This window comes from Perognathus longimembris, chromosome 7, assembly GCF_023159225.1.
Source record: "Perognathus longimembris pacificus isolate PPM17 chromosome 7, ASM2315922v1, whole genome shotgun sequence".
Taxonomy (NCBI): Eukaryota; Metazoa; Chordata; class Mammalia; order Rodentia; family Heteromyidae; genus Perognathus; species Perognathus longimembris.
Window position 1 is genome coordinate 11,800,761 of NC_063167.1, and position 70,108 is coordinate 11,870,868.

The 70,108-nt window shown below is 47.1% G+C and overlaps 2 protein-coding genes across 4 annotated transcripts; one reads left to right on the forward strand and one right to left on the reverse strand.

Annotated features, from left to right (window-relative positions):
* Nucleotides 1-12,803: 12,803 nt before the first annotated feature.
* On the forward strand, nucleotides 12,804-35,133 carry Otud3 (OTU deubiquitinase 3). Of its 3 annotated transcripts, none has more exons than XM_048350381.1 (8): nucleotides 12,804-13,070; nucleotides 16,518-16,666; nucleotides 21,566-21,678; nucleotides 26,241-26,363; nucleotides 29,177-29,308; nucleotides 30,103-30,199; nucleotides 31,421-31,614; nucleotides 32,764-35,133. In XM_048350381.1, the coding sequence occupies exons 1-8, from the start codon at nucleotides 12,847-12,849 to the stop codon at nucleotides 32,938-32,940; spliced, it is 1,209 nt and encodes a 402-aa protein (XP_048206338.1). In that variant the 5' UTR covers nucleotides 12,804-12,846; the 3' UTR covers nucleotides 32,941-35,133. The 3 variants fall into 3 exon arrangements, with proteins under 3 accessions (XP_048206338.1, XP_048206340.1, XP_048206341.1); XM_048350383.1 differs by having other exon boundaries at nucleotides 12,930-13,056; XM_048350384.1 differs by lacking the exons at nucleotides 12,804-13,070; nucleotides 21,566-21,678 and having other exon boundaries at nucleotides 16,519-16,666.
* Nucleotides 35,134-43,670: 8,537 nt separating this feature from the next.
* Pla2g2e (phospholipase A2 group IIE) lies at nucleotides 43,671-46,286 on the reverse strand. The gene is made up of 4 exons (XM_048352093.1): nucleotides 46,241-46,286; nucleotides 45,487-45,625; nucleotides 45,237-45,343; nucleotides 43,671-43,813 (listed from the first exon to the last, which is right to left on the reverse strand). Exons 1-4 carry the CDS (start codon nucleotides 46,284-46,286, stop codon nucleotides 43,671-43,673), a joined length of 435 nt encoding a protein of 144 aa, XP_048208050.1.
* Between the last annotated feature and the right edge of the window lie 23,822 nt (nucleotides 46,287-70,108).

Sequence of the window (70,108 nt, forward strand, 5' to 3'; positions counted from 1 at the left end):
ATTATTCATGGAATGGAGAGCCTGATGCAAATTCCTGAAGTCTCTGCCAGGCTTCGGTAGGAAATCCTGTAATCCAAGCTACTCAAGAGGCTGAGATATGAGGATGGCTCAAGTAGTACTGGGCCAGCCTTGAACAACAAAGCTAAAGGACAGTGCCCAGTTCCTGAGTTTAAGCTGTAGTACTGGTACTACTGAGGCCTCAGGAGGCCTCAGGGGGGCTGACATCACAGAGGGAGTTTCTCAAGGGAGCAGAACTCAATGTGTTCCCTGCCAGTCTGTGTTCTCACTGTTCAATAGCCTTTGTGGGTATGCCAAGCTGGAAAGCCATACCTATTCTGACACCAAGGAATCTGCTTAGAGAATGTCACAAGTGACATACCTGGCATGAATCAGAATTAGGGGCGGCAGCTGGTGAAGGAAAGATGTGCCCTGTCCCTGGAGGCTGGTGCAGTCCTGGTTTTGACTCCTGTGCTGAGCAGCGCTGGGGTGGGGGTGGGGGTGCGGTGGGGGGGGAAGAGGGAACAAGCTTAGAGCACAGCACTTGGGTGCAAGATTGTTCTTATCTCCTCTGAATTGTGTTTCTAATTAGTATTCTAATAAGCATTGCCATGTCTGAAATGTCGGAAAAAACCCCACAGAGGCAAGCAGTGCACGAAAACAAAGTCACGTCATCTCCATTTCCAAGAGCTCAGAGAGCTCCTTATTTTGAAGTTTGTTCGTTCATTCATTCATTCATTCTTCTGTCTATCCATCTGCCTGTCTCTCATTCCATTTCTCTCCAAAGGGAATCTTACCTCTTGGTAAAATTCTTTCTCTACCCAGTGACACACAATGTACCTTCTTCTACTTCAGGCACCTATTATCTTCTCTGAGGCTATTTTGAATGGCTACCTGTCCTTCAATGGCACCAATCTGCCAATGGTGCATATGTGGATTGGTGACAATTTTTCTTATGCTTTTGATGGCCCAGTTGACTGGGGGTTGAATACCGTGTGCTGCTTTTTGCAGGGCATATTTTCCAATAGCAAAACATAGAGAAAGGATAGCAGCACTAGCTGTGCAAAAGGCAAATTTAAGTACACAGAGCTTACAATTTTAGGATTAACTTGCAAATGCCAAAATTAAGTGCTCATTTCTTTGGCTCCAGCTATCCCAAAGGGCGTCATTTTCATCCCAATTATTATTTTTTTCTTCCTAGAAGCTCCATATTGTTGGTATCTACATCTACATACATACATATCTGCCTTCGGATGAGCAGGAGGGACAATAGCAAACTTCCTTTCCTTTGGGGAGGTTGGGATTCCACATCTGGAAACCTCACTGTTGCTGCAGGTCAACCATGGTCTGAGAACATCGAGGGGAAAATCCCAGAAACAAACCATCCGTAAGTGGCAAATTCTGTGCCACCCTGAGTACCAGCTTGCTCCCTCTCACCCAGGACCCGGGCCGCCCTTTTGTCATGCTGTGTCACAGTCCCTGCCTAGCAATCAGTTAATTGCTGGTTTGGGGCATCAGATCCACTGCTTGGTATATCAGTACGATGTGTGTTCCAGTTACCTCCAATTTCACTTCATAATGTTCCCAGGGGCAAAAGTGTTATGCAAAGGAGGCTCTAGAATATTAGACATGGAAGGATGGGTTAACTCTGGTGCCGGCCGGCAGGATAGCAGGGTCTATGGGAAGAAATGGTGCATACAAGGCTCACCCTTGCCCATATTTTCAGGCATCTTCTGGGGGCTGAAGACCATGTCTGCCATGGATGATGGGGACTATTATACTCACCTTTGAGCTCTGGACTGGAGCTCTGCAGGCTTCCGCTCATGATCCTGTCCTTCTCTGAAGGTCTGCATGGGGTCTCCTCACACTGTAAACTTGGCCCTTGGAAATGACATCATAAGGAACTGCCTTCTTATTACCCAGGGGCTCTCTGACCACCAGTAGACAAGTAGGAGCTTTTCTAGCCCAGCAGGTTTCAGCTTTTCACTTCCGGTGTTTACCTGGTCAACTCAATGCCTGTTTACAGGACCTGTCAAGTGTCTCCTATGACTATGGTAGTATCCTCCAACCCCCAGAGAATCTGCATGGCAGAGAGAGGCAGATCGCAAATCTGAATATTTAATGGCAAATGAAAGAAGAAAAACTACGTGGGTAAAATGTGAACGTTTGACAATAAAAGTCTCAGAAGATACTCTTTGGTCTCATTTATATACAAAGTTAAAAAAAACTGAAGAGCCAGGCACTGGCTGCTCACACTTATAATCCTGGCTACTCAAGAGCTGAGATCTGAGAACTGTGGTTTGAAGCCAGCCAGGGCAGGAAAGTCTGTGAGACTTTTATCTCCAATTAACCAACAAAATGCTGGAAGTAGATGAAGCTCAGAGACAGTGCCGAGGCCCCGAGTGCAAGGCCCAGGACCAGCACACACACAAACACAAAAATGCTAAACTATACTGCAAGTTGTTTAGGAATGTAAATCCATGCAACATAAATGTCAAATTTAGGGTGACTAAATCATGATCATCATCATCTTAGGGTGACTGGGAGGGAGTACTCAGGAAGCTGAGACCTGGAGGATGGAGGTTCAAAGCCAGTGCAGGCAGAAAAAGCCCACAAGACTATGTTTTCCAATGAACCAGCAAAATGGCAGACTGGAGGCATTGCTCAAGTGACAGAACACCAGCCATGAGCAAGAAACCAAAGGAGAGTTCAAAGAGGCCCTGAGTTCCAGCCACAGTCCTGGCACACACACACAAATTAAATGATGTTTATGTTTATTATGGAACAAAAGGTGAGAGGAAACAGGTTGAACTGCATGAAATTGTCATTTTTTTTGTAGACTAACAGCAGTCAAACATGCCAAATAGACACAGTCATTCTCTTGAAAGATGAAGTATGGTGATTCGTTGATTTATTTATACTTCAATGTCTTTTTCTTAAAAACCAGTCCTGGGGCTTGACCTCATGGCCTGAGCACTGTCCCTGGCTTCTTTTTGCTCAAGGCTGGCACTCTACCATTTGAACTACAATGTCACTTCTGATTTTTTCTGTGTATGTGGTACTGAAGAATTGAACCCAGAGCTTCATACATGCTGGGCAAACATTCTACTGTTAAACCACATTCCCAGTCCTTCAGTGTCTTTTTAAAAGACGTTAAAAAGAATATGTCATCATTCATATCTTCAAAACTGCCATGTATATTATTTGAGAGGAAGGAGAAAGAAGCAAGTACCCTGGAGATATGGGGTGGGGGTAGCACAAAAGAGGGGTTACGTGCTACTTCCTGCAAATCCCACTCCACTTCTCAAATAGCACAGCTGCACCAAGATCATTTCCTCTGTGTGTGTGTGTGCGCGCACATGTGTGTGTGTGTGTGTGTGTGCGCACACTCTACCACTTGAATTACAGCTCTGCTTCTGGTTAATTGGAGATAAGAGTCTTACAGACTTTCCTGTTCACGCTGGTTCAGCCTCCTGAACAGTTAGGATTCCAGGTGTGAGCCACTGGTGCCTGGTTGTGCTTTTCTACTCTGCAAACCTTGGATTTCTGTACACTTGCTGAAAAGTGGACTTTCAAGCAGCAAAATGTCTCTCTGCTGCCCCCTTGTGTCCCTGAGCAACAGGCCGCATGCTTCCCAGGCCTGGTGAGTTCTCTGCCCACCGGGTGGGGTCTTGGCACCAGGAGGAGGAATGGGGAATTAGTTTGTGCAGGTTTGCTATTACAACAAACAGCAGGAGGGTAATTAGGATCTCTGGCACAGAGACACCAAACAAAGAAATTGCTATGGAGCTGTAAAGATAAGACTTGGAGTGCCTCTGCCAGGCTAGGCAGTTCCTTCAGTGAACTCCAGGGATAGGAATGTGCCGCTCCCACCCCATTTTCCTCATTCAGGGGTGTAATGGGTGGAGAAATTCAGGGAGGTCACCCACAAATAAAGCCCTAAGTCCTTCTTTTCCCTTGAGAGTCACACAAAATGTATTAGCTCTGTAGGTTTCCAGCAATTTTGTAGTCGCTAAATAAGAATAAGAATAATGGATAGTATTAGAATCTTGACTTGCATGTATCTACAATTTAGCATATGGATTATACTTCAATTTTATAGTCAGTGAAGGGAAAGTAGAAAGAATGGAAAGTGGAGAGGTAGGAAGAAAAGAAACAGAAAGAAGGCTGGACACTGGTGGCTCACACCTGCAATCCTAGGAACTTGGGAGGCTGAGATCAAGGATCTCATTTTGAAAACAGCCTGGGCAGGAAAGTCCATGAGCCTTTTTAATTTTTTTGCCAGTCCTGGGGCTTGGACTCAGGGCCTGAGCACTGTCCCTGGCTTCTTTTTGCTCAAGGCTAACATTTGACCTCTTGAGCCACAATGCCACTTCTGTCCTTTTCTGTTTATGTGGTGCTGAGGAATTGAACCCAGGGTTTCATGCATGCTAGGCAAGCACTCTACCACTAAGCCCTCCATGAGACTCTTATAACTAATTAACCACCCAAAACCTGGGGTCTGGAATTTGGGTTCATGACAGTCCCAGAAGAGAATTACAGAACATGTCAAGGTAGCCACCAAGAAAGTTTATTAATAAAGCAAAGAGAAAGGAATCTATATTTTTTGTATGCTTCAGTACTGGGTTTGAACTCAGAGTCTGGGCACTGTCTCTCAGCTTTTTTATTTTTATTTTTATTTTTGGTCTGTTGTGGGGCTTGAACTCTGAGCTTGGTCGCAATCCCTGAGCTCTTCAGATCAAGGCTAGCGCCCTACCACTTGAACCACAGCTCTACTTCTGGCTGTTTTAGTTGTTATTTGGAGAAAAGAGTCTCATGAATTTTCCTGTCCAGGCTGGCTTCAAACCATGATCCTCAGATCTCAGCCTCCTGAATAGCTAGGATTATAGGCATGGGCCACTGGTGCCTGGCTGAAGGCTTATACTTTAGATATGAGTATGAGCACCCCCCAAAAAAAGGGGCTCTGTGCATTGTGGCATCAGGGTATTTTTGTTGGGAGAATAGGGCAGGAGATGGACTCAGGTATATATTTTTCTTTTTTGCCAGTCCTGGGGCTTGAACTCAGGGCCTGGGCACTGTCTCTGAGCTTTTTTTGCTCAAAGCTAGCACTCTACCATTTGAACCACAGCACTACTTCTGGCTTTTTCTGTTTATGTGGTTCTGAGGAATTAAACCCAGAGCTTCATGCATGCTAGGCAAGCACTCTCCCATTAAGCCACATTCCCAGACCCAGATATTTTCCTAAACATTTGCTTACTTGAGTTAGTCATCTGGGAAAGATTATGGTAGGTGTTCCTTTCATCAGGTTATACTTCACTAAAACTAAAGAAAAGAACTAAGGCTTGTGTGCTCACAAAACTAATTGTGCATTGCTATTTGATCCAAGAGGAAAGCAAAAGAAAAAACAGCAAATATGTTTTGCTCTTCAGGTTAAGGATTAATATCATGTTTGGTCTTCAGATTCAGTGTTCATAGCAAACATGTTTTGCTCTTGAGACTGAGCACTAAGAAAATAGTAAACCTGTTTGCTTCTTGAGTCTTGGGACCTTTGCCTATTCTATCCTGCCTCCTTGTGACTTTAGGAACTCTGCACAATTGGACAAGTTTTCATTTTACAAATGAGGAAACTGGTATCTCAGAACATTTGTGGTAAATACTCTTGGGCAATCAGCTTGCAAGGGGCAGAAATGGAAAATTGAACTCAATTCTGTCTGACTGTCCTCAAATGCTCTCTGTCACTGTCTGTCTGTCTCTCTTTCTCTTTTTGTGTTGGTTCTGGGGCTTGAACTCAGGGCCTGGGCACTGTCTCTGAGCTTATTTTGCTCAAGGCTAGCACATTACCACTTGAGCTACCGTACCACTTCTGCCTTTCCCCCCTGGTTCATTGGAGATAAGAGTCTCATGGACTTTTCTGCCTGAGCTGGCTTCAAACTGTGACCTTCAGATTTCAGTCTCCTGAGTAGCTAGGATGACAGATGTGAGTCACCAGTGTCTAGGTTTGAACTCAACTCTTCTTTTAGATTCTCTGAATGTTAAGCAGGTGAGACAAAAGGGGCCTCTGGGATTCTGGAGAAAGAACAATCCAGAGAGGAAAAGTGGGACAGACAGAGGCAGAGGGGGTGACCTACACTACAGACCCCAAGAATCACAAATTGAGTGAGACAAAGGAGACACTAAGCTCTGTGCTTTGTGAGTGTGTGTGTGCATGCACACGTGGGCAGCCCCTACTCCTATACCAGCCTCCATCCCCATGACCACCATGAAAGAAGCAGAGCCAGGTACTGACTGGTGCCTCAGGTCTGGAAGATGTTTCTGTCCTGACCAATTATTGATGTCTACATTTGTTCTCTGTGCCCATCAGGTATCATTCATTTAAATTCTAGAGGCACACAATCTGTGACAATGTGGGTGTGCCTGAACTGGTATTTAACTTGGCTTCGAAATTCCCCGTCTGCACAAAAGAGCAAATAAGCCATAAAATAAAAGCATGGAGTGTCAGCTCTGAGCAAATGAGAAAATAAGATCATGAAAGGCAGAGTCATTAGGAACATACTCAGGATGGTGAAAGAGCCTGGTTAGACGGCTCAAAGAAGACAGTGGTATTATGGAGAGAGAGGGAGGTAAAGAAAAAGGTGGATCAGGGAGAAGAAAGCAATGCAAGTTAGTAGAAAAACAGCTAATCAGGGAATTGTGGCCCATAATACTTGAAGATGAGCCACTGGCTCATGCCTATAATTCTAGCTTCTCAGGGAAGCTGAGATCTGAGGACCATGGTTTGAAGGCAGCCAGGGAAGAAATGCCTTTGAGGCTCTTCTCTCCAAGTAACCACCAAAAAGCCAAATGGAGCTGTGGCTCGAGTGGATAGAGAACTAGCCTTGAGCAAAAGAAGTTCAGGGACAGCGTCCAGGCTCCAAGTTTAAGCCCCAGAACCAGCACCCCCCCCCCCCAAAACAACAACAATAACAAAACTTGAAGACGGCATAATAAACTGATAAAACATAACCTGCTTGACAACCAAATGGGGGCAAGGGGTTACAAAAGAATGAGGAGATCAGGACAAGACAGTAAATCTTTGCTGTCACAACTTTACAGGAAATAGGAGACCTGCCCATCAGAGAGCTATTCAATTCTCATTCTTTAACCCAAGGGCAAGCTTGGCATCAAGAAAGATGGCTGACGATCGCCAAGATAGTCAACTTAGGTTAAAATGCTCTTCCCTCTGGCACGTCTATGCCACATGCTCTCTTTCTCTGTTGTCTTTCTTTCCTTCCTTCTTTCCTCCTTCCTTCCTTCCTTCCTTCCTTCCTTCCTTCCTTCCTTCCTTCCTTCTTCTTTCCTCTTTCTTTTGTTGTTGTTGTTATTGGTATTGTTGTTATTGTCCTGGGGCTTGAACTCAGGGCCTGGGCATGGTCCCTGAGCTCTATTTTTTCCTCAAAGCTAGCGCTCTACCACTTTGAGCCCCAGTGCTGATTTTGTTTTTTCTTGTGGTTAATTGAATGTGGCTTAGTGGTAGAGTGCTTGCCCCGCAAGCATGAAACCCTGGGTTCAATTCCTCATTACCACACAAACAGAAAAAGCTGGAAGTAGTGCTGTGGCTCAAGTGATACAGTCTAGACTTGAGCAAAAAAAGCTCAGGGACAGTGCCCAGGCCTTGAGTTCAAGGCCCAAGACTGGCAAAAGAAAAGTTTCATGGGGACTTTTCTGTCCATGCTGGCTTTGAACTGTGATCTTCTGATCTCAGCCTCTTGAGTAGTTAAGATTACTAGCATGACCCACTGGCACCTGGCTATATTTCTTTTTCTAATAAACTTTTCTATCATCTTTACTTATGTTTGCATCTTGCCTGAATTCTTCTTATGCCAGATGTAAGGACCCAGGTTATTTAGCCCACCTAACAAATTTGGTGTGTTGGTTGGGAAGTTAGGCATTAAGTATGAGTTTTTCAGATTTGGATTCATGGAATGGAATTACTAATGGAGTTAAATGCCAGAGTAGGTTAGTGTGGTGTGTAGAAGCAGGATAAAGAGGACTGTAAAGTGACAGAAAAATTAGGAAAAAGGTTTTGGAAGTTTAGCCAGATGCAGGAATTAAGACAATTGAGAAAGGTGGAAGTCACTAAGAGCACCAGGCTTTCTTTCTATTATCCTCTATTTTTTTAAGATGCTAACTGAGCTGCAATCCTCCTAGAAGAGTATTTTAATCTGAAAATAGAAGTAAGTTCCTCCCCCCTCTCCTTGTGCTGGTTCTGGAATTTGAATTTAAACCCTCACCCTTTCACTTGGTTTTTTTTGTTGAAGGATCTGCAACTTGAGCCATGCCTCCACTTCTTACTTTTTGCTGGTTATTTGGAGAGAAGAGTCTCTTAGACTTTTCTGCTAGCACTGGCTTTGAACTTCTGTCTTCAGATTTCAGCCTCCTGAGTAGCTAGAATTACATGAGTGAGTCACTAGCCTCTAGCTAAGAAATTTCTCTCTCTCTCTCTCTTTTTTTGCCAGTCCTGGGCTTGAACTCAGGGCCTGAGCATTGTCCCTGGCTTCTTTTTGCTCAAGGCTAGCACTTTGCCACTTGAGCCATAGCGCCACTTCTGGCCATTTTCCATATATGTAGTGCTGGGGAATTGAACCCAGGACTTCATAGGTATGAGGCAAACACTCTTACCACCAGGCCGTATTCCCAAGAAATTTCTTTCTTTTTTTTTTTTTTTTGGTCAGTCCTGGGCCTTGGACTCAGGGCCTGAGCACTGTCCCTGGCTTTCTTTTTGCTCAAGGCTAGCACTCTGCCACTTGAGCCACAGCGCCACTTCTGGCCGTTTTCTGTATATGTGGTGCTGGGGAATCGAACCCAGGGCCTCATGTATACAAGGCAAGCTCTCTCGCCACTAGACCATATCCCCAGCCCTCCAAGAAATTTCTTGAACAGAAAGGAATGTCTTGAATGGTAGACCCTTTGGCTCTACGTTTTTTTGTTTTTTGCTGGTCCAGGGCATTGAACTCTAGGCTTCACCACAATCTCTAAGCTCCTTTTGCTCAAGGCTAGCACTCTACCACTTCAGCTACAGCACCACTTCTGGACTTTTCTGTGATTATGTCGGGGCTCAAGACCCCCTCTCCTCGCTTCATTCAGGTAGATGTTAATCCCAAATTGTGAAAAAACACTCGGCTTTATGCCTGCAGAAGGAACAAAGCGTGTCTTTACGGGCTATGCTGAGTCGAGAAAAGATGCCGAGACCTCCCCCGTACCCCCTCACGTGTCTGGAGTAGACGCAAGACAGAGATCTCGGGGAGCCGTTTGGATGTTCCACCAGTCTCAAATAACTTTAATCAGGGAGGGGTTTATAAATGGTAATGGTGGGCAGAAAGAGGCGGGACTAATTGAATATTAACGATTGGCTGAATGGGCTGTTCCTCAGGTGATGTCACGGGACTTCCTCTATGGGCGGAGACCACAGCCCCCCAAGAGCCGGGTCTCTGGGGTCCCCTCAGTCATGATGGCACGCACGTGCTCGCCCCCAGGGGCTTCTCTTCCGGCTTTGCTTCTCTTCCGGCAGAACCCGGAAGATGGGAGTGGCTAGCTTTTACACTGTCCCAGGGCTGGGGGAAGGGCAGCGTCTCGGGAGCTCTCGTCCCCCTTCCCTCATCAAGGCCAAAACTGAATCCCCAACAAATTAGAGATAAGAGTCTTACAGACTTTCCTGCAGGGCTGGCTTTGAACTGCGAGCCTCAGATCTCAGCCTCCAGAGTAGTTTAGGATTACAGGTGTGAGCCATCAGTGCCTGACCTGGCTCTATGTTTTGAGTACTAAGAAGGCTAGTCCTATTCCTCTGGTCTCCTTGTTTTGGGCAATGGACACACACTAAACCCATTATTTACATGCAGTTTGAGCTCAGGAAAAAGATGAAGTGTCTAGGTAGGGGTTCAAGCAGGAATCCCCCTGCTCAAAAGGTATAATAGTCTTGGGACAAGGAGGGCTTTTTTGAACCTCTTTGATTCTCTTTCCTCTGCCCCCACCCCTTACTTGTATCTTCTTTACTAAATACATCCTAATTAAAACTTCATGGGTTTCCTTTTGTGTGTATGTGTGTGTGTGTGTGTGTGTGTGTGTGTGACCCCTTGTGATACCTTCTAGGGGGATGGAGTCATTTTCTCTACCCATTAAGGGACTAAAAGGCAAGAAGATGTTTACAGTAAAAGGAGTAAGTTTACTTTGAAAATGAAAGGAAAGCCTTGAAAGAAAAATAGCAGAACTCTCCTTGAGGGGCCTCAAAGAGGAGTCCAATGGAGTCCTCTGAGAGGGCAATTATTATAGTATGGAGCTCTTTCTGTTGTGCCAAGTCGGGAAACCACCACCAAGAAGACCACCGAGACTCAGACATTCCGAAATGCAAAAGCAAGACAAGGCTTTATTTAAGCGAGCTGCAACTCGGGCCTCGTCCTACCCACCGACACAGCGGAGGTTAGGAGGGAGCCCTGAGCTGTGATTACACAGGGCTTATAAAGGCAAAGAACAAAGTTACAACAATCAGGTGTTCAAGCAAGCAAGATTAGGATACAGGTACAAATCTGATTGGCTCAGGGTTCAATTCTAGGGGTGGTCAGAGTTAAGCATTCCCAGCAGTTAGAGTTCTAGACGGACTGGGCCCTAATGGGCTTGTCCTGGGTCTGCTCACAGGGCCTGCTTATCTCAGGTTCACGTGGTAAAGTGGGGTTCGCGTGGTAAAATGGGGTTCACGTGGTAAAATGGGGCCTGACTTCAAAGTCTGGCACTTCATTTCCATATTTCTTTTCTTAGTTTTGTCCTGATTGCTTGATGGCTTGTGTTGCCCAGGCTCTTTTCATTGGTTGAATGGGTACCCAGGGCATTATGGGAAGAAGCGTGTTAGCAGGAGCTAACAAGGCACTATGGGAACAAGAAGTGCCATGACGGGGCATGTTACCCACTACCTGTTATGTCACTCTTTATCCCTGTCTAACAGTTTCCCTCTCTCTCATTTGAAATGCTTTCCGTCATGGGTTTGAGTTCCTGTGATTGGTGTGGAAACTGGGGAGGAGAGTCAAGGATTCCACTGGCCTCCTTTTTTCTTACTGGGGAATCTTCATTTCTCCAGGGACACACCTTTCCTGTTTTCCCCAGGTCTATTTCAGCTTTTTTTTTTTTTTGTCCGTTGTGGGGCTTGAACTCTGGGTCTGGGTGGTGTTCCTGAGTGCCAGGCTAGATTTACCTCCCCTGGTGTGGGGATGCTAAGCTTACTCCTTTATCTGTGCTCCCTTTTTCACCCTCTCCCCTGGCCACCTGACCTGCGGGTAGCCAAGATGGAGTGAAGGAGCACTGGCAAGCCTCAGGTACACGTGGCTGAACAAGATCCCTTCCTCCCTCCTTATACCCACCAAGGAAGCCAAGCACGCACGGGTCTCCGAGAAGCTTCGGAGAGCAATCTGGTTTAATAAGGGAGGGGCTAACAGCTAATAGCAATGATGATGAGAAAGGGGGGGTGATAGACCAGGAACTGGAGATAGGCTGGCGAGCTTGTCCGTCTAAGAGCAGCTCCCTAGGACCCCCCATCATGGGCTAACGTCACTCCCTTAGTCCCGCCCTCTGGGCATTGCCCGCGAAAAAGGGGGCACACGTGCTCACTGGCGAGAAGTGGGGGCTGGTCTCAAAGCTACTCCTTCTAGTTCCTGACCCAGAAGGAGATAGGTGTGGCTAACTTCCACACTGCTCCAGGGTGGGGGGAAGGGCGGCGTTTGGGGACCACTCTCATAGCCCTTCCTTCCTCAGTGCCAAGCTGAATCCCCAACACCTGAGCTCTTTAGCTCAAGGCTACCACTTGAGCCACAGTGCTACTTCTGGTTTTCTGGTGGTTAATAAGGAGTTTCATGGTGACTTTTCTGTCTGGGCTGGCTTGAAACCATAATCCTCAGATCTCAGCCTCCTGAGTAGCTCGGATTACAGGTCTGAGCCCAGCTTTACAACCCAAGTTTCTGCAAGTACAGAGCATGGCTAATCCAACACATTAGTGGAGGAAGCAGTTGTCTTGGACAGAACAAGTACCCCTCCCTGGAGTTATGAGAGAAGATGGAGATGGAGAGGGCAGCCTTAAATAAAGTATCTTGGCTCTGGGATCTGAGCAAAGCTTAGCCTCCTAGGGTCAGTGATTGTTTGATTACTTAACTTCTCAGGTTGTTTGCTATAATTTCAGAGCAATTCAACAATGAATCACATGAGCATGCCTATGGGACTTGAACTCTGGGCCTAGGCATTATCCCTGAGGGTTTTGGTTTTTCTTCCTCAAGGCTGGTGCTCTACCACTTGAGTCACAGCTCCATTTCTAGCTTTTTGGTGGTTAACTGGAGATCAGAGTCTTGTGGGCTTTCCTGCCCGGGCCGGCTTTGAACCGTGGTCCTCAGATCTCAGCCTCCTGAGTAGTGCGGGGTCGCCGGAGGCCGGCTTCACTTGTCTTTAGTTCTCCTAGCTTGTGCGGCTTCGGTCCTCTCCCACACTTACATCCACCTTGCCTGTCCTTGACCTTTCCTGGTTTGGAGTTCTCCGGTCCCACCGCTGCTCACTGAGCACCACCCACCACTAGGGGGAGGAAGAGGGCCAGCCAGGAGCGTGCCTCTCTACCTCTCCCGGGTTCTCTCTATGGCGCCTGCCTGACTGGCCTCCTCGGACCTGAGGGGGAGTGTGTACGTGTGGGCGTGGTGGATGCCGTCACGTGGCCCGGCTGCCCGGCGCCCGCGCAGGCGCAGGAGCCTCCCTGCCGTCGCCGGGCTGTTCCCCGCGCCGCTCCTGCCGCCCGGCGGTCCCGCCGCCGCCCTCCCCGCTGCCGCTGCGGGCCGAGGGCCGGGGGCCATGTCCCGAAAGCAGACGGCGGCGAGGAGCCGGCCGGGCAGCGGCAGCCGGAAAGCCGAAGCGGAGCGCAAGCGGGACGAGCGGGCGGCGCGGCGGGCCCTGGCGAAGGAGCGGCGGAACCGGCCGGAGCCCGGCGGCGGCGGCGGCTGCGAGGAGGAGTTCGTCAGCTTCGCCAACCAGCTGCAGGCCCTGGGGCTGAAGCTGCGGGAGGTGCCGGGGGACGGGTGAGGCGGGCCGGGGACGCGCGGGGTGTGGGGGTGTGGGGGGCGGATCCCGAGGCGGGCCTGGGCCTCCCCGGCCCCGGGCACCCCGAGAGTGGACGCCGGAGCCGGGTCCCCGGGGGACCCGGGCGGGGGGCGGGGGGCGAGCGCCGGTCGGCACCACGATGCCCCCCGCCCCGAAACCCCCCGGAGGAATCCCGGGTGATGCCCGGTCTCCCGAGTCCCGAGTCCTGGCTGAACATCTGGGAACTGGATCCGCACGGGTCCGCCCCGATCCTCATTCCCTCCCACCTTTACCCCAATCCGCGTGAGGTTGGGACCGGAGTCCCAGTCCGGCTGCCTAAGGGGACTGAGGGGACGGGGGACACACGAGTGGGGGCTGGAAGGAGAGGATGGAGGAAGGGAAGGAAAAGTAACTTCAGGACAGAGTTTCAGGTGCAGGAGCATCCATCCCGGAGAAGGAACGGGGAGAGGGAGGAGAGTTAGCATCCTCTTTGCCGAGACAGGTTTAAAGGGCTCTGGTTCCCAGATGTGTCACTGTCGGAGGCTATTACCCCCCCCCCCCCCGTGTGTGTGTGTGTGTGTGTGTGTGTGTGTGTGTGTGTGTATAAGCACATTCCTGGGATTTGAACTTAGGTCCTGTGCTTGCTAAGCAGGCACTGTAGCCTACCCTCCTCCTTTTGGTTGGGCAGCAGGAAGATCAAGCTGAGAGACCATGCAGAATCATCTTTCATGTAAATTGTGAAAGAAGGTGTTTTCTTGATTTCACATTACACCGCCGCTTACTGATCAAGCCTTAACTGGCCCTAATTCGTGTTTTCCACTTCTTTCTTCAGTGCCTTAAGTGGTAGTTTGCACTTGGTTGTGTTTACAGTTACACAGAATGCAGTCAGTACTTTTTAAAAAAGTGAATAAGTGCTACAAGTATTGAGACACTTCTGTATAAGGCAGAATACCAACCGCATACAGTGGAAGTTGGGTGAGGGCTGTGCCATGCAGGTGGTTGGATTTTGTGGTGGTTCCACTGGGCCTGGTCTTGTGCAGGCCAAGGAGCCTGGAAAGATACCCAACAGAAGGTTACCGGTCAGCAGCAATCTTGGGCTTCCACCTTGTCTTCTACCCCCTCTCCTCCAGCTTACCTCACCAGTTAATTCATTACACATTGTTTAGTAAGGTGCTGGGAGTAGGTTTGTTGAGCAGTCTTAGGGTAAAACTATAAGGAAGTTATGGTACTGTACAAAATAAAAGTTGGCAATCCCTACTCTGTCTGGTGTGGTGTGATGACAATGAAGAGTAGCAGCCTGAGATAGCATTGTGATGTAGGCATGTACCCTGTGGGAAACACGGTTCTTGCCGTTCTGCAAGTGCTTGTTTTTCTGAACTCGAATGCAAGGCCTTACACCTATCCCTTAAGCACAGTGGTTCTCAAACAGGGATGATCTGGCCTCCCAGAGGGTGTTTGGCAGTGCCTGGAAACATGGTTGGTTGTCACACTGATAGGAGGGAAGAGGTGGTGCTGTGCTTCTGACATCTGGAGAGCCAAGGCTAAGGGCGCTCCTGAATATCTTGCTGTGCTAGGGGCAGCCTTGCCAACAAAAGATTATCCCCCAATGTCCACAGTGTGTAGCCCACTGTGTGTTTGGGGCTCAGGTAAACAGCCACGTCTAGAGGTCCCCAGGGAGATGGCGCTGTGTTCCGCTCTCGCCAGGCCTCCTGAGGGAACCCAGCTCACTAGTGTTTGTTGTTTTGCTCCTATCTGAAAAGTGAGTGGTTTCCGTTTATCCTGACTTGTTTTTAGTGGGCTCAAAGTTTGGCAAAGGAGATGTGTTTGAAGATAATAAGCTTAGCATTTAGTACTCCCAGTTCTGCAACTTCGGGGTAACTATGGCCAACAGTTTGGCGTTAACATTTGAGAGAGAGTGCAGGCTAGAGCCAGGTGGCTTGGGTTTGAATTCCTGATCTACCACCGACTGGTTTTGTGACCTTGGGCAAGTTGCCCCCAAGTTGGTAATAGTATCTCATAGAATTGTGAAGACTAACCATGGAGCACATGTGGTGTTCCCAACAGTCCTTGGCACATTGTAAGAACTATTTAGGTGGTGGTTTTGGTGTTTTTTTCTTGAGTGTATTTCTGTGTGTATGGTGAACTGATGATCACGGTTAAGCTCATGGGGCATACTTAATTTTATGCCTATTTTTGGACTTATATGACCATTTGCCCATGTTACTAAAAGTTCCTATCAAGCATGTTACTCAGAATGCTGGGAATTTAGGTATATCAAACATTAAATAACTACATTTACAATTTTGTGCAAAATCATACCTCTTAGACTAGATTCAAGAGTAGATTAATGGTGGCAGATGCTAAAGGTTGAAGAAGTTTGAGAGAAAAGCTTGGAATGAAACATTTTATCAGCTAGCTAATTTAAAAGGTGGCCATGGTTAGATTTTAGCAGTAGGTACCCCACTCTAGTGTATAGAATTCCATATTCCAAATCCTTCTAGAATCTTGTCTCAGGTGGTCACATAGCATTTTGATTTCTCATTTATAGATTCTTCCTTATTTAAATTCTCCCACCTCCAAGTACACATCCTTATACTGTAGAAGCGATTTTTGCTGCTTTATAATTTTCCATGAAAAACTTTTCTTAGTTGAAAACCAAAACCTGTGTCTCTTACACAGATGTGACAATTTTCTGAAAGTGAAGAGTTTATGTTTTAGAATTAGAATATCATAGTTTTTCTTTTGGGTGCAGTAACAATTTGGTATGAACCTGGCTTCAGAGTGGTTTCTAGTTTCCTTGGTTTTAAGGGAATTAGATTGGACTTGTCTCCCTTATCTGGGCCTTGGTGATGCAATTTGGAATTTCAGGAGCCTTTGAGGGATTTGAAAGTGAAGATAACTTTTGGAGTTCCTCATTAGCATTTTAATTTTAGAACAACAAAATGCAGTATTTAAACATGACATAGCTGTTACCAGGGTACAAGGGGCTGGCTGGGATGTGTTTCTGTGACACACAGTTTTATCATTTGGGTGCCTTCCTCTGGGAGTTTCTTTTGAGTACCTTTTGTTAAATGAATGATGGTTCTCTAGCTGGGGAGTTATGGCGACACTTGGTTCAGATACGACATCGTTTTGGAAGGGCATCTGGGATTGGTGGTCCTGGAATGACCTTTCAGGCCTGCATCCTGTATCCCCAGCTCCACTTGTTGAGGAGTCGATGCACATTGAAGTCAGTGGTTGTTTGGGCTCTTCTTTGCCTTTCAGAAGCCGACGAGGTTGCATATCTGTCCTAGGACTCTCCCTGCGGCATTCGGGACTGTTGAGCTGAGGTTTTACTTCTTCTGGGCATGAAAGAGTTCCATGGATGGCTTGGTACAAAGCATCACTGTTTCAGATGACCTAAGCTCACTTTTGAGAGGTCTTGATCACCATGTTTGTTTTGACAGCAATTGCCTGTTCAGAGCCCTTGGTGATCAATTGGAGGGACACTCACGGAATCATCTCAAGCACCGCCAGGAGACAGTGGACTACATGATAAAGCAGCGGGAGGATTTTGAGCCCTTTGTAGAAGATGACATTCCTTTTGAGAAACATGGTAGGTTCACTGTAGGACACTGGCCCCTTCAGGAGAAATGCATTGGGTAATCAAATCCATCTGCCATGGGTTTGGTTATAGAAGTGGTGGCATTAGTTTATTCAGCAGATATTTGTTTTTATATTCTGTAATAAGCAGCATGCTTAGTAGTTGGGAGTAATTTTGAGTGTGTGACCTTAATAAAAGTGATGGGTTTGGTGGCTGATGGGTAGTAGAGAGCATGTATGAACCTCTGGGTTGATTAACAAAACATGTTAAGTAACCTGAAAAGCTGGTCATGAAATCTATATGTATATCAATATCTAGATCTTTTTTATTTTTATTCCTATACTGGGGTTTGAACTCAAGGCCAGGGCACTGTCCCTTAGCTTTTTCACTCAAGGCTGGTGCTCTGCCATTTGAGCCACACCTCCACTTCCAGCTTTCTGGTGGTTAATTGCAGGTAAAAGTTCCACCAATTTCCCTACCCAGGCTGGCTTCAAACTTTGATTTTTACATCTTAGCCTCCTGAGCAGCTAAGGATTACAGGTGTGAACCACCAGCATCCAGCTATATATTTTTTTAAAGTTGCATACTTAGAGTAGTAGAAAAGGCCTGGAAAGATACTAACATCCTATGATGGTTATTTCTTGACCTCTAAATTTCTATGAAAAGGAAACAATAAAAGGAACTATCTGAAAGCATTCTTCTTGCAAATTTTAAATTAGTTAACCAAGTAAGCTCTTAGTAAATTATCTGGGATGATGGGACTACCAGCATTTTAAATTGTGTTCTGTAGATTTTTATTTTTTATTTTTTGCCAGTCCTGGGGCTTGAACTCAGGGCCTAGGCACTATCCCTAAATTTCTTTTTGCTCATGGCTAGTAGTCTACCACTTGAGCCACTGTGCCACTTCTGGCTTTTTCTGTTTATGTGGTACTAAGGAATTGAACTCAGGGCTTCATTCATGCTAGGCAAGCACTCTACCACTAAGCCACATTCCCAGCTCCTAGATGTTTTGAATTTTAAGTGATCATTTCTTTTTTAATCAGAAAATCAGTAATGTCATGTTAACTTACTTTCTTTGAGGCAAGTTGGCTTATGATTTTAATTAGTTCCTAACTATCAGGCACAAATCAAAATTATGTATGAACCTTTAAATTTTGTCACATACTTGCTGAGGGTTTACTGTGTCAGGTGCTGACATGTTTTACAAATAGCATTCTCATCATAGGGCTTATGTCTGTCTCTTATCAGAAAAGAGAATCATTCCTATGTTTTCATAACTGAGTCTGGAGGCCATTGCGAGTGGACCTAGATGAAGACTGGGAAGGGAGGTTAGTTTGGAGGCCCTCCACACTGGCCAGGTGAGAGAAGAGGAGGGAAGGTCTCCTTAGAGGCAGCGCCTGAGGTTGCATAGGCCCATTCCAGGATAAGCATGGCAGTGTAACTAAGAGGACTTACTGGAGGTGATTGGGGAAGAGGCAGTGGGAGGAGCTGAGGCTGATCTGAAGTATGTGCTTGGAGAACAACTGCAGCAGCGGGACAAGTGTGCTTGGAAGTCATGTGATCAGTGACCCCAATGCTTTTCGTTCCTCACTAGACAAAAGTCCATTTATTAGACACTGGAAACACAGCAAAACTCCTGTTGGGTATTTCATGGCTGTCACTGAGTTGTAGTGGTCTTGATGGCTAGTTAATGCCTATCATTGAGTTATAGTGGTCTTGGTGGGTAGTTCATGGCTGTCACTGAGTTGTAGTGGTCTCGGTAGGTAGTAAATGCCCATCATTGAGTTGTTGCGGTCTCTCTTGTGTGGTTTACTCAGTCCGGTGGACACATTTTTATCAAAGAGTAGATACAGTTTATCAGAGTCTGCATTTATACATTGGTTGTATGTATGGGGTAAGTTTTGTAGTGTGGTGTTGTGTAAAGTGAATGATGTTGCTGGGTGTGGTTGTACAATCTTGTAATCCCAATACCAGGGAAGGTAAGGCAGGAGGCTTGTAAGGTCAAGCCCAGCCTGGGTTACATAGCAAGTTCAAGACCAGCCTGAGTTATAAAAAGACCTTGTCCCTCAAAACAAAAATAAAACAATTATGTCTTTTTCCCAGTTAAGAATATCACTTTGCTTGTAATGAGTTTTTAATGGGTGCTGTGAAATTCCATTTTGAACATTTCTAGGGAAGTGGGTGATCTAGTGGATTTGGGGGTGTGAAGCTTAGACCTTCAGTTGCTAATGCGGTGGTGTCACTTTAGATGTGCCGCAGAAAGGTTTTTCTTGAAATTCCACGGACTGGCAAAACAAATGCAAAGCAGCTGAGGTCTGTACATTCTCCTGCGTGTGCGTTGGTTGAAGGTCAGACACATTATGCTTGTTTTAATGTCTGGCTGCTTGTTGTATTACAAACTTTGTGTGGGCAGAGAAAAACTTTTTCCTGTGTGGAAACACCAAACATCTATCTGGTAGGCAATCTTGTAATAATTGCTGATGAAGTGGCTCACTTAACTAGAGACCTGATTTGCCCTAGTGTTTGACTGTGTCTTCAGGGTCAGACCTTGCTTGCAGACTGTGGCTTCAGAGAGTCAGCACATCTTTTTCCAACTGTACAAACATCCAGATCAGAAACCTGAGTGTTCTTAATGCCTCATCTCCCTGCTTCCTTTTACCAGTCATTCATTGTGTCTGTCGCTTCTGCCTCAATAACTCTCCCCTCTCTGCTGTCCCCTCATAAAATCAGGCCTTGGTGGCTGTTTCCCAGAATCCTCAGGGTGATTTTGACTGGCCGTGTGGCCTCTTGATCTTTTTAGCCTCTTCCACATTGCAGCAGGAAGATGATCTAGATGTGCTCTCTATTGGAAATCTGCTGGTGGCTCTCCTTCATCTCAAGACAGTTTGAGCTTTTTAGCCCTTCATGACCCATGATTTTCCTTCTCCCTTTATCTCTTGCCATTTTCCCCAATCTCAGCATCCTAAGTTCCTGCCATACAATGCAGTCCAGTCTCTCTTGCCTCTGCTGGGAAGGTCACCCATTGTTCTCTGCTAACTCCTACTTATCTTTGTCAGCTTAGTTGTCAGAACTGAGAAGTTAGTCTCTTTCACCTGCCCTCTCCCTCCTCATGACCACACTGGTGGACCTAGAGTTAGTCAAACTTCCTGGGTTTGAGGGCACAGCCTCACAAAACATCCCTATTTCTGACACCATCTGCAAGTTTGGGGTCCCGCAGACCTCCTTCAGGTTTAGTCTTTTTTTTTTTCTCCAGAAGTTCTTACAGAACTCAATGACAGCTATAGTTTTTCAGGGAAAGGCACCAGGTCAAAATCAGCCAAAGGAGCTGGGTACTGGTGGCTCACTCCTTGTAATCATTCTAGCTACTCAGGAGGCCAGAGATCTGAGGATCATAGTTTGAAGCTGGCCTGGGCAGGAAAGTCAATGAGACTTTTATCTCCAAATAACCACCAAAAAGTTGAAAGTGGAGCTGTGGCTCAAGTGATAGGGTGTTAGTCCTGAGCACAAAAGCTGAGGGACAGCTCCCAGACCCCGAGTTCAAGCTGTAGGACTGGCACAAAAAGAAAAAAATAGCCCAAAGGAGAGATATACAGGTCAGTGTGAAAGCTTGCTCTGTCCTTAGAAAGTGTTGTACTCTTGACATTGACAGTACATGATGTGTTGTCACCCAGGGAAGTTTACTCCAGCCATGTCCCAGCTTAGGTATCTGGAGGTACCCCCCCTCCCCTTGTTGATGGCTTGCCTTTGGCAAAGGATGGATGTCAGGTGTGGTTCTGGAGCTAATCATAAGAGAGACACTCCTCGCTCCCTTGAAAATGGTAAAAGGTTTGAATGCTAACTGCTAGAGACCTGGGATAAAGGCCAGACCTCCCTGTGGGAAAGGTTTAATCCTTGTTACATGTCTTTACTGAAGCATGTGTACCAGTACTGCCTGTATTCTGGTTGTAAACTCTTCGAGGACAAACTCAGAGTGACCAAGAGCTGGGACCTTCCAGATTTCCTGGGTGGAAGCTCCAATCTGTGGTTCTGTGACTCGAGAAATTATTTGCTGATCTGCATTCCAGTTTTCTCTTTTGTCAAGTGGTGTGCATACCAATCTTCCTTCTAGAGGGCAGTTTAAGAATAAACAATGGGCCTCAGGGCATCACTGCAGACCTGAGAACTAAGGCCGGCCCCACCAGGTTGGGTGGGAGTAAGGGGTGGACGAAATAGCTTGCATATTGTAAATGACCTCATCTGTAAACCTTATGCTGGGATGTATTGACACTACCTGTGTCTGCCTTGCTTATATGGCAGGAAGTGGGTACCAGTATTATAAAAAGCTTTGTTAGTAGTTACCTTTGTGGAAAGGGTTTGAAGTATTTTTTAACTTTGAAGTGCCCCACGCCTTAAGTTTAAAGTTACTTTTTGAAGTATTCTCTTTAACTTTGAAGTGCTCCACTTCTTAAGTTTATAGTTGGAAGTTCCTCCCTCCTTGATATGTTGGTTGTAATTGGTTTAACTAAAACATGATTGTGTTAGGAAGTTTTGCTATGAAGGTCTTCTAAAGTATAACCAAATAAGTGAAAAAACTGATGATGTGTGAGAAATGATCAGAGCAGAAGACCCATGTGTCATAAACACCTTAGTCCATACTCATGGGTCTTGTGTTTGTGATGCTTTGTATATATCTAGATTGGAAGTACTTCCTGCCTGTTCATTAATGGGTTAATGGATGGGTCCTTTGGTAATGAATGAGTACTCTCCTGAGTGGCAGTGTGCATGTGGTTCACCCAGCTAAATGTCCACACCCACTATGCAGGCACTTGGTCTTGTTTCTCGTTTGTTTCAAACTAGACAAATACCAAAGCATGTGTGCATTTGGATTCTTTCACTATGAAGGCTTCATTTTTCTTTCTTATTTCCATGCAGTGGCCAGTTTGGCAAAGCCTGGTACTTTTGCTGGCAATGATGCAATTGTAGCCTTTGCAAGAAATCATCAGTTGAATGTGGTGATTCATCAGCTTAATGCCCCTTTGTGGCAGGTAGGTCACCTCTTCAAGAATTTACCTATCACCATTAGCTGTGGGGATGCTTCAGATGACGGGGGCTTGACCTGTGATGTTGAACTTCCCAGAATTATGTGGACCAGGAGTCTGGCCAAAGCCAGGGGACTGTGGTGACTTGGAATTAATCCCTGTGTTATATAAAGATGGAGCCTGGAATATAACCAGAAATATTAAAATGGTGTAAATGTTGTTTAGCAGCTAGTTAATTGGGTAATTTGGAGACGGAGAATCTAATGTGGAAGGACCTCAGGTAATTCCATAAAAATATCTGAAGTGAGAAAGGACCAATACATACAAATTCTGGTTTTGATGTACACACATTTCCATGTGGGTTTCCTATGTGTATTTTTTAGGGATACAAAAAGAGACTACATCTGTTATAATGACAAACTTGTTTATCTTGTGCTGTGGATGTTTAGCTTTATTTCTGTGATTTGGGTAGATGTATACATTGGTTTCATTGTTTCTTCTGTGGCAAAGAAAAAAGATTTTACACAAATAGAGAGTTCCTGATGTAGGATGGCAGACACATTATTTAGCACTCTGTGGTTCTTTGTACTCCTCCTGTCTTGAAGTATCTGTTCATCAACTCTTCTTGCCATTCTTTACCTTTGCTATCTTAAATTAATTAACCTCATCTTCCAAACCAGCCTTCAAAGGGAAGGTTCTGGAGTGTGAAAGATAGAAGGTGGAGCTGCAGGCTCTCCAGGCCCTCAGATCCCTTGCTCTTCCCCAGGGAATTCAGAGGTCTCTTGTTACTTTGTAGCTTAGCTTCTGAAGACTGGGCATGTGATTTCTATCATCCCCTGCTCTACCACTTCATCATTTCTAACTTATTCTTTTTTTTTTTTTTGGCCAGTCCTGGGGCTTGGACTCAGGGCCTGAGCACTGTCCCTGGCTTCTTTTTTTTGCTCAAGGCTAGCACTCTGACTTGAGCCACAGCGCCACTTCTGGCCGTTTTCTGTATATGTGGTGCTGGGGAATTGAACCCAGGGCCTCATGTATAGGAGGCAAGCACTCTTGCCACTAGGCCACATCCCCAGCCCCCTAACTTATTCTTTAATTAGGACCTTTGAACTTGTTCGTTTTAGAAAAGCTAGAAAATTCAGAAGACTATAAAGGCACAGATGTTAGTGTCACTGTTACCCAGGGATTATTGCTGATAACATGTTAGTGGGTCTTCATTGTCACCCCAACACACTTAGCTACATTCTTGCAAAGGTTCTTATCATAGCACTTTTTACAACATCTTAAATGTATCTATATATGTATATACAAACTCACACTTACTATTATTGTAAAGGTTACAGTACCAGTTTTCAAATGCCACCTATAGATATTTCTGTTTAAATTGCTTAGTCCTGGCTTCTGCTCATTTAAAAACAAAGGTCAGGGCTGGGAATGTGGCTTAGTGGTAGAGTGCTTGCCTAGCATGCATGAAACCCTGAGTTTGATTCCTCAGTACCACATAAATAGAAAAAGCCAGAAGTGGTGTTGTGGCTCAAGTGGTAGAGTGCTAGCCTTGAGCAAAAGAAGTTCAGGTGGTCAGGACTGGCAAAAACAAAACAAAACAAAAACAACAAAACCAAAACCAAAGGTCAGCTGCGACCCCGCAGGCTGGGGCTCTGTGGATACGCTGCTCTGCCTCCGTGTGCCTCAGTCCTCTCCTGTGAAAAGGGCAATAGCCAAGGAACACGGAATCCAATTAAAGAATGGGTGCTGGTGGCCCACGCCTGTAATCATAGCTACTCGGGAAGCTCAGATCTGAGGATCACAAAGCCAGCTCGGGCAGGAAAGTTAGTGAGCCTCTTTATCTCTATTTAACTGCTGGACAGCCTGAAGTGAAGCTGTGACTCAAGTTGTACAGCACCAGCCTTCAGCACAAAAGATCAAGGGCAGCAGCCAAGCCAAGTTCACAGATATGCTTTACATAGAACCAATTCACCCTTGATTCTTTGAGCTGGGCCTCACGCTTTATATGCAAGTGCTCTGCTGCTCAAGCCATCCTCGCTCCCAGGGCCGGAGCCTTTTTTTGGCTATATTTATTTTTCAGGAAGTCTTGCACCTTTCTCTTGGGATGGTCAGGCATTGTGATCTTTCCATGTCTCCTGAGTAGCTGGGACTTCAGGTGTGAGAATCCTTCCCTGGTCTGAATTCACCCTTTTCAGGACGCAAGTCTGTTTTGACAAATATAGTTAGGTAACAGATAGGAGTCTGCTTTGTTGACATAACCCAGCTGCCTTCATGGCCCACGACCTCCACCCCCCTGGGGCCGGTTCTCAGAAAAACCTCACCCCTGGCTCTTTCCAGAAGCACACATAGCCCCTGGCAAGACTGGTAGCTGCCCAATTTCATAGTCTTAACAGCTTCCTCATTTTACTGCGCTTAGACCTCCAACCCCCCTCCCGCTGCTTGTATCTCTGACTCTGCTCTGTGTTACTTGATGCCTCCCTGTAGCGCTGATTAAAGTCTGATCTGACATGTTGGGGTCTCTGTCTCCTCTTTCCTTTCGTCCGCTTGATCTTTCCTAACATTAACCACCACTGTCAACATGTGTATAGTTCTGTGATAAAGTGGGTACCCAGACCCTTTATAGTCACTGGCCCATGTTAGCCTCTGCTGACCCCTGTCTGATTTTACCTTCCCAGTATGCCATTCAATGGGAGAATTCAGTCCTTTGTGTCTGCACAGAGTCCTTTAAACAAAATTATGTTACAGCAAAATGAATTATTCTCCTGGAGTTGGTGAGACATTGGGATCCAGTGAACAGAAGCGAAACAGTAGCTGTTTTCTTTGGGGCCCTGTTGCTAGGTGTCTTGACAGCAAAGGAGAGTGATCGTATTGCTTTCTAATGATCTGTGAACTAAGAGAGCTCTACTCCTTTGCTCTAGTTTTTATTGTTTAACTTTTACTGTTAGAGAAGTTATCAAAACCATTGGAACATGCAGCATAATGAGCCTGGTGTTGAAGGAAAATACTCAGTGCCTACTTAACTGCAGCTTAATTTTTCCTGCACTTGCTTTGACTTTTAAAATTATCTACATAGTATAGAACATAAATCTGAAGAAATGTTTTCCCATTTATATCTGTAGTGTCCTCATTCATAAATTGCCCAACAAGGAGAGAATATTTAAAACAGTCTTATTACCACTGAGTCACCCATGTTCCTTCTTCTATAATGAAGCTTCTTATAAAATTTTTAAGAATTGAAACTGCCTTGGTTGCTGTGGTCATAGTAAGAGTTCTTGAATTAGTGATGAGGCTCACACTGACAACAGCATTCTTTCTCCTGGTGACGAATGGAGTGTGCACTCCTGTGAATAGTCTAGATGTGTCTTCAGCTCATGAAAATCATCTGGCAGGGGTTTCCTGTTTGTAAAGCATATGTATTGTAGCTGGAAGTGTAAGTGCTTCAGAGATTTGCCACTCGGTCCATAAACCTAAGTTCCCTGTGTTCTTCCTGGGAGACAGAGGAGGCGACTACTGTTTTGTATGTGTCCACTCTACACATGGGGACTTCAATATCCTATTAGCGTGAACTTGCTCACTCCGGATGCCTGGGTCTGTGTTGTCAAAACACAGCGCTGTACACCTGAGAAGGTGGATTTTGCTTTATAAACCTTGCCTTGTTTTTTTTTTGTTTTTTGTTTTTTGTTTTTATACAGGCCACGGCTGAGAAGTTTATAAAGAAGTATATGTAGCTTCCTGTTTGTCTCATGGTTTGACTGTGTTTTTAGACCATGTTGTTTAGCAGTAGCATTACACTACCTGTGACTTTGAGTAAAGACAGAAAGCAGGTGTGGATGCGGTAGAGTAGCCAAGAGCTACTGGGTTTTCTAAGGGGTAGTGCTAGAATTATTTCAGTTCCTGTGGACGTGGAGGTTTTGGCATGTCTGTGCAGACCAGACCTTAGAGCTGCATGACTTCAGAGAGCCTGTTCTTGCTGTGTGTATCCAGGGCTGTTGGCATGGATGCCTTGTGCGTGGGGCTGGCAGGGTTGTGCAGTATTGTTTTGAAATTGATGTGAGGCTTTGGTTGTTGCTGTCAGTAGTCTCACTGTGGGGTTGAGGGGAACTGCTCTTTCTGCTCTAAGAATGGGTGAATTGCTAGCATCAGGCCACCCATCCAGTCATATGGCTCCTTTTCAAGGCTCTCGGAGCTGTCCTAGCAGTTCAAATTTTCTCAAGGGTTAGGAGAGACAAAGATCCCACAAGTCTGTGTCTTCCCTGGCCCTTCCTCATTAGAAAGAGGTCATGGATGTAAGGACCAAAGAGGTATGAAAACCCCTGACATTTAAGCCAATTTAACTTTACTGTAAACCTGCTCCTGAGTGGTGAGTGTGCTTTTTATCTGGATTCCTTTCCACATTGTTGAATAAGCACATAGAAGCGTATGAGGGTGGGAGGAAGACACGTCTGAAACTGATTGGCACAGCCTAGGCACACCCCAATTAGTGTCGGTATAGAGCCCACTAACGGGGCTTCCTGGCCCAAAGCAGCGCCATCCAGATCCTCTCTGGCATCTTCCTTTGCCTGCAGATTCGAGGCACAGACAAAAGCAGCGCGAGGGAGTTGCACATCGCCTATCGCTACGGAGAGCACTATGACAGCGTTCGGAGGGTCAATGACAACTCAGAAGCGCCTGCGCATCTCCAGACGGAGGTGAGTGAGGCCTGGGCTCTGTGTTCTCAGCCCCACAGGAAGCAGGGCCAGTGGTGGGCATCTCGAGGTAGAAGGTAGTATCGTGGGTTTGATTTTGTTGGTTTCTTTGAAGTAGAAAGTTTGCTTTAAGAGTCTGTGGGTTTGATTATTTCCAGCTTTTTTTGCTCAGGTGAAAAAGATGGATAATAAAGCTGCTTGTTAGTCTTTTGGTTTTCCCCCCATAAGCCTATGATTATAGGCATATAAAGTCTGTGGAGTTTATTTTATTTTTATTTATTTTTATTTTTTGGCCAGTCCTGGGCCTTGGTCTCAGGGCCTGAGCGCTGTCCCTGGCCTCTTCTTGCTCAAGGCTAGCACTCTTGGGCCACAGTGCCACTTCCGGCTTTTTCTATTTATGTGGTGCTGAGGAATCGAACCCATGGCCTCGTGCATGCTAGGCAAGCACTCTACCACTATGCCACATTCCCAGCCTCTGCCCAAATTCTTTTGAGATGGGGAGCTCATGAACTTCTCTGCCCAGGCTGGCCTGAAATCATGCCTCTCTCTCTCAGCCTCTCATGTAACTAAGATGATGGGCATGTGCCACATGCCTGTCTATTGATTGAGAACAGGTCTTGTGAACTTTTCTGCCAGTACTGGCCTTTCTGCCAGTACTGGCCTTGAACTGAGCTTTCTCGGTCTTAGCCACCTAAATAGCCAGGCACTGGGAGTCATTAGTGCCCAGCTTGGTTATCTTTCAGTAGTCTGTTTATGCATCTTTTCCCATGTGCTTTGTATGAATTGTTAAAGTATTTCCAAACTTGCGAAATATATCCAGGAATGGATTTGCTGGGTTGTATGGTCAATTCTAAATTTTACTGTTGGACAGACTGCCAGGCTTTACCCCCACAGTGGCTCCCGAGTTTCACACTGTCACCTCCCCCGATGAGGGCTCCACTTTGCAAATTCTTTCCCACTCTTGTAATTCTTCTTTCCTTTTTAAAATGGCTGTCCCAACATAGGCATTTTCTTAGTGATATTGAAAAGTTTTTCATGTGCTTTGTAGATCTTTGGAGAAATATCTAAAGTCCTTTGCCTAGGTTTTAATTGGTTTGTTTTATTCTTCTTCTTTTTTTTTTTGGTGCTGGTCCTAGGGCTTAAACTCAGGGCCTATGCACTGTTCCTGAGCTGCTTTTGCTCAAGGCTAATGCTCTACTACTTTAGCCACAGCTCTGTTTCTGGCTTTGGGGTAGTTTATTGGTAGTTTTTGGTAGTCTCACAGACTTTCCTGCCTGGGCTGGCTTTGAACTGTGATCCTCAGATCTCAGCCTCCTAAGTAGCTAGGATTGCAGGTGTGAGCCACCAGCGTCCAGTGGATTGTCTTCATTCTTGAATTGTAATGAGTTCTTTATATATTTTAGATGGCAGATTCTTAGAAAGTAAGTAACTTGCCTAAATTCTTTGTTTTCAGTAGTTTTGATGTTGTTTTTGTTGATCAACCCATACCCCCTCCCCTCACCAAATATGTAATTATCTCATTTGTAAGTAGTGAGTTCTTCCTTAATTTTGTACTTCTTATTTTGTTGTCTTGGCTAATTGCCTTGACTGTAGCCTTTAAGGTATTAACTAATGACAGTGTTAGTGAAGATCCTTATTATGTTCCTTACTTTAATTGGAATGAAGACAATCATTCGGTGAATTTGCAGTGCTTACTACTCATACTCATAGCACAAAACCTTTAGCTTGCTTGTAGTTATTCACCATGGTAAGGAACATTATTGTGAGCACTTTCACATAAATCTTCTGTGTGGTATTATTTTCTCTGGTGACATTCTAAAGCTGGCTAATTGCTGAGTCAAAGACTATTGACACTCAGTGCCAAATTGTTCAGGTATAATTTTATAGTAGATTATTATTATTGTTGCTTTTGTTTTGTTGTGGGTTTTTTTTTTTTTTTTTTTTTTTTGCCAGTCTTGGGGCTTGGACTCAGGGCCTAGGCACTGTCCCTGGCTTCTTTATGCTCATGGCTAGCACTCTACTACTTGAGCCACAGCGCCATTTCTAGGTTTTTCTGTTTATGTGGTGCAGCGGAATTAAACCCAGGGCTTTGTGCATGCTAGGCAAGCACTCTTCTGCTAAGCCACATTCCCAGCCTTCCACTAATGTTTTATGTGCAAAAGTAACACAGAAACATTTCCCATTTCCCCATGTCTTTGTCCTACTAGGAAGCTGAAGGAGAAGGTTGGGTGATTTTTTTTTTTAGCTTTTCTGATTCAGGCTTCAGTCATAAAGCCTCTTTGACTCCAAGCCAGGTGCCCTTTGTTGCTTTAGAATTTGGACTGACAGGTTTCCCTGAGGTGGCGGAGTGCGCTTGAGGTGAGGTGAGTCATGTTGTACTATGTGCCCCAGATCTCTTTGATGATCAGACGGGGCCTTGGACCATGTGAGAGTTGAGTGTATGTTCCTTCAAGTGTTGATCTGTAAAAGCTCACCAAGTGAAGTGTGGAGGATCTGCTTCTGTTCTGCTCACAGGTCTGGGAATGAGCTGAGACAAAAGCATGCTATCCAGTCAGTGGCCATTGCCAAGATGTTGATGTCTAGACTGGGAGCTCTCATGCTGTTCCTACCAATTGGTTCATCCAGTTTCTTGGGACTTTTTTTGTTCCTCTATGGCCTAGCATCTCTGTGTGTGCATGAGGCTTAGCTGTTCAGTGATGTGCTTATCAGATTGTTTGCAGACTCTTTCCTCGTACAAGTTTGAATGTGTTACTATTAGAGTCTCTTCCTATGTTGAAGATCAGAGTTTGGTTGTTGATCTTTGTTTTCCCCTTTAGTTTCAGATGCTTCATCAAAGTGCATCAAATAAGAAAGAAAAGATCAAGACAAAGGGAGCTGACTTTGAAGATGACTTGAGAGATGAAGTAGAGGATGCTGTCCAGAAAGTCTGCAATGCCACCGGATGTTCAGTTAGTTTTCCTTTCATGCAGTAGTGCTTTGTCTGCAGGCCTGGGCATGTGGCTTACCTGCCAGTGTTAGAGCATCCCTAGAGGCCAGCACCAGTCTGGCCAAGGCAGGTGTGCGATTAGGTCATGTGGATGTCTTCATGAGCCTGAGCTCTCCTGAGATGACTTACTGTGAGCTGGTCATTAATTTCCTCATCTGTTAGACTTTTACCCAGTACTCCTTAAAGTTCTACAGGGTAGATGTAATTGTTTTGGACTAGTGCTTTATACTAGTAAAGATGTAGTTTCCTAGTGGGAATTAATTAATAAATATTTTAAGTGGTGGGGCTGGGAGTATGGCCAACTTAACCTTGCATACATGAAGCCCTGGGTTTGATTCCTCAGCACTACAGAAACAGAAAATGCCACAGTGGTGCTGTGGCTCAAGTGGTAGAGTGTTAGCCTTGAGCAAAAAGAAGCCAGGGACAGTGCTCAGCCCCTGAGTTCAAGCCCCAGGACTGACCCCAAAAAAGTATTTTAAGTGGTTATTTCACATGACTGTTATTGGCATTTTCTAGATGGAAAAGGTCTTGAAACCTTGTGTCTTTGCTCACGGTCCCATCTTTGTGTTTAAGTCAGGAGGTCAAAGTAGCATTTTGAGTTCATGACCATCCTAGGCTACATAGTGAGACACTCCCCCGCCAAAAAACAAAAACCCTCCCAAACAATAAAATCATTGTCTTGATGAGTTTGATGAAGTAGAACCAGATAGAAAAGTGTATCTAGAATCTTAAAGTGTTTCTTTGTTTCCTGAATAGGATTTTAAATTAATAATCCAGAACCTGGAAGCTGAAAATTACAATATTGAATCTGCAATCATTGCCATGCTTCAGATGAACCAGGGGAAAACAAATAGTAAGTTTGTGACTGCTGTTTATAAACTTCCTAAATGGCTGTATTGGTGATGTCAATATAATCGATCATTTAGTTTACTGCGATCCTTTATATGCTGTGTTATTTCCCCCTCAATCCTGGACCTACATGGAGAGAGTAGTTTGGGGTGGAGAAAGAACAGTGGGGTCAGGCCAACTGGCCAAAATTACATACAGGGCGGGGTGCAGAGTATGAGGAGGGGAAGGCACACAAGACACCTGATCTTGTGGGGTGGAGTGTGACAGGAAAGACCACCCTAAAAACAGGATATCTTTGTAAAATTCAAAGGACATTTGGAAGAGTGATGGATGCCTTTATTTGGAAACTTTGATGATACTAGTGTATATCAACTAACTGGTGGTAATTTCGATGCTTTGTGGTGATTTGATTCAGAGAAAGGAAGGAAGGAAGGAAGATGACTGTTCAAGTCATTCACGTGATCGAGCACATGAACATCCACTTCATGTGTTTGTTGTGCCTCCGTCATTGGTTTTTGTGGTGTTGAACAGCACTGTCAGGTCTTGTACTCCTGGGGTGGCGGGGACTTGAGACATGGGGGATGAGGTGGGGAGCTGCATTTTAAGCGTTGTTTACTTTAGGTTGATCTCAGTCACCACGCGTGACTGGTGGCTGCTATACTGAATCTTATCACTTTAGAACTTCTCCTGGATGTTTGTGTAAAAGTGAAAGATTTCTCCCTAAACATTCATTGTAAAAAGTAGTTTACGGAACCAAACGGCTTAGGAAGCTGATCACGAGCCTTATGAACTTATCACCAAGTTATTTTAACATCCATTCTACAACACTACCAAGTGTTTTGTTCCTTGTTCTTGGTCTGTTCACGTGAAATCTTGTTTCTTTGGAAAGTGATCTGGGGCCCCAGGGATACTAAGAGTCATTTATAGCATGGGTTGTTCCTCTTGTCAGGTTCTCCGGTTTGCCCTCCCATCCCTTCTTTCCTCTCTCTCATTCTTTCTCTTTCTCTCTTTTCTTCTTTTTTTTTTGTTGGTCATGGGGCTTGAACTCAGGGCCTGGGTGCTGTCCCTGACCTTTTCTGATCAAAGCTTGTGCAGCTCTACTTCCGGTTTTCTGGTGGTTAATTGGAGATAGAGTCTCACAGGCATTTGAGCCTTGATCCTCAGACTCTTGAGTACCAGAGCCCAGCTGGGTTGTTGGTTTTAATAACGTGCTTTTCTTTGGAAGGTGCGGAGGAGAGCCCTGAGAACCTTGAGCCCAGTGGCCAGGCACTGAAGCTGAGCGGTCCGTTATGGGAGGAGGGTGGCAGCGGCTCCAGAATCTTTGGAAATCAAGGCTTAAATGAAGGCAAGACGGAAAACAATAAGGCACAGGCTATCCCTCATGAAGAAAACAAAGCAAATAAAAACCAGCCCCCAAAGGTAGGAAGGAGGGACAGAAAATGGTTGGTTGCTGAGATTCTGTGCCGGGGTGGGGAGTTGAAGTTCTTTTCTTTTTTCTTTTTTTTTGTTTGTGGGGCTTGAGCTCAGGGACAGCGCCCAGGCCCTGAGCTCAAGGCTAGCACACTACCACTTTGAGCCGCAACACCATTTCCAGTTTTCTGGTGGTTAATTGGAGATAAAAAGTCCCATAGACTTCCCTGCCTGGGCTGGCGTTGAACTATGATCCTTACATCATAGCCTCCTGAGTCTCTAGGATTACAGGTGTGAGCCACCAGTGCCTGGCTGAAGTTCATTTTCATATGTGTCTTTCTTTTGATTTATAATAGGAATAGTGGAAGATTGTGCAGGGAAGAGGGGCAGGGATGTATAAAATTCTCAAGACGCAGAGTGAATGCCTTATCTTGTACTCTGGGCTGAGCGGGAGTTTGCAAACAGTGAGGTCAGGTCGTCCTGCAAGCCCTGGCGGAAGCCCCTCCTCCAACCACTGCTCCTGACGGGCACTTCCGGCGCATGCACGTCTTTATTCGTGGCATCATTTGCTGTGCATGCCTTGGTAGATGAATCTTTGTGCTTCACGTTATTTTCTTGGGCAGAGTCTCAGAAAAGGGATTAGGAAATTAAATAAAAGGCATGGGTATCAAAAACAGTTTTTTTTAAAGGCTTTTGGTAAATTGTCTCAGAGAAGTCGTGCATCCTGGTCCTTGCTTCCTACAAGTCACAAGAAAGATGTGACACTATTTGTTTCACTGAATTTGGGATTTATTTTAAAGACACCCCAAGTTATGAGCTCAGAATGCCACCTAAGGTAAAAATCCACAGGCAGAGGCAAGGATTCCCTACGCTTCTGAGGACATTGTTATAATACCGGAGTGCTTAAATTATGAGGAAAGGTGTCCCTGCCCCATTTTGGGGCAGACCGGGGTAGACCGGGGTAATGTCTCTTTGGGTAATTTTGGATTGGTTTGTGGGGAGAAGGAGTCAATTTTTTTTTTTGCTAGGTCAGCAAGGGGATATAAATTGCAAAGTAAATTTGAGCAGTAGTGGGAAATAAACCAGTTTGGGTCTCTTGGGCCGCTGGAAAGCGCCTGACTCAGCTGTGCCGGCTCACTCAGCGGCGGACTCTTGCAGGTCACAAACAGGCAACGGAGGGAGCAGCAGCGGCTGGAAAAGAAGAAGCGGCAGGAGGAGAGGCACCGCCAGAAAGCCCTGGAGAGCAGGAGTAGCCGTGGGGACAGTAGCAAAGACGAAGCAGAGGCGAACACGCAGGTCACCTTGGTGAAGACCTTCGCCGCTCTCAACATCTGACTCTGGCGTCCTGTGAGCAGATGAGTGCTTCGAACCAGGCTTCCCAGGGAGGCCGTCCTGGGACACGATGAAACCCAGCCAGCAGCCCACACAAGCCCACACACCGTTAGTTTCCTGCAACCTGCCTCGTCTTTGTTCAGAACTTTGTCAGTGCTGTGTTTGGTTAGACCAGGAAAGCCTTGCCCTGAGAACCAGAGTTCAATAACTCTGGGATTGCCCCTTCATCCTTGGGGTGAGTTTACTGTCTTGTTTATGAAGTAGGGTAGAGTAACTGTTAGACATTCAGAATGACCAGTTCCTTTCACTTTCAGGAAAATATGAACATAAAGGGTGGTTTGTTAATGAACTAACTCAGGAACATATTTAGATTTTATTTTCTTCTTACTCAAATTACTCAGAAAAGAATGCAGGAAGTGATTTTTCCAAAGTAATGTGACTAGGGGGCTGGCCTGCAGCCATCAGGGTACAGGTTGAGCAGTTGTCTCCCTCCCACCTGCCTCTGATGTCCTCTCAGATGGTGCGGGTGTGCTGGGGGCTCATCCACCCTTGAGCCCGGCGAAGGGCGAGGCCTGCGCTCTGCCAGGAAGTCTACAGCGAGGAGGAGTTATGGGTGTTTGTTTCTTGACAATCAAGAAAGGAGCAATTTGGGGACTCATGGGCTTTTTGCCTAGGAAGAACCTAAAGAAATTCCCTGCTTTTACAAGAGAAGTCAGGACGACTACCTAAGGCCTTTCATTTTAAGCGCCTATGTTTTCTTCCCTGCTATTCTAGACTTAGATGCCTTCAGAGAAATAAATGGTAATCTGACCTTCATAGGTTGCTAACTGTTTAAGTATGAGGAAATGAAGTCCCTCAAGCTGTGTCCTTTATTTCTTTTTATGTAAGTCCCACTTGGGATTTCAGTGTTGGGAAAACTGCAGCGTCTCCGTAGGTGGCCAGTAGCCTCGACAGCAGGAAAGTGGCCAGGCCTTTGAGTGACTGCAGCCTCGAACTGAGCAGTGGGCAGGTGCTTGCCCCAGCCAGAGTGGGCTGGCCGTGAGCCTCAGCACCATCGTATGCCAGGTGCCCCTTCTTGGACGTAGTCTTTGCCTCCTGCAACTTCAAAATGATAAGAATCCAGAGGCAAAGGGAAGGTGATTACAATCGTTTCTACATGAATATGCATATCATTGTCTGGGCAGACCCTGGACTCACCAAATCGTCTTTACCAGCTGGATCCTTGCTTTCCTTAAGTTTTCATGTTATTTTTATATGTTTATTTGTTCAAGTTAGGGACATTTTGTGGTCAGAGCACCAGCAGTCTCTTGGAGCAGCTTCGAGGGTGCTGTGCTTCGAATCTTGTCTTAGGTACAGCCCATTGTGTTATGTTGCACAGTTAGAAATGCACTACATTTTTTCCCCTCTACATGTCATGGAGTCCTAGTTTGTCCTCAGTCCAGCCGGTTTTCTGCTGTGCTGGAAAGGTGTTGGAATCCGAGGTTTCAGATCCACAGTCTGTTGTCTGTCCTGTCTGGCCAGGTCCCAGCTGACTGAGGTACTTGGATGACAGTGTTCGTACTCAGTGCCGCTCGAGCACTGCGAGGGTGTACTGCCGGACACTAGCGGCAATGGTGCTGCTTTGTTTATGGCTTAATGAAGGTGGCCCTGGGCCTACCAGGTTGCAGAAATCTAGAAGCAGGCTAAGAAGTTGTTACAGAATATTGGGAACATTTATTTATAATCTATTTAATTCTGGTAATAGACCTCAGCATTTCTGGTGTACAGCAACAGTTCTAAAAACTAGTCAAACTGTAATAGGTTGTTTTTTTTTTTAATTACCCTTTCACAGCTTTCCAGTGACAACTGGTTTGTTTTGCGTGTTAATTGCTACACACGGGTACATGCGCCTTCTTCAGCGGTGTCCTCTAGCTGTGAGTCAGAATTTAGACCTTACTGCCTTAGTTTCACTGAAGCGAAAGTAGACGGAAGCCATAGGCTTAGTGGCCTTCGGGAGCAGCCGAGCGCTGCTTCGCCGGCAGCCAGAGCAGAGCCAGGTGCGTTGACCCTCCGGTGCAGCCTGTCCTGCGAGCTCACCCCATCCTTAGTCTCTAGCCTGTGTGGGGCTGTGGAGCAGTGGTCCACAGCTGCTTGCTGGCCTTATGTAGAGGAAGGATTTATGGACATTCTGTCTTTTTAAAAGACTAGTGAGAGAGAAAAGACTTGATGGCAATAAGCATTGAACTATAGAATATAGAACATAGAATCACAATTTAAAAATATTATCATTGCCACCAGGAGATATGAGAAAGATAGATTGTATATGCATTTTAAATCTTTCAACAATAGGAACATGCGCTTTTAGGAGCAAAATGTGGTTGAGGAATTATGGCAGAAGAGTTTTACATGCTAGTCAAACAGTTTCTTTCATAAGCTCTGAAGACACTCGCAGCCCCGTTAGGTTGGGAGGGAAATGAAGTGGGGTCTCCTTTGTGAGCAGCTGGAGCTGGGCTCTGTGGAATCTTTAGCGGGGTATCCTGCCTGCCTGCCCCGTGGGGAGCTGTGCCATGGGAAGTCGGATAGAGGGCTGGGGAAGGAGGTGCTCACACATAAATAGTGCTTGAATCAGATGGACTCTGTCACCAGGTCCCGTGGTCAGTGTACAGTTTCTCACACCCTGAGATTTACTAGGTCAACATAGAATGCCCTCACTTTACTTCTGTGAAATGAACAACTCAGTCAGTTGGTCACAGGAGACTTAGAGTGGACTAAATCTGTGTGCGGAGGGTCTTTGTGAGCAGTTAGAGGATGCGCGGAGCTTCTCGGTAGACTTGTCCTCTCCCGGCCCTTCGCTGCCTTTGATGGTAGACGCGTAGCCCCTTCGCGCCTCCCCTCAGGCTCTGTCTGTGTTGGTAGACCCAGGCTCTGAAGCAGGGCTTTCGTTTTGCTGTTCTCATCTCCCCTGGCTTCCTTTATCTCTGCTGCAGAGCTCTGAGACCATTTAATGTGGCACTTCGTACTGGGTGTGTCCCTCGCTCAACCAACTGCTTTCTCACTGTCATTGCCTTGAAGATTTAGAAACACAATCTATGAAAAACCCTCCATCACACAGCTGAGAGGAGACGTTCTGGCACGTGAAGGCAATACTGAGTTTATTTTACAAGGACCAGTATGGTGTATACCTTGCTGCGCCTCAGAGAGGGCCCAGGGAAGACTGTGCTTTGTAGATGGCCTGCACCTCTTCTGTCCCAGGTAACATTCCCTTTCAGAAACCTCAGGCCCTTAGGGATCTCTTCCAAGCGATTCAGTCTCTACCAGGACTACTTTGTAGCTTGATTAAAATGTCCAACACCCTTGTGTAGTTACTTGAGAAGGGGCTGGTACTAGTGTGAAGAATTAAGTTCCATACAATCATGCACATTCGCCCAGTGAGTTTATCTGATGTAGGGCATCCTCACGATCCCAGCTTTTTCTGCTCACTGTGTTGGTGGGCACAGAAGGTCTAGATCCCTGGAGGAGACTTGAGTCTGGCTCGGCTCCTTTGCTTGTCAGCATCTAGCAGGTCCCATTTCCGACCACCCCTGGCAGTCATTCAGCTCAGCCACAGACCTCTGCCCGCGGCGTGAGGTCATGTCCCTGACGTGTCCCTTGCCTGAAACTTGAGCCGTGGGAGTGTGAGGCTCACAGCTTCCTGTTCTTGGCATTCATTTCCGGTGTCAGCCCTCCTCCCAGGATCCTTTGCTGCACTAAACTGAAGAGAGCTAGGGGTCACACTCAGCACCCCACGCTCCCCTTCCTGGTCCCCTAGGAAGGAGGGCAAGGGCAGCTCTTTTCTAATTGCACTATACTTGTTGTAGCTCTGGTGTGGAGACCCTTAGACCTCCGTGGGGTCCTGATCCACAGACTTCGCAAGTCTGCTCTATCTGTGGAGTGTGGTGGGAAACGTGACCCATGTCTCATGTGACCCACGTCTCATGTGACCCATGTCTCATGTGACCCACGTCTCGTGACCCACGTCTCATGTCTGTCGTTCATTCCCCTAGGCTGTCTCTTCACACATTATGTTCACCTGAACCATTTTGTTTTTTTATTTACCAAAGTACTGTACTTGGCTATTTGCAGTGTTTTCAAAACCAAATGTTTCTTTTTGTGTTTTTAACCTTCAATACTTGGTGCAATAGAAGCTGCAAAGATGTGCCACTTTATCTATGAAATGGAGTTTTGTATATCAATAAATTCTAGTTTAAAAACAAGGTCTCAAAGTGCTTTGTGGTGGTTTTGGTGTTGGGAGTGGCCCCCAGGACCTCGTGCATGCTAGGCAAGTGTTTTACCACTGAGCTTCCTCCCAAACCCAAGCTGTTCTACCAGCACTAGACCACCATTTGAGAAGAGGGACTCGGAAAGCACTTTGAGAGTTGTAGGGGGTGGTTCCTTGTGGGCTGTGAGCACAGACAGACCCTCTGTACGGGCAGAGCCATTCCCAAGACCTGGGCACTTAACCATACCTGCCTCGTGACGGAGAGCCTCTCTGATAGCCGCTTATCCGCGAGGAGCGGCTTGTTTGTCGGCTGCCATCTTGGTATTCTTGAGCCCTGAAAGTTGGCCTGACACCCTATTAGCGAGGAGACTGGTGAGCTAGCTGGGGGCAGCAGTGACAGGAACATGGACTCACCTAGAAGAGCTCTGCAGGGGGGCAGGGAGAACAGTGGCCACAGTGGACCACAGCAGAGGAAGTGCCAGTGTGCCCAGCAGGTACCCAGCCCCCCTGTGGCCCTGGTCCATTGAGGCCTGGGGCTGACACCCAGTCCCCCTATGGGCCTGGGCCCATCGAGCCAGCCCCAGGCCTCAGATCCTCATGGTTTTGGCCTTGACTCTCACCCATGTTAGCGGCTTTCTGAACTGGCCCCGGTGTCCTGACAGTAAGACCTGGGTTGGATGAAAGAATGTTCCAGCCACTGGTGGGGAAGTTCTTCGTTCACTATCCATCCCTGACTGAAAATCTAGACAAACTATTGCGTTTCTGCTCCCAAGAGGCCCAGATGCCTGATGCTCGTAAGTCATCGCTCGGCATATACTTTGAGAAGGATGTGGCTGAGGACCAAAGCCATGTCCTAGTTTAGGTGCGTGCCCCTGACTCAGTTACCCTTTAGTGGTTCAGCTGGGTCCCCCCCCACCTGCGGTGGGTGACTTGAATGAATCTAAGGACAGAAATGTTTTCAGTTCACGAACAAGGGGCTGGCAATGCCTGTGTCCCTTGAAAGAACTTGAGGGTGCTGCAGAGAGCTCTGAACACCAGAGCTCGAGTTTCCCACTGTGCCAGACACCAGGGCGGGCACGCATAGCTCCTACCTTCCCTTCTCAGTGTGCACAAGCAGTACACGTGGCTGATCCAATGTAATGTGTTGACTTTGGCAGGATAACTTGACAACGTGGACACATCCAGATGGTAGTGAGGCAGAGATCTAGAACTTTTTGGTTGAGAAGGACCACAACCAGTCCCGCTGCTTTGTAGACTCTGAATTGACAGAAGGACACACTTTCCACTTTGGAGAAAGTTCAGTGGACTTTCGTATGACAATGTATTCACTCATTTCAACATCCAAGAATCCATCCCACATCTACTCTCCCTCTGCTGTGTATGGTTTTTACTTTGGGGCTTTGAAACAGGCAGTCTTCAAAAACCTTCAGCCCCGGAGAGGAGAGTGACATGTAACCATGATCCCAGGGAACATACACCCGAAAGGAAGGCTGGGGTTTGTGACTTGAGCACAGAGATCAAGGAAGGCTTGTTGGAGGAGGTGTTCCGTGGACTTGGCATGAGAGGAGAGACAGGGTACAGAAACAGGAATCAAAGGCATTTTGCACTGAAGGTTCAGCATGAGCAAGGCCCGAGAGTGGAAAGCAAGCCCCTGTGTACTAGGGGAGAATTTATTAAGCAGACAGTTGGGAGGAAGGCTGGGAAGTTCCTTCTCCAAACACTTCTTGTGTATTAACAACAGGAGGAGGAGCACCATGCTTGCTGATTTCTAAGATCAGGCATGCTTGGTCCAGCTTGGCTGCCTTTTCTGTGTGTGGACATGGCCTAAGAGAGCTAGCAGCTCCCAGGAAGAGTGCCACACCATCTCTTCCTCCGGCTGCAACCATTTGCCTCTGGAAGCATCAGCCGAAGGGCACATGGTTTTCAAACATGTGTCCATTTAAGATGAATGGCCCAGAGGCCACTCAAATACAGTAACTGTCATTTCCACTTAGCCTCTATGGGGTGGTGAATGCAGCAGAGGAGGAGAGATACGGGAGGTAATGGAGCATCTGTATCTGCAGGCACTTATGTCCACTTGAAGACTGTGGGGAGGGGGGTGATGGCTCTGCCCCATTTTGTACATGAAGGAATAGATAACCGCTTAAGATCACAGAGTGGAAGCAGAAGCAGTATTTGAACCCAGCGTGGTCTGCTTCTACCCTACTAGAACCCAAATAACTGGGAAAGCAGGACTTGGGGAAGTCCCAGATCTCCAGATGGAAAAGTGACCATTTGAGACCTCCTCAAAGCACAGGTGAAGAGAGGAAAGTTTTAGGTTGAGGGAAACTACAAAGGAGTGAAGGTGGGAAAGCAATGGTCATGTTATGCAAGTGGTGAGGGTACAGGTAGATAAGTGGATGCAGGATAAAAGGCTGGAAATGTGCATGGAACCAAGCCTCCAGTGCTGGGGGCTGGTGGACAATGTGGAGCCATGATGGTTGGGAGAGCAAAGGAATGGCATAATGGAAATCAGGGCGTCAGTGGATATGACAGACTGGATGCAAAGTGGAGGGTCTAAGAACCTTCCATCCTAGCTTTGGTGTAGCACTTATTAGAGCAGAATAGTTGATGCCTGTCTACTAGTTAGAAAGGATATCTAATTTGTCTCCAGGACCCAGTAGAAGGCCAGAGTCATAGCTTGTACCCAACTTCCTGAAGGAGAGAATGAACTTTGGTAAAGTAATCAGTTCTTTATCAGTGGCTCCTTGAAGAACTCCAACAAAGCAGATGAAATGTCGGTGAAACCACAACCACACTCTTCAGTGAACCCAGAAAATGTGTTGTGATTTCTGATCTCTTTTTTTTGCAAGTCATTTAATTCAGTGCTTCAGATTCAGCTCATAGAACAAAAGCAAAGACACAGATTCCTGTTATCAAAACTAGAGAGGTTGAGCTGGGAATGTGGCTTAGCGGTAGAGTGCTTGCCTTGCATGCATAAAGCCCTGGGTTCCATTCCTCAATACCACATAAACAGAAAAAGCCAAGAGCAGTGCTGTGGCTCAAGTGGTAGAGTGCTAGCCTTGAGCAAAAAGAAGCCAGGGAGGGCTGGGGATATGGCCTAGTGGCAAGAGAGCTTGCCTCATATACATGAGGCCCTGGGTTCGATTCCCCAGCACCACATATACAGAAAACAGCCAGAAGTGGTGCTGTGGCTCAAGTGGCAAAGTGCTAGCCTTGAGCAAAAGGAAGCCAGGGACAGTGCTCAGGCCCTGAGTCCAAGGCCCTGGACTGGCCAAAAAAAAAAAAAAAAGAAGCCAGGGACAGTGCTCAGGCCCTGAGTTCAAGCCCCAGAACTGGCAAAAAAAAACCCAACCAAACAAAAAACAACTGGAGAGGCGAGCTATGAAAGCATTCATGTTAACAATGTGTCCCTTGTCCCACCCATCCATCCATCCATCCACCCACCCACCCATCCATCTATCCATCCATTCATTTGTCCATCTGATGAGATAATACCATATAAACACTTAGAGAGTGCCCTGTAAATACCAAAAGCTTAATTAATATATATGTTCTTGTTATGACATTTGTAGGGCATTATGTGCTAGCCATGTCAATGAGCTTTCATGTCCAATAAAGCATCTAAGTCTTGTCACAATTAGTCTGCGAGGAAATGTCACGGTTCTGTTTTCCAAATGCAGACAGAGACTGAGACTATTTATCAGCACCTCTTAGACTTCCGTATTCACATTTGGAGGTCCTTTAACCTATCAATCCTGACACAGCAGGTTCAGAACCACCTTTCTAACAGGACTGTTCCTGCTGCTGCCGCCATGGACCTCACTGAAAGTGAATCTTTACAGAACACAGGTCTATTCCGGAAACCTGTGACTTCCAGTTCGAGACCCCCCTTTCTTTCTCAGGCCTTTTCCGGGGTCTGCAGCTGGAAGTCAAGTGTGTGTGCTGTCGACATGCACACAAGTGGATCTGAGGCAGATGTCTTCCTTTCATCCGTTCATGAAGACCTGGGGAAAGGCGAGGGTGAGCTCTGACCAAGGGGCCCAGCGCTGCTCTGAGGGGTTGTCTCACAGTAGGTGGCACCAGGCTGTGTTTCACCTTGTTGGACAGTTACACAACTGTACCTTAGACCCACCACCGGCTCCATCCCGCAGAGCCCCCTCCCAGAGCCCCCCTTTCACCTTCTTTCTTGCTTTTCCCTTTTCTGCAGGTACCATTGCCCGACAGTGGCTGCAAAGCCTTCTTTCATGATCTCATAGGACATGCATTATTGAAAAGGCGAGTCCAGAAACTGCACCAGCCCAGAGGCTCACTTTATTTGCCCACCTGACAAAGGAAAATCCCACATGTAAACCAAATTCAGCTTTTTTTCCTAATAGTCCGAAAAAGATGGACACCAGAGGGCGCCTCAAGACCAATTTTCCTGACAAATGCAGCTTATGCAGAGGCCATTTTTGCTATTAAGGCCTGGTCTTCCTGTGTGTTCAGCCAGTGACAACAGCAGAATATACATCCTTCCCACTTCTTCTTGCTAGCAGAGAGCTGCTTCCCCTTTGAAAGTTCATGACACATCCCTTTGATGTCTCTATGATCTTCAAAGACCTGACGGCTATACACACACCAGGAAAGGGACAGAGGGGTTGGATGTTTATGGAGCGTCCCCTGTGAGATTTGCCTTGTGCCATGCATTTACATGGCTCTGTGTCTTTTTTTTTTTTTTTTTTTTGCCAGTCCTGGAGCTTTAACTCAGGGCCTGAGCACTGTCCTTGGCTTCTTTTTGCTCAAGGCTAGCACTCTATCTCCTGAGCCACAGCGCCACTTCTGGCTTTTTCTGTGTATGTGGTGCTGAGGAATTGAACCCAGGGCTTCATGTATGCTAGGTAAGCACTCTACCACTAGGCCATGTTCCCAGCTGGGCTGTGTGTCTTTTGAGTAAACTCTTTGTGAACCTCTATAGTTCTGCGAGCTATAGAGGGCAGAGCTATCCTAGCTAGAGTTAGTAAAATCTGCTTCCTGCTGGGCTCTCCCTGACAACCCCAGTATGTGGAGCCCTTTCAGCCTCTTTGCATCCTATTCAGCCATGTGGGCTCACAAATGACACCTCCTGGGTTTGGTTAACACGGCCACCAGGATGGGTTAATGAAGCCACGGATGCCTAAAGCAACGGTGGGTCTGGAATAAGGAACCCCTTGGGGAGAAGGACTTCTTTGCAGATCCCAGATGCCTGTTGGTCAAGAAAGAGGCTCTGGAGCTGGGCACCGGTGCTTCCTGTCTGTAATCTCAGGGGGCTGAGATCTGAGGGTCATGGTTCAAAGCCAGCCTGGGCAGGATAAAAAAACCTCTATGAGACTCTTTATTTCCAATTAACCAACAAAACATCAGAACCAGAGGTGTGACTCAAGTGGTGGAGCACCAGCCTCGAGCAAAACAGCTTAAGAGCATAAGGTCCTGAGTTCAAGCTTCAGTACAAGTTCAGAAAGAAAGAAAAGAAAAGAGCAGGACGGAAAGAAAAGAAAGACAGGGAGGGAGGGAGAGAGAGAGAGACAGGGAGGGAGGGAGGGAAGGCAGGCAGGCAGGCAGGCAGGAAGGAAGGAAGGAAGGAAGGAAGGAAGGAAGGAAGGAAGGAAAGTTTGGTTTTTACAGTGGCTTTTGCCTCTAAAACAGTCAATGCCAGTAGAAGGTTTTGTTGTTGTTGTTGTTTTTGCCAGTCCTGGGGCTTGAACTCAGGGCCTGAGCTCTGTCTCTGAGCCTCTTTGTGCTCAAGGCTAGTGTTCTACCACTTGAGCCACAGCAGCACTACTGGCTTTTTCTGTTTATGTGGTACTAAGGAATTGAACCCAGGGCTTCGAGCATGCTAGGCCAGCACTCGACCGCTAAGCCACATTCCTAGCCCTCTAGAAGCATTTTGAGGCCAGATGACAGTGGGGACAACATTTTTAGGTTGTTATTTTTTATGCTTCTTATTAAGCCCACTGGTCAGACATGGCCATTGCCCCAGTTGCCTTGAATAAGAAATACAGAACTTAGAAAAAGAGTACCACAGAAGACTGCTTTCATGGAACATGGAAAGGGGCCTGGGCAGTGTTAACAGATCCAGTGTGGGTGTTACAGACTCCGTGTGTGTGGTACACCAGTGTCACATCTACTCCCGTGTGTCACCGTGCTTCCAGCCGGGCTACATACAGCAGGGCATGTGCTCAGAATCTGCACGAAGCAATGACACGGTAGACCAATGATGTCCTAGGATGACAGAACTGAGAGGCAAAGGATTCAGTTTATAGGGAAACACAAGTCACTTCCTGGAAGGAGGAAGGTGTGATCATAGGAGTGCCCCTTGGTACCTGGGAGCACGGGGATGAGGGGGTGGGGGGGGTGAAGGGCGGGGTGGGGGGAGGGGAGTCCGGAACGCTAGGCTGTGGGCGCGCTGGGGAGAGGCACTGGCTCTCCCAGGCCTGGCCCTGGGGCCGCGGAGGGGGCAGAGGAGGTGAGCGGGGCCTCAGCAGGGCGGGGTGGGCCCCGTGCACAGCCTGTTGGGGTAGTGCGCGTACTTGCGGCTGTAGGTGCCCAGGTGGCGGCGGAAGCAGAGCGCGGCCTTCTTGTCGCACTCGCAGGTTTTCTGCTGGCAGGCCGTCCTGCCGGCTGCACGGGACAAGGCACATTGAGGAGAAAGAAGCTCAGACAGGGACAGGAGGGCTCCACTCACAGTCCCGGCCTCAGCCCCTGTTGATGGGGAGCCATGCTGGTGGGGATGGAGGTCTCTGGGACAGGGGATCTTCAAGGACAGGGAGGGGAGAGAGGGCACACGAGGGCCCAGCATGCCGAGAAGACCTGACTTCATTCTTCTTGTCCTCCTGCCCTCCCTTCTCCCCCCTAAGCCCCAAGATGGTCTTTAGTTCTCTCCTGTCCCAGGGAGATCAGGGGGCCACTACTTCCTCCCCTAGTACCCTGTCCTGGGGCATTTCTGTGTAAGTCCTTCCCCTGTGTGATGGCATATTAGGTTGTCAAGAAGAAGGAAATATGGGGTCAACCCCAGTTTGCCTGTGCCTGCCCCCAGATGGGCCTTTCTCTAGGCTGAAGACCCTTAAATCAAAGCTAGGGCATGCTTGAGCTGCCCCCTACCCCCTACCCCCTGAATCATATTGCCCTGCTCCCCCTCCCCCCGAGCTGGCTGGCATCAGCACTATAGGCTCTAGGTTTCTGGAAGGCTCCTTTGCTCTCTGCTGTAACTACTGTCTGCCCATAGGGACCGTGGACTGTGGCTACTTTTTATTTATTTATTTTTTTTGTCCTCACAAATAAAATTCGCTGTTCAGAGGCTTTGGATGTGTTCAGAAGGATTCTGATCCCATCATCAATTTCAGTACCATCCTGACAGTGGACTGTCCCAGCCTTGCATGGACCCCCAGTGATGGGGAGCTCACTACCCAACCAAGCTGCAGGGGTGCCACATGCTGAGCCCGCTCTGCCTCGGTGGGTAAGTCTGGTCCTAGCTCTCCTCCTCCCCCATGAGACCTCAGCTGGGTCTCTGCTCCCCTCAAGTCCTTCCTGAACCCCCCAGCCCTTCCTCCAGTCAGCACCTGGCTCTAGGTAAGAAGGAGGCTTGGTCCTCTGATTTGCCTGCCTTCCTCCCCGCCCAACACCCCCCCACCCCCGCCTTGGTGTATGCTACTCCTCCAGCTGGGACCAGGGGCTGCTGTCCCAAACCAAAGCTCCCGCTGCTAGTGATCGCATTCTGGGGAGGGGGCGGTGAGATTCCAGGTCCCCAGGGGATGAATGGGCTTTGTCCCTTCAGCCTGGAGCTGGGAGGCAGCACCTGAGGCTGAGGCAGGTTAAAGTGCTAACTTCCGGGGCTCCACCTCCGGGCAGATGACAGCCCTCTCCGGTGTCACGTGACAAAATGGGGGAAGGCTTGTGTTGCCATTGAAGCCAGGGCCTTGAGCATGCTAGGCAAACCTTCACCACGTGAGCCATGCCCCCCCCCCCCCCCGAGTCCAGGGGTTCCTGCCTTAATCTGACTCCCTGCCCCCCACCCCGGCCACCATCCTAGGACCCGTCTACCTACCACAGAAGATACCGTAGAAGCCAGTAGAGAAGAAGTACTTTTCCAGCTTGGGCTCACAGCCCAGCTTCTGCAGGCGCCCATAGCAGCAGTCATGGGCGTGGCAGCACCTGTTGGGGTCATGGTCAAAAAGCTGGGCCGGACCAGGCGCTCCGGGCCCAAGGGACTTCAAAGGAGAGGGTTAGTCCCCTGCTCATCAGGTGCCCTGAATCTTCCTTCCTCCCGGAGGGGGTCCCCTTGTCCAGTTCCTCACCAGTCAGTCTGGTCTACAGGCCAGTGGGAGCCGCCAACCCCGCAGTAGCAGCCGTAGTCATTATATTGTAGTGCGGATTTTCCCGTCATCCTCTCAATCATGATCCCAAACTGAACCAGGTTCCCGTGGGCCAGGGCCACTGCAGAGGGGGAGGGGGAGGGCGGAGACCACCAGGCCCCTCAGGGGCAGGGAGCATCTCTCCGGGTGACCTGCCCCTCTAGCTTCCAGACAGCTCTCTGATGGGCCAGTTAAGCTCCTCTTGCAGAAGTACCGCCCCCACCACCAATGATATGTGGACACTTTAATTCCGTAGACCCCCACCCATCATGCCGGCTCACTCCCCCTATTCTCTACAACCTTGTGGAATATCACTCACTTGCCCCTTCTGTTGGCCTCTGTTTCCCCCAAGAGTATTCTGCACCCCCAAAGCTATCATTGGCTTTGTTTCCAAATCACCCCCAATAGACCACCCTGGATTCCTCCAGATCCTCCTGGTTCAGTCACAGGCCAGTGCCCACTGTCCACCAAGGCAGGATGAGGCTAAAAATGGAAGCCAGGGTAGGGAGGAGCCTTACAGGTGCCAGCCCCTGTGCTGTGCCCCCCACATCCTCCCAGACTGCGTTCTCCTCCCCCTGAGGGCCTCAGGATCAGCCCCGGGTAGGTGGCGGGAAGTGGGTGCCTTCTGCGGAGCCAGAACTAGGGAGGTTCAGCTCGGGGTTGCCAATGGGAGGGAAAGGCCACGAAGGTCACTTACCCAGGAGGCACAGGAAGGTCAAGGTCGGAAGCAGGAGAGGTTGCATCCTGGGGGGGGAGGTGAACAGAGGTACCGGAGCTGCTGAGGAGGAGGAGGAAGTGAGCAGGGCCTTCTGATCTTAGGGCGCCTCCCAATTAGTTAAATACACAGATCGTGTCTACTCCCCCATCATTAACCCTTGAGACCCAGTGATGCAATGACTCGTCTCTGATTGACATCCCAGCCAGGTCCCCAGGGGAGGGGCCAGCCATGGGCTCTGCTTCCAGGAGGTGGGGCAGGGGTGGGGGCAACGTCACAGCTCTCTTCTCTTTCACATCCTTCCCATCCCATCACTTGCCCTTTCCGCCATCTCCAACTTAGCTCCCACGGGCCACACTGGGTGTGAGCGGCTATGCCCTGCTTGTCATCCTTGGTGTCTTTCCTTCATGCCTACTGCATCAGTTCAGTGACTGACAACCCCAGTGGTCAAGTCTGTCTTTGCCTGGCCAGAACTGGAGGCCAAGCGCCCCTCCTCTGGCCTTACTTGACCACCCACTTTCATCACCATTTAGAGCCTGTTGGGTCTGCAGCCAGGAGTTCGAGTTCCTCCACTTCTCATGTCGCCTTGGGCAGGGCCTGTGCCTCGTTTGGATCCTCAGCTTTTCTGTCTCTACTATGGGGGTGGAAGGTATCCCACCACGCAGCAGCAGTCTCTCACGGAGCATGCGTCGAGGGTCACGGGAAACGCTCAGCAGCCCCACGGCTGGTGCCCTGGTCACGTCTGTGTTATATAGGAGGAACCTGGGCAGCTCACAGGACTTATCCAGCACCCCCTCCCCGCCTCCCCCAGGCATAGGAAGGGAAGTGCCAAGTACCCATTCCACTTCAGGGGGCCCTCCAAAACGCTCTAATTTCTTATAAAGTCAGGAGAAGGATGACTGAAACACTTGAGTGGATTAAGTCCATCTTGATTCTGATGCAGTTGTGAAGTTTAATTGTGTGTGTGTGTGTGTATACGCATCAGTATTGGGGTGCTGTTCGTTAGATTTTTTTCCGCTCAAGGCTAGTGCTCTACCATTTGAGCCACAGCTCTACCTCTGGGTTTTGGTGGTTCATTGGAGATAAGAGTCTCACAAACTTTAAAAAAACATTAAAAAAATTTTTGTGCCCAGGTTGGCTTTGAACCACAATCCTCAGATCTCAGCCTCTCCTGAGCAGCTAGGATTACAGGTGTGAGCCCCCAGTGCCTGGATAACTTGCCATCTTTTCACTCTGGAGAAAAGTCATGAAGACCAAGGTCAGAATGGGGCTTTGAGCGTGAACATGTGGCTGCCGGTTGCAGGTGCTGAGCTGGGGCCCGGGGTTGACTTCCTTTCAGGGAGAGGACACGAAGGAACTGGCCAGGGCTGGCGCTGACGGGAACATCCAGGCCCCAGCGGTACCAGCCACAGGCAACAGTCCCTGGAGAGGCTTTGCACTGGAGTCCGGAGGTGAAGGCTGGGTGGCAGGGATCCCTGGACTGTGATTTGGGATGAAAGGCTTGGAACGTGAGAGTCAAGTCCAGTAAGCAGAATGGGATGCGCTGGGCCCCAGGCCTGCCTGCCTCTTGCCCCACCCATCTACTTCCAGAGTTTCTGCTTGAACCCCCTGCCCCCAATTCAGAGAGGTTTGGGGGCCGGGGCTCAGAGACATGAGTCCACCTGCCTGGGACACCCAGTGGTTATGACTCATGGCCCTGAGAATAAGGGTCACTTGGCTGACCGTTTCCTTTTGATTTTAATGAGGGTACCTCCTGGTAGCGCCTGGCTCCAGGCCCGGGTCATGAAGGCCCAAACAGTGAGTCATTGAGAAGCTGCCTCCTAAACAACCGAAAATTAGCTTTGGGTCCAAGTAGGCTTGGCCTACAGCCGTCCCTGCCATCACAGGAGGGGTGTTTCCCGGGAAGAGCCAGGGTTCTGAGACAATCGTGTTTGTGTGTGATCTATTTGGAGTCTGGTTTGGTCAGGAAGGGGCCCTGCTGGCTTGTACACATGGCAGAAAATCCAGCAGGCTCAGGGAGAAACCCAGGTTGGCTTCCTAGAAGAGGTGCTTCTTGCAGCAACGATGGGAGGCTGTGGTGTGGGTATTTCCTGGATTTGGAGGCGTTTCCGACATTCCGGGATGACCGTGGGTGGAGTGGCCTTCATTCCATTGGTGCAGTGTGGACAAAAACATCAACATGACCAGAACGGCGTGTCCCCGGTGGGTCCTGGCACTTCGTTGAGCCCAGACACGGAATAGAGAATGTTAGATTGCGTCTTTGGCCCTTTTCAGGATGCCTTGTCTACCTTTCCCCTCTCCTGGCCACAGAAGATGATGGCAGCTACTCCAGGAGCTCAAAGCAGGCAACAGGGCCCAGGCCCAGTGTTCCCATGGGACTACCCTCTCTACCAGACAGGGTGGGGTGGTGGGTGGGACCTGCTGGCATAGAGGTCAGGGTGGGAGTGAATGGAAAGAGAAGAACCCAGATTCCAGGCCCCGTTTCATTGTCTTAGTGTAAAAATTTGTCTCTTTCAGCTTGAATGTCTCTGTTACCATCATTACCACCTTAACAATAAAAGTGTCAAAGCAAACGGCCACTGTTTATTAAAATTCCTACTAATGTCGAGAGCATGGTGCCCACGATGCTTCCATTTTACCACCTCATCCCTTTTTATGACAGTGATGTTGCTTTCCCCAGACCTTTCGAGATCTTACCCTCTACCAAGTGGGATAACCTGACTCCCAGAATGACTTATTGCTCTTTCACTCAATGAGCTCTTTGAGGGTCTCCTGTGTGCTGGAGAATCAGACTGAAGATTGCTTCCTATTGGCAGTCAGTTTAAGATTCAGGAGGCCAGGGGGCTTTCAGGTATGGCTGGATCATGGCTCTGGCTCTGCTTCCTTGGCTGTTCTTTTCTGTGTTGCTGAATCTTAGCACTAGTGTTGTTCCTAGATGGATTTCTCTGGTTTATAAAAGATGGTCGTTTTTGCACAAGGGCCTCATGCTTCTTCGAGTCATGCCTGGGTGACAAAGGCAACAAAGACCTCATAGTTCCTGAACACTCTCCTGCTTTGTTTTCTGGAACTAATTTGACCTGCTCTTTGTGGCACAGGGGAGAGGATGGGAGTTTACTCACTCCTTTGAGGCTCACCGCTGGATCTGGGAGGGGAAATGTCACTCACCCACACAGCTGGAGTGTGGTGTAGATAGGTGACTCCCCGGGGAAATCCTGGCTTCCATCAGCAAAGCATTAAGGGACTGGATGCTACAGAAATGGTCAGAGCCAAGTTCTTTCACTTTCATGTTTCCAGAAACAAGGGATTTTCTAGAATCCCTTTCAGTTGTCCTGTGAAGTTGGAGATGGGGTGAGGAAAAGGCCCCCATCTTGTGAGATTGAGGGCAGAAACTCAAGCCAATTCAATAAAAGTGTGTAGTTGAAACTCTTTCCACAGAGAAAAGTCCAGAAGAACCTCAACTAAATGCGGGCAACCCAGGTGACATTTTCTCTCAGCCCCAGGGTCTTGACTCAGGGATTTTGCTGTTGTAAGCTGTCGAAGGATTTATAAGTGACGTCTGGGAACTGGTTTACTAAGAACGGGCCTGCCTGTCTCCTTGTCAGCCAGAGCACAAAATAAACAATGGGACAGCCTCACCCAAAGAGAGACGACAGAGCAGCAGCGGTGGTTCATGCCCATCATCCTCACTACTTGGGGGTTAGAGATCGGGAAGAACAGGGCTTGAGACCAACCTTAGCAAGACCTCATCTCAACAAAGAAACCAGGTGTGGTGATGCATACCTGTTACCTAAGCCATGCGGGAGGCACGCATGGAACCATCAAGGTAAGGTCTGGGCCAGCTAGAGCAAAACTGGAGAGAACCTATCTGAAAAAGGACCAAAGCAAGAAGGGCTGAGGGGAATGGCTCAAGTGGTACAGCACCTGCTTAGCAAGCATGAGACCTGAAGTTCAAACCCCAGTACCATCAGGGAGAGGGAGACAGAGAGACAGAGAGAGACAGAAAGAGACAGAGAGAGGCAGAGACAGACAGTCATAGGAGAAAAAATGAGCAAGGGCTAGGGAATGTATCTCAGTGGTCAAGTATTACCTGGTGTGTGCAAGATCTTTGGGTCCAATCTAATTGCTACACATACACACACACACACACACACACACACACACACACACACACACACACACACACACACACACACACACTAGAAGCTTGATGCCCAAGGAATACGTCTCAGAACCAGAGCAAAGCAGCTCAGGTGCTCCTGGAAAATCTTCCAGCCCAGATAAAGAAGTTGCTGGAAGTTACAGAGATACCACCAGCCCAGGAGCAAGCAGCCTGGAGATGCTCAAAATAGGTGCAAACAGGAGCTGGGAATATGCTAGAATATGCTAGTGCTAGAGTGCTCGCCTCGTATACATGAAGCCCTGGGTTCGATTCCTCAGCACCACATATATAGAAAAAGCCAGAAGTGGTGCTGTGGCTCAAGTGGTAGAGTGCTAGCCCTGAGCAAAAAGAAGCCAGGGACAGTGCTCAGGCCTGGAGTTCAGTCCCCAGGACTGGCAAAAAATAAAAAAATAGGTGCGAACGAATGGCTGCCGAGTCCTTAGAGAGAAAAACATTCACGTTTCCAAGCCCGCGTTGACGGAGGATGACAAGGTTCCATGCTGATCCCAGGGGGAGCAGAAAAGCTAACACTCCATCTGCAGTGGGGGTGTGGCCTGGAGCACTGTGGGAGTCATAGAGGAGGGGGCAGTAACTCCTCCTGGAGATTGCCACAGCCAGCCACAGGCTGAAGTCACCAGAGCAGCGTTCGGATGCCAGGGAAGAGGGGAGGGACCCGCAGGAGGAGCAGGGGTTCAGTGAACATGTCTGCCATCTATCTGTCTATCTATCTATCTATCTATCTATCTATCTATCTATCTATCTATCTATCTATCTATCTGTCTGTCTGTCTGTCTGTCTGTCTGTCTGTCTGTCCATCCATCCATCTCAAAGCATCTCTTGTCTCTTCTGATAGCAACACCCTACTCTTTCTTTGGGAGCAAAACTCCCCCGCTCCCACTTTTAATTTTTTATTTTTTGCCAGTCCTGGGCCTTGAATTCAGGGCCTGAGTACTGTCCCTGGCTTCTTTTTGCTCAAGGCTAGCACTCTACCACTTGAGCCACAGCGCCACTTCTGGCTTTTTCTATATATGTGGTGCTGAGGAATCAAACCCAGGGCTTCATGTATACAGGGCGAGCACTTTACCACGAGGCCATATTTCCCCGCCCCCCCCAACTGTTTTTTAAATGACCAGAGCCACCAATCCTAATAAGGCCCCACCCCAAGGGTAGGCACATGACCTAGGTCTGCCAATCAGACTCTCTCCTGGGACTTTTACGCTTTCAGCTGAGTATGTACTAGCTTAAGGCAGTTGGAGACCAGCTAGTCCCTATTTGGTGTCCTGCAGAGATTAGTTAATGGATCTTACCACAGAGAGACACTCCCTGGGTTCTGTCCTTACCAGGGCAGATTTGCGTTTCTCCTCCTCCTCCTTTCCCCCCCTCCCCCCCTCCTTCCCCCCTCCTTCCTCCCTTCTCCTTCTTTCTTCCCAGTCCCGGTGCTTGGGCCCTGTTCAAGGCTAACTCTCTACCACTTGAGCCACAACACTGCTTCTGGCTATTTCTATGTATGTGGTACTGAGGAATGGAACCCAGGGCTTCATGCATGTTAGGCATACACTCTACCTATAAGCCACCTTCCCAGCCCTCCTCCTCCTCCTCCTCTTCCTCCTCCTCCTCCTTTTTTTTTTTGCCCTGGGGCTTGGACTCAGGGCCTGAGCACTGTCCCTGGCTTCTTTTTGCTCAAGGCTAGCACTCTGCCACTTGAGCCACAGCACCACTTCTGGCCATTTTCTGCATATGTGGTGCTGGGGAATTGAACCCAGAGCTTCATGTATATGAGGCAAGCACTCTTTGCCACTAGGCCATACCCCCAGCCCCTCTTCCTCCTTCTTGTTCTTCCCAATTTCTTTCCTCCTTCTCTTTCTTTCCCTCCCCTCCCTCCCTCCCCTCCCTCCCTCCCTCCCTCCCTTCCACCCTTCTTGCTGGCACTAGGTATTGAAATCAAGGACACACTTTTGTTAGGCAGGTGCTTTACTACTTGAGTCACATCCCCAGTCTTTTTGACCCCAAGCAGAGTCTTTCATTTCCCTTGGTTTCATGCACATTTCTAAGAATAGACACCAAACCCAAACTGGACTGACCTGAGTCCTTCATATTGGTGAATGGCTATTTCCTTTCTGCTGGAACATGAGCATGAAGCCAATATTCATGGAAGAAAGGAGGGAGGGAAGGAGAGAGAGAGAAGAAAAGGGGGGAGGAGGAGGAGAAAGAGGAGGAAGAGAGAAGGAAGGGAAGGAAAAGAGAAGAAGGGAAGAAAGGAAGACAGAAAAGGAAAAATGAAGGGAGGGGAGGGGAAAGGGATGAGAGATAGAGAGAGGAAGGAGGAGGAGGAGGAGAAAAAGGATGGGAAGGGGAGAAGAAGAGAGAGAACTATTGGATCCAGGTTAGACACCTAGTCCGAACTTCACATTACTGTGTGACCGAGGCGAGATAGATGCTTGTTCTGCCATTTGAAGCTGTGAAGAAACCAGACCAGCACAGGCAGTTTTCAAGAGCAGCAGAAATCAGGACCTACTGGTACCCAGGGGCTCCCAAGGGGCGTGGCCATGGGGAGTGCATGGGAAGAGGTGGAGCACCTGGTGAGCTTCGGGAAACTTACCACCATCCCTGGGCCCGGCCTTGGCGAGCTGGAGCGCAGCCGGGAGAGGCCACCACGGAGGACAGAGACCGCCCCAAGTGTCCCAGGCTGGACAAGTCCTCAGGATGCCTGTGTGTCTTCAAGGACGAGGGATTTCCCCCGTAAACCATGATTTAATTTGCCCACCCACCTGGGTTAGGTGAGTCAACATCAATTTGACATGGAAGTTAAAGCCATGCGGTGTTTCTTGCACCAAGCCCACACTGCTCAGGGTTAAATCACAGTATCTAGGTGACATCAGCCGTGGAGGGCAGACCTACCTCTTCCACACCAATGATTAAATCAGCGTGGGATCTTTTTCTATCTAGTGTTACCTTGTTACCCTTCCACGCTAGACCATGGAATGTTTTCAGGTCAAACTTGGAAATTAATTGGATAAAGACGACGTCCTTCGCGGTTGAGAGAGTGGAGCAAAGCTGATCCAGAAGCAACTGAGACCACTGCCTTCACAAGTTAACGAAAGGCCAGTGGTACACGAAGGAGGAAAAGCACCCGGCCAATCAAACAACCCACATGGGAGCTGCAGGATGTCTTTTTAAAGCTCAGATGTGCTCAGTACATGAGGTCTGCCTGGGGTGAGCTAACCCACAGAACTGGACTGTAGGTCACCCCAAAAAGAAGCAAGCCGAGGGATCCCTCCCTCCCTCCCTCCCTCCCTCCCTCCCTCCCTCCCTCCCTCCCTCCCTCCCTTCCTTCCTTCCTTCCTTCCTTCCTTCCTTCCTTCCTTCCTTTTTTGCTCAGAAGAGATCAACAGGCATGGAAATTGGATTGGGTGTTGAGGGTTCACGCCTGTAATCCTAGCTACTCAGAAGGCTGAGATCTGAGGATCCTGGTTTAAGGCTAGCTCCGGCAGAAAAGTCTGTGAGACTCTTGTCTCCAATTAACTACCCAAAAGCCAGAAGTGGAAGTGGTAGAGTACCAGCCTTGGGTGAAAAAGTCAACTGAGAGCACAAGGTCCTGAGTTCAAACCCCAGTGCCAGCACAGACACAAAAAAGAGACTGACAGCAGGTATAGGAGGAGTGGAGAGACAATTCTGTAGTATCTTTGTGAAATCAGTTTTAAATGTTAAGAAATAAAACCACAGCTGGGGTTGTGGCTTAAGAAGGAGAAGGAAGTCCTGAGTTCAGTCCTTAGTACTGTCAAAAATATTCTGCACCTGAGTTCACAAGAGGCAGAGGGTAACATTCATCACAAAAGCCAGGCAAATGGGAAAAAAAGGAAACCATACTAAGAATTTAATTCCATGAGACGTGATTGTGGCACACAGGTAGGTTTGCACAATGGTGCACTATAGCTTAGCAGTGTGTTAGAACTTGGCGGATAAGCCATTTTCCTTTGGGTAGGCTATTGCTGATTGAGCTAAAAGCAGAACCTGCTCATTATAAAAGAGGAGCCAAGACAATGCTATGTTTGGGGAGGAGTTACATGGTGAGTTAAAGGTCTTTTGGCCAGGTGCTCAGGCCTGTAATCCTAGCTACTCAGGAGGCTGAGATCTGAGGATCGAGGTTTAAATCCAGAGTGGGTGACGAGGGCCAAAGGCCCAGCAGAGGCTTCGGGAGTATGTTCTCCTGAGGAAAACATTCAGTACCGCGGGGATGAAAGCTTCCCGCATGCGCCAGTGGGGACAGAACAAAGAGTGTACAGCCTTTCCTGAGCTGTGTGTGTGTGTGTGTGTGTGTGTGTGTGTGTGTGTGTGTGTGTGTGTGTGTGTGTACCAGTCCTGGGGATTGAACACGGGGCCTGGGCAAGGTTTCCTTGTCATGACACGTGCCCCCTGCCAACCATGGGTACCTGTTAGAAATGCACGACTCTCACCTCAGAAATGAATAGACACACAAGAGACACAGGAGATTTCACCAAGGCAATTTACTTTTGTGCACAAGGGTACAATGCTGTTACGCTACCCAAAGATAGTCAGGCACCCTGGCACCCTGGGCAGGGCAGTTTGCTAAGCTTTTAGCCCAATCCAAAGGGTCCCTCCTCCTTGTCGAGGAGTTAGGCTCACAGATTAAATGCAGTTGATTGTCAAGGTTAGAAAGGCGGCCATTCTTTAATTCCTGTCAAAGGTGTACTTTTCTTTTTCTTTTTTTTCCCCACTTAGCAATTATAATTTATCTTCCTAACTTGGCTAGCTGGTAACAAGAAGTACAGATAATAATTATAACTGAAGTCAATAAAGCAAGTCATTCCAGGAAATAGCAATACACACTTGGTATATGGAAATACCAAATACACTTTGGTTTGACAGAAAAGCTTCCTTTTGGGCATAATCTCCCTGATATATGACTGTTAACAAAGGGAGACGGAGAGGCAGTAGAGAACAAGTCTGTGAAACCAAAAACTGCTTGTCAAATAGTATTCCCCACAGGATTGGGGCAGCGACCCAACAGTATGTAACTAAAACCAAACAATTACTCAACATATAAAGGTAAAAAATTGACCTCTCAAGGGAATACAATAGCTCAAAAGCTATGTTTGTACGTTCATATAAGACTACTGTTGACATATTGTCTAATATCGACATTACATTTAAAGCCCTAGGCGAACTTTCTTGGGCGTGGCCACGTGGCTACTGTATATATTCTTGATACATTGTATGTTGTATATATGTCTACCTGACCTAGAGAAGGGATAGAAAAACAGGGCGTAAGATATCACAAGAAATGTACACACTGCCCTACTATGTAACTGTACCCTTTTTGCACAACACCTTGTCAAAAAATTTGTGTTCAATTAATAAATACATTTTTTTTAAAAAAAGCCTCCTTTTTCTCAGTACCTCCCTGGCCAAGCCTAGAGGTGGCAGTGAGGCTAGCGGCTTGTCCCTTTCCTGTGACAACCGGGAGCCCAGGTCCCCTGAATGACACAGACCAGTCTTACTTCAGTTGAGTTCTTCCTACTGACTGTGTTCCATTTCCTCCACCTGTTCCCAGAGTTTCCTGCCTACCTTCTCTCAGCCTTCTTTCCTTCCTGGTTTCTGATCCCAGCCCTCTATCGCCCCCTGTCTTGGCGGGTGGGACACTGCAGGCATGTCTGGCTTCCCGGGAGGCCAGCAGAGAATGTTTGCCTCAGACATGCATGAGTAAATTAATCTCCTTCACGTTTCTCTGTTCTCTCAGCTATGCTGATATTTGATCTCCAAATAAGTAACCCTCCATAATCCATGGATTTAAAAAATATACCGTTCTGGCCAAGTGTGAGAAAAATAGTAATACTATATTTTAAAAAAATCAATGTAATGTTCACAAAATGAAAACTTGACATTCTCATGCATTCATTCTGTAGCTTGGTGGATGCGGAGTGCTCAGCCAGTCCCTCCTTATGTCCGTCTGGGGTTAAATCAGGGTGTGGTCTTCCCAGTAGAAGTGGAAAGAGGCAGAGCTCTTGCCTGCCAGGCTTTTGTTGTATCCGGACTGTCTGGTTTTGCATCTGGAGCACTGACTGAGCTTTCTTGTGGAAAGCACGCGATGTCTTGTGGAGTGACGGGGGAAAGATGGGGGCGTTATGGTCTTATCTGCCTCGTGGAATTGAACCTGGAAACACTGAATGAGAAAGCAAAGGCCTTGGTGGGAAACACCACTGTGCTGCTGCTGTCATTTTGTCATCAAGATTCTGGCTTTGGAATCACTTCCTCCTTTGTGTTCTCAGGTGAATCAAAATGACTCCTAGGTTGTGAGGGGGTTGGAAAGTGGGAGCCCATCAGCTGGCTTTTCTATCACCTCCAAACTGTGTAAAGTGGTGGATGTGGTTTATGCCTCTCAGGGAATGGACTTCAATAGAAGTCTTGCCCTTGAAAATTCCCCTGGGCTAAGTCTGAAGTGACTTGGAAGCGCAGATGGTCTGGATTTGGTTTTGGAGGCCTCCAGGGACCACCAAGACCACAGTCAGGCTCCCAACAGGAGAGCTGGAAATCAAAGCGAAGGTGCGCTGTGGGGAGGCGATTCCACCAAAGGAAAGCTTTTTCTAAAGTCTTTGCCTTTCTCCAGAAATCCGTTTTAGAGCTGAGACAAGCAGCAAGGCCAAGCCAGGCCCTGGGTGTGCTATAGAGAAATTCGTTAGTGAGATGCAGAGGAGCCATCTTTGGAGAGGTCGAACCGGGAGTCTTTAGTAGAAGGTCTGAGGCTGCAGATGGACACATGTTCCCCCTACCACCCCCAAACTTGCAGCCTCGAATACACTTAACACTGTTAGGAAACTGAGCCATGAGGGTAGCAGAGTAAAGAAAGAGCAGCAAAACAGTCCGGACAAACCAGATGAACTCCAATGGAGAGCTGCAGTGGGACGCCATGGTGAGCTAAGGGAGAGTCGGGAGGCAGGAGGCGTGGTGCGCAAATGGTAGCTGAGCTGGTCAGGGCCTCAATAGTGTCATGGGCAGGGGGCAGGGTCACAGACAGCTCCCAAGTTCATGGCACAGGACTGACAGATCCAGTAACCTATTGTCCAAATCCTTACCCCTGTCTCTAGGAATTCAGGCATGCCCATTGTGTGGGAGTGGGACTTCACCTTCCTCTACCAAGAAGCCAAGATGGCTCCAGTCGGACCCAATTCCCTGTCATCTACCATGTTGCCAAGATGGCACTGGTTATTTCAGGTAAACCCTGATACTGGCCCTGGATGAGGAACCACCAACCAATGGCTGGGTCTGCCTGAGCCCATGGCTTTCCTTGTTTGCTCAGGGGTGGAAAGTACCTAATGGTTCTTTCCTGCAGATGCAAGCCATGTGGGAAGTTACAGAAGCCAAGCACAGCATTGAGCTAGGGCAGCATGACCTGTTTTTAGGACTCGTTTCTATGACCTGTTACTTAGGAACAGAGACTGAACAATGGGTACATATATCTTTAAATGTCAGGCCATAAGGAACTAGTCTCACCATTGGGGGTGCAGTCCTATTTTTAAGATGGAGTCACAAAAGTAAAATGGAGTTACAGAAGCTAAGAGTAAACCCTAGGATGGTGAGGTATGATAGGCACTATGACATGTGTAGCTCTCTGATCTGCATGTCTATGACTGGAACCTCTTGTCTCAGAAACCTTGGGTTTCTTCACCACCCGTGTAAGTCTCCATTGTGAAACAGTCAACTTCAGTGCTCAAGACACTGTGTGCAGAGCTCTTCTCCCCTTAGTGGAGTAAACTTGGCACTCACAGCCATTGCAGATGGTAAGTCACAGCTTCATGTTTGTGGCAAGTTTTCAGGAAGGCTAATTACCATCACTTCTTCAATCTCTTCACATGAGCCTAGAAGCAAAGCTATCTCCTTGTGTTCTAGGAAGCTCTGTGTTAACCAGAGTGGTAGCAAAACGGACATAGCAAGGATAGCACAGATACTATGAGGTATTATTTAGGTATATAGGGAAGGAAGGGGTACTAGTTGAACTGAATAAGAGAGGTTGCTTTGAGAATGGGATGATGTGGTAGAAGAGTCTAGCTAATGTTTTGTTGAGTCAGAGAGAAGGAGATCAAATGAAGAGAATTGAATAAGTAAACATCCATACATGCTAAGCAAAACAACAAAGACAAAAGAGAAATGAATAAGGCAAAGGGGGAGGGGAGGAAAAAAGTAACCCAAGCAAAATTAAAAACAACTAACATGAAACATAAAAGCTAGGAAAAATGGATAACTAGTAAGAGTTAACTAGTAAGAGTGTAGCTAATGAGGAAGGCTTGGGTATGGGGGGCAGGTTACAAGGAAACAGCAAGAGAACAATTCTACTTGTAGATGAAAGGAAAGTATAATAGGAGAGGTCTATAGAAAGTAGGTGAAAATATGGTTTAAAATTGAGTACTGAGGGGCTGGGGATATAGCCTAGTGGCAAGAGTGCCTGCCTCGGATACACGAGGCCCTAGGTTCGATTCCCCAGCACCACATATACAGAAAACGGCCAGAAGCGGCGCTGTGGCTCAAGTGGCAGAGTGCTAGCCTTGAGCGGGAAGAAGCCAGGGACAGTGCTCAGGCCCTGAGTCCAAGCCCCAGGACTGGCCAAAAAAAAAAAAAAAAATTGAGTACTGAGAGGTAGTTGTTGTGATTGAGATATATTGGCTTGGGGGAAAGGAGAGGAGGGAGAGACAACTCAAAAAGTGAGATGGAATCGGGGCTGGGAATGAGGCTTAGTGGTAGAGTGTTTGCCTAAAATGAATGAGGCCCTGGATTCAATTCCTCAGTACCACATAAGCAGGAAAAGCTGGAAGTAGTCCTATGGCTCAAGTGGCAGAGTGCTAGCTTTGAGCAAAAGAACCTCAGGGACAGTGCCCAGGCCCTGAATTTAAGCCCCAGGATTGGCAGAAAAAAGTGAGAGGGAATAAACATTAATAAACATTAAACAGTAAATGGCTCACCTCAGATATAAACAAACAAAAAGATACCATACAGTTAGACAGGTACAAAATCAAAATACTCACAGCAGACCAGCAAAAAATATAGACATTTCCAAGTGCTGGTAGTGAACACCTATAGTCCTAGCTATTCAGGAGGCTGAGATCTGAGGATTATGGTTCAAAGCCATCCTGGGCAGGAAAGTAAGACTCTTACATCCAATTTACCACCAGAAAACTGGAAGTGGTGCTGTGGCTCAAAGTGGTAGAGCACTAGCCTTGAGTGAAAAAGCTCAGGGACAGAGCCCAGTTACAGAATTTAAACCCAACAAATGACAAAAACCCAAACCCAAACAAACATAGAAATTCATATACAATGTAGCATACATGTTCAGTTGCTCTTGGTACACAGGGACACAAGAAGTTATCAACAGTCCCATAGGCAGTCAGCATGGAGCTCTAAAGGGCCAGGCCCTGGACAGTTGGTATTCTATACACAGTATACCCAAAAGTTTGCCCTACTGTTGGCAGACTCTATACTTCAATAGTTTCCCTGAGCTTTCCAGTTGTGGGTCTGTCAGTTATTGTGACACTGTGATAAGGAAGCTAACACACACATAGGGTATGAAAAGAAGAAAATAAAGCTCCCGGGAAGAGCAGTGAGCAATTCCAATATATTGTGGTTGGATAGAGCATGGTGTGTCAGCAAAGAAGATGAATAGAAGGTGACTCAGGTGGGAGAGGGAAGAAAACCAGGAACCAATGGTATCCACACAGACTAAGAGAGACCAAGATTGGAAAGGGGATAGGGTAGCCGACTCCACTGAAAGCCAGCGTGAACTCAGCAAGCGAGAGAACACGTCGCTGGCATTGTTAGTATGGAGAGAGTTGGAGGTCTTTGTGTTCCAAACAGTTGGTTATCTGGAGCTGCCCGACTCACGAATCACCGTCCTGACTCAGCAAACTTGGTTTAGTTGCTTATGTTTGATCTTGCTACAAATCCTTTCATAGATCTAGCTTGGATCTCGGAGATTCTATGTCCATTTGTTTGCACCAATCTCTCACTTTATCAGAATACCTCAGCCTGCAGGCTGGAGCTGGGGAGAGGGGAAGAACAAGAGAGGCTCTGAGTGGTCTCAAGGATTCTCTCTTTCAGGCACACTTCATATGTCTCTTGGATTCTTTCAGCCTCACCCTTTTCCTGGACCTCAGAGGCTGTGTAGAAAGTGCTCAGCCTCTAAGAGCATCTTTCTGCTACCTCCAATGAATCTGACTTGATTCCACTTGTTGCCCAAAAATGATGTCCATGGGTCTCCATTCTACATCAGTAGACAGAAGGGAAAATGATTTGGGGGGATTCGCCGTGATGTCTGTTAGCACAGAAAAGAGACAGCAATAACTGAGAAGTATTTCACTCTGCACATACTATTTGGCATATTCAGTTTGTGTATATTGAATATATGGCATAATATACGGCATATTCAGTCTGTGTGTGCTGAATATATGGTAGACACCGGGCACGTTAGTTGGCTAGTCTGTGAGGGGACACTCACAGTACCAGGACCACAGGTTGAACCCAGACAGCTTTGGGTTTGCATTCTCCTTTTTATTGACATACAATTCTGGTATCATTAAGTTTGTACTCAAAGGACAATTATTTTCACAAGTGTAGTTGAAGTAGGCTAGATAGGCATGGGGGAAAACAAAGACAAATTGGTGGTGGAGGCTGATGTCACTTCAGGGCTGTGCTAGCAAGACATTTGTGCAGCTACTCAAACAGTACAAAGACCGCTCAAACCCAGCGGCTGGCAGTTCCCATGATGCCTTGATGCCAAGACCCATCCAGGAGATCCCTGTATACAACAGGAAAAAGGAGCCAACCAGCTTCTGAGAAAAATCTCAACCCATTCCTGGAATTCCTTACCGTTTCCTGGCCTTAACTTGTGACAAATCCTCCCCTCCATAAAAGTTTGCTCATAAGACAAACTGTGCAAAATTCTGGGAGGTGTGACTCACTCTTGAGATGCCTGAACTCCCTCTAGAGCGTGGACTTTCATCCCGAAATAAATAAACCTCCTCCCAACAACTCATTGCTTTATCTGTTTCTGAAGTCTTTGTCTCATGCTGAGGTAACGATTGCTTTTGCTGAAAAGTGCTGACTCCTCACTTGGTCTCACAAATGTCCGAAGGGTGATTAAAACAAGGATAAAAGCTTAGCGTCCTTACCACCACCTTCTACCTGTCTCATTCATTTCCTCCTCCTCTTCTTTCTCCTCCCCCTCCTCCTCTCCCTTCTCTTTATCCTTTTCCTCCTCCTCCTCCTCCTCCTCCTCCTCCTCCTCCTCCTCCTCCTCCTCCTCCTCCTCCTCCTCCTCCTCCTCCTCCTCCTTCTCTTCTCCTCCCCGTCTCTGTCTCTGTCTCTTTGTCTCTCTCTCTCTGTTGCAACAATGGGTTGATAGTATCTTTATAATAAGGGACAGAGGACAGGAACTAACAAGGGATGGGAACTACCCCCAAGGAAAGGCCTCTGCAGGACATGTAAGAGATGATTAATTCAACTTAATTATTATTATTTGCTGAGAAATAACTCCTTACTTGGGCACATAAATTAATCAGGAACAGGAGAAAGGCTAGGCATCTCCAACTTTTCCGTTTTCTAGCTCTGGCTTTTTTTTTTTTTTTTTCTGAGCCATTCTCTCCGCAGTTTCTTTGCTCGCCATCTTGGAGTCCCGCAGGGTCTGTCCTGAGCATGGGCTATAAGGCCCTCCACTGTGACTTGGAACTGTTTGAACTGTCCACACATCATCACTCCTGCCTTTACATCTCCCCATTCAACCCAAGGCAAACGTCTGTATCCCTGAATATGGCTGAAAGTGTACTACTCAATTGCTGTCTTCCCAAGGCTGCTATCCTCCATCATGTCTCTTTATTTGACATATAGAGGGAAGGATGCCTGGACTTGGGGCCTGGAGTCTAAAAACCCAATTTCAGACAGACTACCTGCCAGTCAATAGTGACTCTTCTCATGACAAGTTTCTACATTCAAGTATTTTCAGGGCTCACCATGTCTCTGGAGCCCCTCTGTAATGAACAACTGAATAGCAGTGCTGACAGCCTCTGACCCCTGGACCACACCAGTGACTGGGGCTATTTAGACATTGTATATACCTCTTGCCCTGGCCCAGTTCTTTCTTTGTTTAAACACGGAACTCAAATCTGGACCAGGAGGATGGGCTGACGTGCTTCCTTGGTCTCTTCTGTGGCTGTCCTGCTGTGCTCGTCACCATCTTTCCTCTGCCTTTCATCTGCTCACCTCTGTTTGCTGTGTTGCAGTCAGTGGCTAGCCCTGACATGTGGAAGCTCTGGGGAGTTGGGTGTCTAGCCTAGAACTCCTGGTGACAGTGACAGGAACTTGGAAACACTGTGTAGAGATCTCTGGGGCCTTCCCAGCTTTCACCACCAAAGGTAGAGTTGCTGAGTAGAAAGACAGATTAAAAAAAATTGTTGGTCATGGGTCTTGAACCCAGGGACTGGGTGTTGTCTTTGAGCTCTCTTTTTTTTTTTCTCTTCAAAGCTAGTGCTCTACCATTTTTTTTTTTTTTTTTTGGCCAGTCCTGGGCCTTGGACTCAGGGCCTGAGCACTGTCCCTGGCTTCTTCCCGCTCAAGGCTAGCACTCTGCCACCTGAGCCACAGCGCCCCTTCTGGCCATTTTCCATATATGTGGTGCTGGGGAATTGAACTGAGAGCTTCATGTGTAGGAGGCAAGCGCTCTTGCCATTAGGCCATATTCCCAGCCCAGTGCTCTACCATTTTGAACTACAGCACCACTTCCAGTTTCCTGGTGGTTAATTGGACCATAAGAGGCACACAGGGACTTTCCAGCCCCAGCTGGTCCTCAGATCAGCCTCCTGAGTAGCTAGGATGATAAGCGTGAGCCACCAGGGACCAGCAATAGATGTATCTTTAATTGAGCAGCCTTCTTAACCCATATGTATCCAGGTTTTTACACCCCAGGTCCAAAGTGCATGAGTCCCACGTAAGTCCAGCCATTTGACATGGTGAAGGGCAGAGAAAAGGTGACTTGGTACATGATGGTCACAGTAAGATAACACTTCAATGTATCTTCATCCATCTTTATGGGTCCAGACATTTTTCTTAGCTTAAAATCTGGAACTAGGAGTAAAAAGTAAAAAGGTCATGTATAGTTAAAACCATCTGAGTAACAGGTCCCATGGCTTGGTGGACCATTAACTCAATCTTTGTCTTTGGAAGAATTTAGGAGAAGTTGTTATTTCTCTCGCTGGAGTGGAGGAGTGTGGTTTTGCCTTGTGCTGGGAATGATTCATCAGCAGATCTGGTGTTTTCTGGAGTCTAAGGTGATTGTGAATTGATTGCAGGAGGGAGAGTTCAGGTCAAAGGGCACAGGAGGCAAAGGAGGAAGTTGAGAGTTCAGCATGTAGTCAACTCACAGGCTCAGAGAAGCATCTTTGAAATGGTCTCTTACAGTTTCTCTTCACTGCCCACTATCATTGGATTATGAGAGACACAGTTTTGTTTTATTGTATTCATTTTCTCCTTTCATCTTTTATTTCCACTAAACTCAATCTGTGTTTATTTAGATTTGTGGTTCCTTGAAAAACGGTGGCTGTTTGCATAACTTGCTATGTGTACTTCTAAATTATGCACAAGATACTGCACTGTACATTTCCCCTTTTCTTCTGCCAAGATCACAACTTAGCATCAGCTATTGGCTCCATTTACCAAAACCAATCTGGCAAATGACAGATCTTAGAGAGAAACACTTGGATCTGAGGAAATAGCAAGAAACCCTATATAAAAACCTTGTAGGAAGCGGAAAACAAAAGGAATTAGTGTCTTTCTTCCTTTGGTACATCTTTCTCTTCAATAAAGACTTTGTACCTTTTTCCTAAGCCTTGAGCAAAAGAACTCAGGAGCAGCAACCAGTCCTCTGAGTTCAAACCCCAAAACTACCACCATCACCACCAACAAAAGTTAGGGAGCCCATGTCAATGAATACAAATTGACTTACTTTCTACCACACAAATGCATCATATAGATGTGTGTATTCTTTTATTTTATTATTTATTATATTATGTATGTTATGTATATATATACATATATAAAATTTAGCTTAATGTAGGTTATACAAAAAAGAAAGTACTTGTCAGCCATTTTGTACACATTCTATACACTTCTAACCTTATATGTTTTTATATAAAATTTAAGTAAGGCTTATAACCTATGCATATTTAGTAGGATTTTAAGTTTCATTTGTTATAAGGCTTATATAAACATAAATATACTTTGTTGTGTTTTTTTTTGCCAGTCCTGGGCCTTGGACTCAGGGCCTGAGCACTGTCCCTGGCTTCTTCCCGCTCAAGGCTAGCACTCTGCCACTTGAGCCACAGCGCCGCTTCTGGCCGTTTTCTGCATATGTGGTGCTGGGGAATCGAACCTAGGGCCTCGTGTACCCGAGGCAGGCACTCTTGCCACTAGGCCATATCCCCAGCCCACTATACTTTGTTTTTTTAAGATTCCATTTCTTGAAAACAAGTTTTATCAAGGTTAAACTAAATATTTCCTTTAAGTTCGTTTGTTGCAAATGTTACACAGAGCAAAATACTTTAAGACATAGACTCAGGTGCTATAACTTTAGAGTGAATCTTTTTGGTAACTTTTAAATTACAGCCAATTTAGTAACATACATAAACCTTTCATAACTTATATCCTTGAGTTACAATCATGCTGTCTTGAAACTTCTGGGATTTATCTTAATCCTTTTATCCCTCTCCATTTTGGGACAAGCAGTTAGGAAAACTTTACAAAACCTTTTCTCCAAAATCCTTTATACAAAAACTTTCTTCCCCTATACATATCCTTGCTTATCTTTCCTACTTGAGAACAATCATTTTTATAAGCTCCTTCCTTCCCATCCTTTTTTCCCCTCAATTTTCATTCTGAAATGACTTATAAAATGTTTGGACTTAGACGAAAATTGTTTCTTCTTCCCAATACAATAAAATACTCTTTAGTAGCCTTGTATTTCAATAAAGACCAAGGCAAATGATCTTCCTAAGCAACAATTTGCAAAAAACACATTTGTTCCTAAAGCAATAAAAATATCTCTATCCAGCAATGAAGCTGGGCATTATGATAGAACAGGAAATTGCTCTATGGGAATTTGGTCTGTGAGATACAGAGAAATACCACATTCTGAGAGGCCGAATCGCGAGTCTTTATTACCAGGCTGGCGACTGCAAGCAGACTAGTGTCCCAAAGAGCTCACAGCTCTGAATGCAGTTAGTACAAAGCTTAGAAAGGCAAAACCTACGTGATTAGGAACTACGTATTAGGAACTTAGCCTAGCAAAAGTGTTTTTACAGAAACAAAGCAAGGTAAGGGGAACAGTCAGGGGAAATCAAGGGCAAGTGTTGTGCCAAGTCGCGAGACCACCACCAAGAAGACCACCGAGACTCAGACATTCCGAAATGCAAAAGCAAGGCAAGGCTTTATTCAAGCGAGCTGCAACTCGGGCCACGTCCTCCCCACCAACACAGCGGAGGTTAGGAGGGAGCCCCGAGCTGTGGTTACACAGGGCTTATAAAGGCAAAAAACAAAGTTACAACAATCAGGTGTTCAAGCAAGCAAGATTAGGATACAGGTACAAATCTGATTGGCTCAGGGTTCAATTCTAGGGGTGGTCAGAGTTAAGCATTCCCAGCAGTTAGAGTTCTAGACCGACTGGGCCCTAATGGGCTTGTCCTGGGTTTGCTCACAGGGCCTGCTTATCTCAGGTTCACGTGGTAAAGTGGGGTTCACGTGGTAAAGTGGGGTTCACGTGGTAAAGTGGGGCCTGAGTTCAAAGTCTGGCACTTCACAAGAATTCCCTGGCCTTTCCTGAGCTTAATACTTGTGGTTCTTGGAATTGAGCCTGAAGTCCCTACCATCTGTTGAAACACCAGGATGGAGGTGAGGACGAGATGGAGTTACTTAGGCCAACCATCCATATTTCAAAAATCTTTGGGACAAAATAAAACAGCCATATCTGCAAGTTAGAAGAGCAGTAAATCTTTTTTATCTTTAGAGTTCTGGCAGAACTGATTTCCAAGTAGTTCCATTTAGAAACAGATCCAGGGAAATCAGTTGGGCCCTGACATCTGTTGAAATTAATCTCTACTAAGGAGGCTGAGATCTGGGAATTGTCGTTCAAAGCCATCCTGGGGCGGGAAAGTCAATAAGATTTTTTACTTCCCACTAATCACTGAAAAGCCAGAAACGAAGCTATAGCTCAAGTGGTAGAGCAAAGAAAGCTCAGAAAGAGACATTTGAAGTTACTTATAGGATAAAAAAGTTGGATGATTGAGGCTCGGTAGTGGGAGCCCTTGGACATCCTTAGTCTTTAAGGACAGCCATGTTGGAGGTAGAGGCCCTCCACTCTCTCTACAGAGAGGGAGAGGGAGAGAGAGAGAGGCAGAGAGAGAAGGAGAGAGAGAGAGAGGAGACAGTGAATGAGAGCGGGAAAGAGAGAGACATTTTTGCAGTGTTTCTATAACTTAAAAGAAGCAGTTACTTGGCCCTGTTAAAATACATAATCGCCCTCTAGCCCCAGTTTTGCAGCTAAGGGCCATAAAAGGCCACCTGGGTTTTTAGTATAGGCTTATCTAGAGTTAAGAAAACAATATACCCCTGGGCCCACTGCTAAACCTGGGTGACAAACTGCTCAGCATCATAAGCCCCCTTAAGAAATATGTGCTGTCATTCTCCTGTACCTAGCTTCTCTGGTGCCAACTAAACCTATGTAAATGTTGTGGTTTCTGCCTTTAACAACTCCCCCTTCCCCAACTTCCCTATTTCCCCAGTGTCCCTGAGAGTTCCCTTGTCAATAGTCATCTCTTGACTGCCTTCTCAGCGCATGACATTCCTGTTTCCACTCAAGTGGGTGCAACACTGAATCGACGGAAAGTCCTCCAACTTTGAATCTGTGTCCTTTGATCTGAGCTATTCTCTGCAACAACTTGCCATCACTTAGAAAGACTAGATTCATCCATCATGTGTGAAAGGCACATTGCCCCTCCAACCAACTGTGTCGTATCTTAAAGCAAGTATCCAAAAAGCCAGGAGGTCACCTTGTTCCTGTTCTGTTCTAAAAAGAAAGTGATAATGAAATGAGGATACTGGGTCTAACTGGCGCCATCTTGGCTATTTGGTGGATGGAGGTGAAGTTCCACCCACAGGTAATGAGTGTGTCTGAATTTCTAGAGGCTGCGATGGGGACTTGGACAATAGGTTACTAGGCCTGCCAGACCTATACCATAAACTCAAGAGATCCTTTGAACTCTTGAGCTCTCTGTGACCCTGCTCCCTGACTATGACTCTATTTAGGCCCTGACCAGCTCAGCAGCCATTTTGCACCATGCCTTGTGTCTCTCGAATTTCCTCAGGTCACCATGGTGTCCCACTTCAATGCTCCATTAGCATTGATCTGGTTTGTTGAGATTATTTTTCTGTTCTTTCTTTACTCTGTTACTCTCATGGCTCTTTTTCTTTTTGCCAGTTCTGGGGCTTGAACTCAGGGCCTGAGCACTATTCCTGGCTTCTTTTTGCCCAAGGCTAGCACTCTACCACTTGAGCCACAGTGCCACTTCTGGCTTTCCTGTTTATGAAAACAGAAAAGGAATCGAACCCAGGGCTTCATGAATGCTAAGCAAGCACTCTACCACTAGACCATATTCCCAGCCCCCATGGCTCAGGTTTCTAACAGTTCTAAGTATAGTCAAGGCTGCAAGTTTTCCGGGGACATGTGTCTACCTAGAGTGCTGGCTTTCTAATAAACACTCCCAATTTGACCTCTCAAAATGTGGCTTCTCCGTATCTCATGACTGATTTTCTGTATAACATTTGGAGGCCCCAGTGAGATCCCAGTGCTAAGGGGGACACTTGGGTTCCTTGAAGCCACTGGCAAATGGCCTTGGCAATCCAGATTGCCTGAGGATGGAAGATTCAATAGGGCAGGAGCTGCCTGAGTTTTTTCTCAGGGCCCTATGGGTCTTCTGTTGCTCCAACAGCCAGGGGTTGTTGGCGCCTGACATACCACTAAATCCTTTTGGAGTAAACTGTTTTAGTCTCTGTCTCTGTTTTCTGGAGATGGATCCAGTTAGGCGGTTGAAGTAGGGGAGCAGATGCACTCAAGGCCTCTCCCTCAGGCCCTCAGTGTCCGGAGGACAGCAGAGAGTTTTTGTTTCTATTGAGGAAGGAGATCATATGGATCAGGCCTACCCAGCAGGCCCTCAGGAGAGGATTTTGGTTTCTGCTGAGGAAGGAGATTGGACAGATTAGACCTACACAACAGGGTTTGGGTTCTGTGTTTCTGTCTTGGTCTCAGTCTCATTCTGTTAACCATCCATACCACTTTGCAGTATGGATTCTTGTTTTCTGTGTTGTTCTTTTTCTTTAGACATCTCTGTGGAGGAGGAGCTCAAGTTCCACTTACTACCCTTCCCCCACCTGCCCCCAGTGTGTATTGGATAATTTTAAATTGGGATTTTCAGATGACTGTGGAGTAAAAGTTTCTAACTAGAAAAGTTTCTGAACTAGAACGTTTTTGTACAGTAGATTGGCCTGCCTTTGGGGTTGGCTAGCCAAGCCAAGGCTCCTTTTGTTATATGGGAAATTGATCCATGAGATACAGAGAAGCTGCACTTTAAGAGGTTGAATTGAGAGTCTTTATTAAAATGCCAGTGTCTGCAAGCAGACTCATGTCCCAAAGAACTTGTAGCCTCAAATGCAGCCAGCACAAAGATTATATAGGCCCAAACCACATATGGTATGAGCAATTAAACCTAACCCAAGTGCTTTACATAAGCAAACCACACCAGATAAGGACACAGAGACCTAATAAAAGTATCATATATAAGCAAAGCAAACCAGAGGAGGGTACCTAAGCCTAACTAAAGTGTTATACACAAACAAAGGAAACAATCAAGGACCAATTATCTAAAGGAAGCAAGACTTTCCTGGAGCTTAACAACTCAAGACACATCAGCAATCCAAAGAATGTCCACTATCACCTCTAGAGGTCTCAGAAAGTCCCTGTCTTTAAGTTAGATGCCAAGGTGGCACCAGTTAGACCCAGTCTCCATACTTCACTTGGAGCCCGAGTTAACCTTGGCAGTTTGGAATTTGGTATGTAAAGTGTTCTGGTCTTAAGATGGGTGAAAGCCAGAGTAAGCCACAGAGAGGGTTTCAGGCTTAGCTTTATGTGACCCTCCCCCACTCTTCCACCACCAACCTACCTCCCCCTCCCCCTACCTAGAACGTATTCAAGATCTCTCTTTGTAGGCCCTGGAGACTGAGGCCTAGCTAATGTGCTTTGCTAAAAAACTGTCTAAACAAGCTGTGTGGGGCACTCCCGCCCCAGGTGCTTTGTATCACTAAGAGGTGGTTCTACCCCTCCCCTTCTGCCGCCCTCTGACCCTTTTAAAGAGCAGCTCATTTCCGCCATTAAAACGAGTCTTAGAGCTGACTAGCTCCCAGACTGTCTGTTTGTCCTCCATTGAAAGGGGGGCTGGGGTGGCAGTCTGTGTGCCCTTTTTTCCCCTTTTTGGTTCGTCCGGGTGGGGCGTGTTTTCCTGTCTCTCTCACAGGACAGGAGAGCGCAGGAGGCTAAAAACCCCAACAAAGCTGGGTGCCTGTGGCTCACATCTGTCATCCTAGCTTCTCAG

Coding starts and splice junctions, on each gene's coding strand:
- Otud3 (XM_048350381.1), top strand. CDS start 12,847: ATGTCCCGAAAGCAGACGGCGGCGAGGAGCCGGCCGGGCAGCGGCAGC. Junction 16,667..21,565: donor CATTCCTTTTGAGAAACATG/GTAGGTTCACTG, acceptor ATTTCCATGCAG/TGGCCAGTTTGGCAAAGCCT. Junction 26,364..29,176: donor CTGCGCATCTCCAGACGGAG/GTGAGTGAGGCC, acceptor TTTCCCCTTTAG/TTTCAGATGCTTCATCAAAG.
- Pla2g2e (XM_048352093.1), bottom strand. CDS start 46,286: ATGCAACCTCTCCTGCTTCCGACCTTGACCTTCCTGTGCCTCCTGG. Junction 45,626..46,240: donor GACCTTCCTGTGCCTCCTGG/GTAAGTGACCTT, acceptor CCCCCTCTGCAG/TGGCCCTGGCCCACGGGAAC. Junction 43,814..45,236: donor CTTCTACGGTATCTTCTGTG/GTAGGTAGACGG, acceptor TGTCCCGTGCAG/CCGGCAGGACGGCCTGCCAG.